The following is a 67,590-nucleotide window of genomic DNA, read 5'->3' as shown; positions in this document are numbered from 1 at the left end:
TCAGTTTCTCTCTGGTTAAAATCCTTCAAAAGCTCCAAGATCAAGGATTCTCTAAAATATTTTCAATTGTCCTAGCTATTTTCTAAACACAGGAAGGATACAAAGCAATGCAGTACATTGGACAATACAGGGATTAGAACACACAACATCAAGACTCTAGTTTCTCTTGGCTACCAAGCAGCCATATGCTTTCAGGCAAACTCCTTCCAAATCAGCTCTCCTATGTGTCAAATGACAGTGTTGTACTTTTGTGCCCTGTAAAATTCTTTTCAGAGCTTTTAGCACTCTGATCCATGTTAGGAATTCCCCTAGCTGGTAAAGGCCAGGGAGATAGCTCCATGTGACCCAAGGAGCTTGGCTCAGCACATACATAGCATGAATCTGTGTCTTCTACACACTCTGCCTCACACCTCAAGAAGGTCAGACATGGACTAGCTCCTATGATAACATAATGTTTAGGTTTTTCATTGTCTTCCCTATCTAGTTCACCTCAAACTTTCTACCCTATTTTTATATTGAACAGTATCTTTCAGCCCCTTTTATTACTAAGAAAATGACTGTGCTCCAGATCTTCTTTTCAGTTCCAAGTCCTTACAACAGCCTGTGTCCTGTTACAGATATGTCCCTTTTTGACCATGGTTTGTTGATTCCTAGTAGGGTCCATGTCTGGGCCTCAGGGATCTTCAAATGCTCTGACACTGTAGGCAAAAGTTTCCATGCAGATACACACATGTAGATTTCTAGGGAGAATGTTTTGGACTTTTAGAAGATTCACACAGGAGGCTGGGATCCAAAAATAACTGAGCATCCCAAGTCCTTAGTTCTAACACAAAAGGTCCTCTACTTCCTCCTTTGTTCTAAACACCTTTCTTTCTGGTGTGATTCTTCACACTCATACTCAACTCTTACTGCCTTTACTTTTTCCAGTAGACTAACCGCCCTGGACAACTCATCTGAATCAGTTCATCAGTGAGTATGATGTGATCCTGTCTTCTGGTTCACAGCCCCAGGCACTGAACAACCCTGGTCCTTTACACTCACCTGTTGCGCTCTCAACTTCCCATTCCATTTAGTGTTCTGCATTTCTGAACTACAATCTCTAACTTGATAAATTTCCCATACAATAGGATTTAGAACATATACAATGCATTGTTATTAATAGCAATATATGCCCCTTTCTCTGCAAAATGTCTTACCTGCATTATCACAATTACTTCTCACAATTCTATCAGCTTATTACTACTATTATCTGTTATATCTACTATCATCTGTTATCTTATTATTACTATTATCTGTTCATTATAGCCAATGAAATGGAGGCACAGAGACATCAGGTAATTTGTCCAAGGCCACACAGCTATCAAGTAGCAGGGCCAAGACTCGTATATGAGTCTACTGACCCCAAAACCCATGTTCCTCAACACTATATATTCCTTTTTCCCATTCAACTTCTCAGATCCTCATTATATCTATATTACAGGTAGATTTCATGGCTGAAATGTCATGAACTTTCTCTGTGGACTAAAATTTATGTATTTATTTTTTTAAAGATTTATTGATTTGAAAGAGGGAGAGGGAGCAGCAGACTCTCCACTGAACAGGGAGGCCAACATGGACCTCGATCCCAGGACTCTAAGATCATGACCTGAGCCACCCAGGTGCCCCTAGAATATATTTTTTAATCACTTAAAATATTTTTATGACCTGGTATGACACAAGATTTCTACTCCTAGGTATATATGCAAGAACAATGAGCATATATATCCACAAAGAGATTTTCACATGACTGCTCACAGCAGATATATTCACAATACTAAAGAAAAAAACCTAAAAACCCACAAATAACTCAAATGTCCATCAACACATGAGTGCATAAACAAATGGTAATATACAACGGAATGGTACTTAACAATAATAAAAAAATACCTATACATTCAGCAAAAATGAATAGATCTGGAAAACATTAATGCTGAGGGAAAGAAACTAGATACAAACAGCCACACGTTATACGATTCTACTTGTAGGAAATTCTAGAAAAGACAAAACCCATCTACAGTAACACAAAGCAGATAAGTGATCATCCTTTGGGCTAAGGGAATTACCCAGAAAGGGGACATTAGGAGATAATAAGCAACATAAACTGTCTTGGATGGTAGTTAAATAGATTATTCACTGAGCTATACATTTAAATTATATGTCAAGGGGCACCTGCATGGCTCAGTTGACTAAGCGTCTGCCTTCAGCTCAGGTCATGATCCTGGAGTCTTGGGATTGAGCCCCATTGTTGGTCTCCCTAGTCAGTAGGGAATCTGCTTCTCCCTCTGTATCTCCCCCTGCTCATTCTCTCCCCTCATCGCTCTCTCATAAATAAGTAAATCTTTTTAAGAAAATAAAATAACAATAAATTATACGTCAATTAGATGTTGAACAAAATCCACTGGGAAAATGGATTATAAACACTCCAATCCTAAGCATGTAAAAGTAGGGAGCCAGTTAAGTTCAGTATCAAAAGGCCCAAAATATACATCTTTAAAATATGTAACTATATTCAAGTCCCCACTTACTCATTTTCTCATTGCCCAAACTACAGGCAATTAAATTGCCAAAATAGATGGGTTGCCTTAGGATAAAGCAATGGTTCTTCACTGGGAGCCATTTGGATCCCCAGGTAACCTTTAGCACTTTGACGAAGTATTTTCCATTCTCACAACTTCTGGATTGCTACTAGCATTTGGTCAGTAGAAGTGGGGATGCTATTAAATATCCTACAGGACAAGGGCAAGTCCCCATGACAAAGAATGAATTATCTGATCTAAACTGGTAACAGGGCAGAGTGAAAAAAGCAGAGGGATAACATGTTGCTGCCGTAACACAAATATGTATGTAATAATGAAGAATTGAAAATGCAAACAAATCAACATTTGTTCATACCCACCATTTCAGCTAGGTGTCCCTTTGGAAAACAGTGGGCAGAGAATGGGCACAGGATGACTAACTCATGATTAGGGTGGAGGTTACAAGTGGTACTGAAATGTCTCCTTACCTCAAAGCTGGGCTGATCATTAAAAGTCATCCAGAAAAGTATAAAAGCACAGAACTGCTCAAACTCGGACACTCAAGCCTAACCATTCTGCCTCATATTACCTGCGCAAATGAACACGATGTCTTTTCGCATTTTAAGTTTTATTGAAGAAATACAAGTTCGCATAAGGGCCCTTATTCTTTTGCCGTAAGCACAGAATTTTTTTCTTTTTAAATGTAAGTATCTACTTGCAAGAAGTCAAGCTGCAGAGAGAGAGAGGTCACATTAACCAGAGACAAAAGGAAATATTGCCCTAGCAACCAAAAGTACTTATAAGATTTCATCAAACTCACTGTACACAATTTCAGTTTCATTTGATCACTTTTTTTTTAACATGGAAAAGCTTGAAAAAGACTGATAAATAATTGCCTGAATAGTCCTAACATCCCAACATAAAATTTCTTTCAGCACCACCAAGGACACAATTCTGAATCTTAAATACAAAACAGCATAATAGCCTCCTTCCCCCTTCCTTCCATTAAAAAGGTCTACAGTGTAAAGCAACAAAGGAGCTCTCATACAGTACAAAAGAGGTTTCTCTCACATACCAGAGTTGCACACTCTACTAAGCATGGAAAAAGCATTTCTGGAATCATTCCTTTTGAAAAGTAGCAAGCCTATCTTAAGAACCAAGCATGTTACTAGCTAATCCCCTCAGCTGTTACAGATGGGATACACCCCAAGTAGGATAGAAAATTATCAATGATTTTTGAAAGGAAGTAACTTTTTCTTTCATTGGGATACTTCTGCTATTGCTACAGTGTTTGGAGTTGGAAAAACAAATACAGAAAATTAGTGTAGTACAGTAAAAAAGTACCCGGGGACAGACAATAGCAGCCCAGTCCTCGTTCTGCCGCTAACGAGCTGTATGATGTTATGCAGTTCGCAGCACCTCTCTGGGGCTCAGTTACCTCGTCAGTTAGTGAAAGAACAAGCATATTACCGCTAATCCCCTCAGCTGTGACCCACAGGGTACATCGAAGTAGGATGGGAAAATATCTGTGGTTTTTTAAAGAAAGTGGCTTTTCGTCTCATTGCAAGAGTTCTACCCTTAGTAAAATGTCTGCAGTAGGGTAAGCTAAATAATTCCCAGGTTTCTCTGTAAAGTTTCTTGTCAGGTTTTAATATAAGGTAGCAAAAAGGGAAAAGGGGGCTCAATTTTCTAAATTCACTTGGCCCTTTGCATCTTTTTTGGATTGTCGTAAAAACTTTCCTAAACGGCGTATGATCTACTGCTATGTGCTTATCTCCATTCATTTTGCAACCAGTACTCCTAATAGTACTGGGGAGCAGTGCTTGCCTTTCAAAGCAGGATTGTTCATAACCTTGGTTATCCAATAATGTCCCCTCCATAATGTCAACAGCATATTTCCTAACAATAGGTACATCCTTCCAGAAATGCTAGATTATAAAGAATTCAATAAAGACAGGCTGTGGGCTATTAAAAACTGCAGGAGCACCTGTACTTACCAGAGAGCATGGAGAACTTAACAGTAGAAGCTCCTTGTGCATCTATACAATGAAGAAATTAAGCCACAGGAAGAGAAGCATGCTAAATTAAGAACTTGGGGAATTAACAGAGCAAGAGAAAGCCCATCATTCTTTTCCAAAATGTGAATAATTGAGTTAGCTACGTAACTTGATACTTGAGATTGAATTTCATTTTTATCCACTGAAACTACATTCATTTCTCTGACTCAAAGGTGCTTAAATGGCTTTTTTTATCGTTAAAGTATAGCACAAGTCAGATCTACAGGCTCGTTACATAGAGGACCATATTCAGAATATAGAAGCATTTGGTCTAAGTGCTATCACCCAGTTAAAGGTCTTAGATTAGAAGGTAGGACACTTTTTACCAAACTGCATTAAGAAAAATATAGGAGCCCAAATAAACACAGTTAATACACTGAATTGAGGGTGGTAAAAATTCCCAGGGACATCCCGTATACAGCCTTCAGTTTGGTTTGCTTCAGGTTTCTTTTTTGTTTTGTTTTTTGTTTGTTTGGTTTTTTTTTTTTTATTTTTTGTTTTGCTTCATGGTTTATATCAATGTTAGATACCAGCCTTCAAGGAAAGGATTTATTGTACACCTAGAGTGAACAGTGAGAATTCAAACTCAACTACTTTGTACATTCTATTCAATTAGTTTTTAGAAATGAAACAAAGAAAAATCTATAATCATGGCACATTAAAGGAAATTGGAAAAACATAATGAAGTAACAAATATATTAGGAGGCAGGAAGAGCATAAAGAAAGAAGCCAAAGAGAATCCAAAACAAATTTTTATGGATTCTTCCAACAAAAGGTATCCCACTTCTGTCCTCAGTACAACTTGAATCACCAGATGGCAGAATGATTACCTAGTTCAAAGTTTCAACTATGACCAAGGACTGAAGAACAGGAGAGAAGCACACCAGGCTCCTTCACTCTGTTTCCATCTCTTATAAACACACTATTCACTCTAGGAAGAGAAAAAAAGTTTGAATACGATAATGGAGAAAACCTTGAACTCCATAGGGCAAAAATTCGCAATCCCTTTAGTTCTTAATTAGAAGGAGACCTTGAACTGAAGTCAGTTCTATAATTTTAGTGTAGCTGAGTACAGCTGACCTTGAACAACATAGGATTGAATTGTATGGGTCCACTTCTATGTGGATTTTTTCAATAAATACAGTACGGTTCTGTAAATGTATTTTCCTTGTAATTTCAAAAGCATGTTCTGTTATCCACTTTATTGTAAGAATACAGTAGATAATATATATAACATACTAAAACATGTTAATGGATCATTTAGGTTATAAGTAAGGCTTCCAGGCAACAGTAGGCTATTAGTGGTTAAGATTTTGGGAAGCCAAAAGTTCTACTTGAATTTTCCACGATGTGGGGGATTGGCACCCAGAACACCCATGTTGTTCAAGGGTCAATGCTCATAGTTCACCAAATTTTGACTATATCATCTCATTTAGAATAAATCCAATTCTTCAAACACATACTGAAAGTGCCTATATGTGCTAACCTCTTTGTCCTAGTCAGGAGAAAGGGAAGCAAGAAGAGAATGGATAAGTCTTAGTCCCTTTCCTGAGAGCACTTATTTTATGATTATAAAATGAAAGTGATTTGATAAAGGATACGAGTCTTCAGTGGAAGGAATGAATAATTTTGTCCAAGGCCAAAAACTTGGATGGTACAGAGAAGTATTCATAAGGAGATATTTGAAATATGTCCTTGAGGGATTAGCAGCAGAGAAGAAAAAGAATGAGTGTGTCAGGTAAACAAGCTGTACATAAGACAGAAACATGTGAAAGCATGGCATGAATGAGGAACTGTCCAGTCACTAATTTCATAGATTTTGAGGTGAGTTTCCTGGGTGGAAGTTGTGAGTGATAACCCTAGAGGTCACCTCCAGAAGGTCCTTTTCAAGCCAGATTAAACAATCGAGACTTGGTCCTAAAAATGATGGAAAGCCATTACATGATTTTAAATACAGCCTGACACAATCAGAATTGCATTTAAATATATATAATATTTTATATGTATAGTGAAGCAGTGAGAGAAAGGGGCTGGAGGGCAGTCCTAAAATATTCCAGAAAGAAATTCACACAATTGAAAGCCATAACTGCATATTACCAAGATTTCCCACTTTCCTTAGCATCCTAGAGGTAGGAATAACCAAGTTTGTTGTAGTGATCCAGATTTAAGTTAGCAGGATGGGTAAGTAGAAGAACAATGGGGTGAGAAAATAAAGAATGATGGCATAATGTGACAGATGTGATAAACTTTGGGGTTAGGACTGCTTATGAAATTAGGAGATACGATGTCACCGGCCAGATTTTGGTTCCCATGATCTTTACCCCCCTGGTGTTACTCCCAGGATTGCATGCTACTCCCATGACCTTACTTGACCAAAGAGAGTTACCTGGGTGTTAATAATCTCATCATACATGTCCTCTAAATGCAGACTGTGGTCAACTTGGTGCCAGAAAGGAGGATCAGAGAGATTGCAGCACAGGAGGATTTGTTGTGGATTTTGAAGATGGAGAAGGTCACAAGCTGAGGAATACAAGCAGGCTTTAGAGTTTGAGAACAAACAAGGAAATGAGAACTTAGTCTGACAGCTGCAAGGACATGAATTCTAGCAACGATCTGGAATGAACAAGAATGAAGACTCCTTCCTAGAATATCCAGATAAGGCCCTCGCCCAACCAACACCTAATTTCAGCCTTAGGAACCCCAGAATACAGATACCAGTTAATAGAATATTAATACGAGACATTGGGAGACGAGGATGAACATCGAAGTATCATGGGTATGAGCAGTTGTACTGAGACTGATAGAAAGAAAAATAAAAGTATGAGGTTGCAGTCTAAAAGTAAGATATCGGATTGTAATATGATGGAGGTGGAGTAGTAATTCTAGGTTAGTGAAATGAAGTAGGGATGAATACTGTCAAAATAGTGGACTACCGGGATCCCTGGGTGGCGCAGCGGTTTGGCGCCTGCCTTTGGCCCAGGGCGCGATCCTGGAGACCCGGAATCGAATCCCACATCAGGCTCCCGGTGCATGGAGCCTGCTTCTCCCTCTGCTTGTGTCTCTGCCTCTCTCTCTCTCTGTGACTATCATGAATAAATAAATAAAATCTTAAAAAAAAAATAGTGGACTACCATGTACAGTTGTGCATGTTGTGCACTGTACAATTCTACATGGCACCATTAGTATAGCAGATACATTCATATAATAATTTTCTAGCAAATATAAGTAAAAGGCTTTGAGAAAGGAGTGTATTTTCTTTTTTTTAAAGATTTTATTTATTTATTCATGAAAGACACACCGAGAGAGGCAGAGACATAGGCAGAGGAAGAAGCAGGCTCCCCGCAGGGAGCTTGATGCAGTATTATACCCAGGACCCGGGATCACGCCCTGAGCCAAAGTTAGACACTAAACCACTGAGCCACTCAGGCATCCCAAGTGTATTTTCTAATACATAAAAAAGAATCATGAGCTAACGAAACTGACTTATAAGGTCCAAAAAGCAAGTAGAAAGTGGTATGATTCAGATGGCATGAACCTCAACTGAGGACATTGCATGAATAAAGAGTAGAGAAGGCTCTGAAACTAGCTCCATAAGCCAGGAAGATAGCAGGATATAAATCTTATAAGAATAATAGAATAGTATGGGACAGTAAGTCAATAATTACTTCTGCTCCCAGGAGATCACTCTCCTTTAAATCAAGTCACTTCCAGATACAATGAACTTAAAGCCAGCCCAAGGCCAATGAGTCAATGCTAATACAATTACCATTTATGGAATAATTTAAAAAAGCCCCATAAATATATGCAAACTTTCTACTCCGTTCAACCTACGATTACATGAGAATTACATGGTCATTATGAATTACCCTGATTTTTGCATGAGAGAAAAACGAAGCTCAGAGAAAAATGACTTGCTTACGGTCACACAGATGAGGCAATGGTGAGGCTACAATTTAAAACTCGGTCTACGGGCAGCCCTGGTAGCCCAGCGGTTTAGCACCACCTTCAGCCCAGGGTGTGATCCTGGGGACCCGGGATCAAGTCCCACTTTGGGCTCCCTGCATGGAGCCTGCTTCTCCCTCTGCCTGTGTCTCTGCCTCTCTCTTTCTGTGTCTGTCATGAATGAATAAATAAATAAATAAAAATCTTTAAAAATAAAAAAAATAAATAAAACTCAGTCTGCCTCCTCTCTGCTAAGCTTCCTTCCAGGAGTGAAAAAGTGAAAGTGTAATGGGAGCTTCCTAACCAACTCTATGTTCTAAGTACCTAGAAGCATAGAGCCACTCTGTGTGGCGGTCCCATGTACCAGTTAGTCCTCTGGGCTCCTGTCCTTGTCACTCGCCTGTGACCGACCCTTATTGCTCTTGTGTCTAGGAAAGCTTTCTCTCTACACATTCCCACCACCCAAGGAAACAGGATGAATCAGTTCAAGTGCATGCCTCCTCTGGGACTACACTAAACTGGAGAGATAGCTCTTATCAACAGGAGACCTCCTCCCATTCATACAACTTATATGGCTCTGTCTCCTCAAAATACTGGCTTTAGATAATGTGGCTCTTATACAGAAGCATGCTGGGGCCAAAGTATCTGCAACACACTGGGGACAGAGAATTCGGAAAACACTCAAAATTCGCCCCTGCACACCACACACAGGCAGGCTGACTCATGCTCTCTCACACACACATTAGGAATCAGCAGTGACCAGCCCAGCAGCCGAGTCTAAGCAGCCGGCAGCTCTCAACAGGAAACAGTTTGAATTCAGGAACTGAGATGTCTAGGTTCTAGTCTTCACAGACATCCTTGCACCACACTAATTGAAGCACTGAAAATAAATACAGATGACGAGCTTGATACTCTGATATTATCTTTCTTCCCTCTTTTTTTTTTAAGATTTTATTTATTTGAGAGAGAGCACACGAGCAGGGGAGGAGGAGGAGAGGGAGAGGCAGATTCCCCGCCTAGCAGGGCGCCTGATTAGGACTTGATCCCAGGACCCCAGGATCACGGCCTGAGCCAAAGGTAGACGCTTAACCGACTGAGCCACCCGGGTGCCACTCTTTCCTTTTTGCTTGTATTTCTTTTTTAAGATTTTAATTAATTCATGAGAGACACAAAGAGAAAGACAGAAACACAGGCAGAGGGAGAAGCAGGCTCCATGCAGGGAGCCCAAAGTGGGACTTGATCCCGGGTCCCCTGCTGCAGGACTTGATCCCAAGACCCCAGGATCATGACCTGAGCTGAAGGCAGATGCTCAACCACTGAGTCCTCTGGTGCTTTTTGTTTTTTTTTTAATAAGACCTGGACTTTGCCCATTTGATGTTTCCTCCATTGTATCCAGGCAGAAACAGTTTAATTGGAGCCAGGAAAATAAAGTAAGTTTATATTCTCAATACTAACATCTAGACTGAAAGAAAGTCTGTATCAAATATGACCAAACATTTTGCTTTTCCACCCTCTGTACTAAATCCTTGTAGAGATGAATGAAACTTGGACTATCACTGAAACCAGATTTGGGTTCTTTGTTCTCTTTATGGAGACGATTAATTTCTTGAAGTCATTTAGGAATGACTTCCTGCCGTCCTATGTGAAGTGTGCATTGGTAATTAAATATTCATTGGGAATGCCAAAAAACCAAACCTGTTCTGGATGGTATTTTCTTGAATTGCTACTCAGATCATTCCAAACCATGAAATTGCTAGCTACTGATGGCTGGATAGGTCGAGAAAAACAGGATACGTGACGCCAAAGCCTTAGCTAATTGACACAACTCGCCAAGTCACTTTTAGTTGAAAAGAAGGATAGTTATATTTTCTTTTATTCGAGCAGCAACTCTAAGATGAGTTTCCCGACCACGTGATTCCATGGATGGGTCAGGAAGGTGACTTGGTTTCATCAGCAGAATCACTGCTTCATACAGGAACAGATATCCTAGCCTGTTTGTTTTCTTTTTCCAACTGAAAAAGTAGTCTCTTAGTCATATGGGCATATAAAGCCTTATATTTACATGATCACCTCTTACAATAGAAGCTAAATTGTGCTGGATTGCTCCATATTAGCCTATGGGGGATCCAAATTATGGCACATTGGTTTTCCATTTGAAAGAACTCCAGGGAGCCTTAATGATTTTTAAAAGAAAATATTTACCAAAAACAAGTATCAAGACTTATATTCAGAGTCCTCTATATGTCTGTTTAGTGCCCACAATGAGGCCGACCTAACCTCAATTCTGGGTTACTTGTCCCCGTCCACACGTGGACCTGTGTCACCTGCAGACAAGTAAGGCGCAAGCAAAGGAGGGTAGGAAGGTTGAGGTGCTGCCAACCACCCACACAGACTACACATATTCATTTCATGTCTTTCTCAGTACCGGCTGGTAATGTCTATCTCCTCAACCCAATGTGCACCAGCAGCAAAGTCTGGTGAGGACAGACCATCAACCATTTCGGCATACATGAGTGGTGATTCGGACTGCATTTGAGTCACAATCCTTCCTTTGTTCAGAGCTGAAGTGAAAGAGTATTTATACATAAGCTGTTCTTGGTCCTAAAAAACCTTATTTCCATACTAATGAATGACCCAATTTAGAGTTTGACAAAAATGACTTATCCTTGGCAAAAGGAATATATGTCACACAACAAAGAGGCCAATTCAAGAACGTACCACTCCCCACCACAATCTGGTTTAGAAGGCAAAGGAGGAACAGGCTCCTGGATTGGGAGAAAAAAGATGCTGGAGATCCTTGGTCCCTGTCTGTCCTCTCCTGTCATACACACACACGCCCCACATGCTATTGGACACACACAAATACATACCATACATGCCATCTGATGCACACATCGGGCCCCACAAACACCACATACACTACATCTTCCATACCCACACACACCACTCACACACTCTCCTAGAACCTATCTCATATTTTCTGCCAAATTCAACATGAATTTTTGTAAATGCTTTAACCTCTGTCATTTGCTTCTTTCATTATACCTCTAGAATCTTCACTGGCTGCTTGTACTTACCGATGTACCTCACTATGAGCGACAGCCTTCACCCATCTGTGGGGCCAAATGTATAGGCTACAAGCTGATTGTCAGGGCTTCAGGTGGGTAGAAAAAGAAGAAAAGAAAAGCTGTTCTTTCTCTTCATCCCTCTTTTCAGATAAAAATCCACCATGGACTGGGGACAGGAAATTGTATTCCCTTAGCACTTTTCAATTAAGTCCATTTTCCAAATGTATCTTAGCTCTCAGACTTTGTGGCTACCAAGCATGGCGGATACCAGCAGGCAGGGATGAAGAACCATACTGACTACCTTCATGGAATATCTTGTACACTATAATTTTGGAAAGTGTTTTTATCATCTTTACACTCAATCCTAGTCACCTAAGAAGAATAGATCATCTACTGACAGACACTAGGGATGCCTGTACATGCACTGTCTTATTTTATGCTCACACTAGTTATTTGATAGAGTTGCCTTAAGTCTCCTTAAGGTTCAAACAGTTTAAGTGAAGAAGGGGGTAGAAGGTTTTGGCTTTTCTCCTAATTCTCTGCTTCCCACAGCACTTCTTGGCACCCCAGGCCTTAAAAGAATTGCTACTTTGATTGATATCCATGACACTATGTGACAGACATTTCTTTTAGGTGGGGTAGCATTGCATAAAAAGGTCACAAGCATGTTATGACACTCCTTGACATTGACGAATGGGCCAAGATCCCTTGAAACCCAGTCATGTTGATCTATCCTGCCTTCCTCACATGGAAAATGATCTCAAATTTCCATGTCATGGTTGGCCAGAGGCCAAGAGATCTGAGAAATAGGTATCAGTTTGCTGAAGGTAGAGGCCCTCTGTAGGCTATATCAATCCTCAAAACAGTTTTCCTTGGTACTACTTGTAGATTATTGGGCACTAGCCCGACTGAAAATAATTCTATACAGTGTTTCTCACAGAGGAGGATAAGTAGACAAAAGCAACTTTTAGGCATTCTTATTTCCCTGCCATTAATGCCAACATGACCTAGCCTGAAACCCTCCCTACTCATTGAGCTCCAGTCACATTGGTATTCTCTTTGGCTTTCAACATCCTGAGCATTTTCCTGCTTCAGACCCACCGCACACCTCATTGTCTCTACCCGATATGCCCATTAGCACCTCTTTACCTTCACAAGATCCATTTCATCCTTTGATTGTTGACTTAAATATCTTTCCCTATAACGTTCATTCCTTCACCACCCTTGAACATGATTCAATTTCTCAGCCTCCTGTTTTGTTGCCTTCACCACATTGATTCAAATTTTTATTTAATTGGTCTTTTTACTTATTTCCTTTTGTCTGTCACTCTACTAGAATGTATGCTCTAAGAAAATAGGAACTTATCTGCCTTGTTTGGCATGTGTCCCAGGCATGTAGCAGTCAATAAATATCAAAAACCATGGATGAGATGAACAGAGGTGAATAATCATGTAAATACTAGAGTCACAGAGCTATAACATGGCAGTGGTAGGAATTTAACTCAGGTTTGTTTCTGCCTCCAAAGCCTTCAAAAAGGGTACAAATACAGAAACTAATGTGTTGACTACCTATCATTTTCCAGGCCTTCTAACAGGTCACAGATAGAAACACAAGGATCTGCCACGCAAGAGTCTAAGCTATCATGAAAGACAAATAAGTAATTCATCTGTCTGTCATTTAATAAGTATTTATTCAGAGAAAATACTGGAAAAAGAAGGAATCCTGGCCCATGGACAAGTTATTTTTTTTCTCATGTTGGTTCTCCATCAAAAATAGGCATCGGAGGAATAGCCACTGTGGAACACTACAGAGGTGTCTCAAAAATTAAAACAAAAACTACCATAGGATTCAGCAATTGTGCTTCTGGATATTTACCTGAAGAACTGAAAACACTAATTTGAAAACATATCTGCACCCTGGTGTTCAGTGCAGCATTGTTTACAATAGCTCAGATATGGTAATATCATAACAGACCATCAATGGAAGAATGGATAAGGAAAAATCTGATTGCATGCATATGATCTCTCTCTCTCTCTCTCTCTCTCTCTCTCTCTCTCTCTCTCTCCCCATAGAATATTAATCAGGCATAAAAGAGTAGGAAATCTAGCCACTGGGACAACATGGATAGACTTTGGTGGCATTATGCTAAGTCAGACAGGAAAGTATAAAAACTATCTGGTCTTACCTATATGAGGAATCTAAAATGTCAACAACAACAAACTCGTAAATAGAGAACACACTGGCAACTGCTAAAGGCAGGGGCTGGGGTTTAGGCAAAATAGGTGAAGAGAGCTAAAGGTACAAATAAAATAGTTATAAAATAACTAAGTCATGATGATGTAACATACAGCATGGTGACTACAGTTAATACTGTATTGCATATTTGGAAGTTGCTAAGAGAGTAGGATCCTCAAAGTTCTCAACATGAGCTCGCTCACTAAGTAAGGCAGCACATATACTCAATGTATATACTGGAATGGAATGTATATAGTGGAATGATACACTGATTACATGGCCCTGTGCAAGGATGGCATGAAAATTCATGAAATGTTCCATATTTTTCCATTTCAGCTCCCTGGGAAATCTGCCTGATAAGTGCATATTAAGCTTGGACCTCCACCCCACCCTGGCACATTTACCCTCCTGGGACCCACTCACACTAAACCCTCTTCCCATGGTCCCCTACCCCACCTCCCTGGAGAGAAAATAGACATGGGGAATGGAGAGGGGTGCTGGCCTGAAGAGGGCTCTGTGCCATTAGAAAGCGGAGGGACATATGAGGGCCCCAGCTACCCACTCCCCCTTCACTCTCAACTCCTGATTAGCCACTCAGTATGTGTTTGAGCCTCCTTGTCCCCACCCACACCCCTTGGTGAATCCTTAGTGTGATTTTGGCATGCTTCAGAAATAAATCACAATTCTCACGGGGGGGAAAATCAAGTTTTTAACAAAAGAAAAATTGTATATTTATGGGTCACAAATGTTAACTATACTTACTGTGATGATCACTTTGCAATGTATACAAATGTGAAGTCATTAAGTTGTACAGCTGAAGCTAATTTTATATATCAATTATACATCAATTTCAAAATGCATATCAAATTTAACACATAGATTATTTTTAATATTTATCCCTAAGTTGTACCTACCAAAGGTTGTGATTCAATGATCTGGACTGGGAATCTGTGTTTGATTAAAAGCTGTACACAGGGATGCCCGGGCAGCTTAGCGGTTAAGCGTCTGCCTTTGGCTCAGGTCATGATCCTGGAGTCCCAGGATCTAGTCCCACATCAGGCTCCCTGCATGGAGCCTGCTTCTTCCACTGCCTGCATCTCTGCCTCTCTCTCTCTCTCTCTCATGAATAAATAGAATCTTTTTTAGAAAAAGCTGTACAGCCAATTTGAATTCACAGTCAGGCTGGTAAATCTCTGGTCTATTGGAATACAATAGGATAACATACTATTTTACAAGAACAAGCGAAATGGGAATCAATACAACAAAAGTTATTCACAACAGAAGTTGACATTCGAGTTGTTTATTGAACAAGACAGGCGTTAGGTGTGGAGGGGGAGGGAAAGTAACAGACACAAAAAAGATTAGTTCAAGTAATAACTTCAGTGAGAACAATAGGAGTACAAATATTTACAAGTTTCCTTAGAATCCTAAACATTAGACCTCAAAGGACTTTGGAGGTCACCTAGAGGTGTATTTCTCAAACATCAACGGGCATGGGAGTCATCTCAGGATCTTGTTAAATGAAGATTCTGACTCATTAGTCTGGATAAGAACCTTAGACTCACAGACCAAACTTTATGTAGCAAGATTTTAGGGTTTCAGAGAGGAACACTAACATATCAAGATAATTTTTAAAATAGCAGCAAACTGACAGACAACTACAACCCAAAGGCACATCAAAGATCACATCAATCCATTCAGAGACCAAGACCCAAGCTTTGACTGGAGATGACAGAGTCCAAGCCAACACCTATGGTAGTTATAGTTTGTCAGACCAGTCAACAGCATTCACTGTCTAAGACACTTGCCCTGGAACAAAAGCAAATCTTATACCTCAAGAGTTTAGGCCTTTATAGGCTCACAGGAACCTTTTTCTCCTTCAGTTTATTCTGAAAAGGGTCAGGAATGTGAGATAAAATAGCTACTCCTTTGACTCTTCATGACAGCAACCTTCCTTCTACTTCAAAATTATTCCAATTCAAAGGAGTCTGACTCTAGGAAAATTTCAGAAATACTCATTTCCTTTTTTTCAAAGATTTATTTATTTTTAATTTATTTATTTGAGAGAGAGCAAGTGAGTACAAGCAGCAGGAGGGAAAGGGGCAGAGGGAGAAGCAAACTCCCCGCTGAGCTGGAAGCCTGACATTGGGGCTCCATCCCAGGACCCTGGGATTATGATCTGAGCCGAAGGCAGATGTCCAACTGACTAAGCCACCAAGGAGACCCTTTATTCATTTATTTTGGACAAGGAAACAGAGCATGAGCAGAATGGGCAGAGGAAGAGGAAAAGAGAATCCCAAGTGGACTCCATGCTGAGCACAGAGCCCAACACAGGGCTTGATTTCATGACCCTAGGATCACAACCTGAGCCAAAACCAAGAGTTGGACACTTCGCCAACAGCACCACCCAGGAACCCCAGAAATACTTATTTTCTAATCATAGATCCCAACTGGCAAATAATCTAATTATGATACGACATTATAGAGATAGCAACATGATATGGAGGAGCAACCTTCAGGAAAATAAATATTCAAATTGATAAAGGGAAAGCGCAAGTAAAGACACAATTCCACTTACACCTTAAAAAAATCTACTTAAGTACCATTTTCTTCAGTGAAGTTCACATTGGTGAAATAGCTAATCAACACAAACATCCAAATTCAACCTACATTGTTGCATTTAATCCTCCCAGCAATCCTAACTAATTATTCAATCTGTTTTAGAGGTTAAGACACTGAAGCTCAGAGAAGTTAACTGATTTACAAAGCCATACATCTAGTAAAATCACAGCTGGGATTGGAATCCAGATAGTCTGACTCCAAAGTAAAGTTTTCTTTCCAGTTTACAGAACTATTTTCCATAAGAAAGGAAGATACGATCTCCCCATTACTGACCCCAATTTTTGAACACAGGACATTTCTACCAAAGTGCTCCATTCTCCCTTAAATCAGCTAAGGATTTAGTTTTTGATTTCACCTGATTGATTCTGAGATGGGTGCTTTTGAGGAATCAGCCTTTGAAAGCGATTCTCAGAGTATAGGCCAATGAAAAATAGCATTAACATTACCTGAGTGTTAAACAGGCAAATTTTAGGGACCCACCAGAGACCTACTGCATGGGAATTCCTGGAAGTGGTGCCCTAAGAACTGTGTATTAACAAACCTTCCGGCGACTCTTTCTGATATAGGCTCAAGTTTGAAAACCTCTGCTCCTTATCTAGACTGTCTCCAATTTTATATCCTAGCTGTAGGGGCACCTGGGTGGCTCAGTCAGTTGTGTAGCCAACTCTTGATTTTGGATCTAGTGGTGATCTCAGGGTCAAGGGATCAAGCCCTGCAAGAGGTTACACATTAAGGGGGTGTCAACTTGAGATTCTTTCCCTCTGCCCCTCTCCCACTCACACCCTCTTTCCTCTCTAAAATAAATATATCGTTAAAGAAAAAAAACTTAGCTCTAAATTAGGTCATTCTGCCAGAAAGTGGTAGCTTAAAAGGGGTTAGTGGACTCAACTGTTTCTCTTGATTAAAATCCAATAATGGAACAAAATGAGAGATAGTAATCTCTACTCCCAATAGGGGTCTCAAACTCATGACCCTGAGATCACAACTTACATGCTGTTTCAACTGAGCCATCAGAGCACCCCAAGATATATTTTCCAAAAATAAGATCAGCTTTTGTTAGAGAGTCTCTATCCAATGTAGTGGCTATGTGACTCACAATATCCCACAAAACAGTCCAACTCCTCACCCCCTTAAAATCCCTAAAAGGTTATATAAATGAACATTCATTTGCATTTAAATGTGTAGAATTGGACATCCACATGCAGAAGAATGAAACTAGACCACTCTCTTACACCATACACAAAGATAAACTCAAAATGGATGAAAGATCTAAATGTGAGACAAGATTCCATCAAAATCCTAGAGAAGAACACAGGCAACACCCTTTTTGAACTCGGTCACAGTAACTTCTTGCAAGATACATCCACGAAGGCAAAAGAAACAAAAGCAAAAATGAACTATTGGGACTTCATCAAGATAAGAAGCTTTTGCACAGCAAAGGATACAGTCAACAAAACTAAAAGACAACCTACAGAATGGGAGAAGATATTTGCAAATGACGTATCAGATAAAGGGCTAGTTTCCAAGATCTATAAAGAACTTCTTAAACTCAACACCAAAGAAGCAAACAATCCAATCATGAAATGGGCAAAAGGCATGAAGAGAAATCTCACAGAGGAAGACATAGACATGGCCAACATGCACATGAGAAAATGCTCTGCATCACTTGCCATCAGGGAAATACAAATCAAAACCACAATGAGATACCATCTCACACCAGTGAGAATGGGGAAAATTAACAAGGCAGGAAACAACAAATGTTGGAGAGGATGTGGAGAAAAGGGAACCCTCTTACACTGTTGGTGGGAATGTGAACTGGTGCAGCCACTCTGGAAAACTGTGTGGAGGTTCCTCAAGGAGTTAAAAATAGACCTGCCCTATGACCCAGCAATTGCACTGGGGATTTACCCCAAAGATACAGATGCAATGAAACACCGGGACACCTGCACCCCGATGTTTCTAGCAGCAATGTCCACAATAGCCAAACTGTGGAAGGAGCCTCGGTGTCCATCGAAAGATGAATGGATAAAGATGTGGTCTATGTATACAACGGAATATTACTCAGCCATTAGAAACGACAAATACCCACCATCTGCTTCAACGTGGATGGAACTGGAGGGTATTATGCTGAGTGAAATAAGTCAATCGGAGAAGGACAAACAGTGTATGTTCTCATTCATTTGGGGAATATAAATAATAGTGAAAGGGAATAGAAGGGAAGGGAGAAGAAATGTGTGGGAAATATCAGAAAGGGAGACAGAACATAAAGACTCCTAACTCTGGGAAACGAACTAGGGGTGGTGGAAGGGGAGGAGGGCGGGGGGTGGGGGTGAGTGGGTGACGGGCACTGAGGGGGACACTTGACGGGATGAGCACTGGGTGTTATTCTGTATGTTGGTAAATTGAACACCAATAAAAAATTATTTTATTAAAAAAAATAAATGTGTAGAATTGGGGCCCCTGGTGACTCAGGTGGTTAAACATCTGACTCTTGGTTTCAACTCAGGTTCTCCTGTCAGGGTCAGGAGATGGAGCCCTACCTGGGCTCCCTGCTGGGGCATGGAGCCTGCTTGGGATTCTTGCTCTCCCTTTGCCCTGCCCCTCCTCCCACACCACTCCGCCTCAATTGCTGTTTCTCAGGAAAACAAAAACAAAAACAGCAAACATGTAGGATAACAATATTTCATGGAACTGATTTAACCAAATAAAGACTTAATTTTTGTCGCAATGCACTAGCCTACCTCTCAAATCAGAGAATAAAAATTTACTGTGGTTTCTGTCATCAAACTTCAACCACAGGGCTTAGATTTCAAGGGAAAAAACAGCCCTCTTTTGCAACTTCTTATTCCTATCCTTAACCCAGAGTCTCCATTAAAACCAGGAACCAGGTGGGTCTTGTGATTTACCAGCAAGGTCATCATTGTCAACTCTGCCCTCACTTATTCACTCTCTGTCCTTGGAATTCTCTCCTCCCACCTTCCTATTGAAACCCTATTTGCCTATTGAGGCCTGTCTCAAACCCTATCATTCCCACTTTCATACAAAGACAGTCATGTAGTCAAAACAGCCATACTCTGGCTTTAGAGGCAGAGAAACTTGAGTATCTGTTCTAATATTTACCATCTTTGAGACTACTGGAAATTTTGTTAACTTTGATGAGTGTCCATCCCTCTTTAATAAAATGGGGATCCTGAGAACCTGCTCCATAAATTGCTCTGTGGTTTCCATAAGAAAGCAATCTGGTTCATGAACAGAATTATCAAAAACTCTTATCCTACATGATGCTGTCTCTTCTACAGATGCCTAGAGCAACTATAAGTTGTATCCCACAATTGGCCACATAATAGAACTGTCTTACATTGTGTAGCATGTGGGCTATCGAACCCAAAGCATGGACAGGTTAGACTTAGAAACCTCTTCCTCTAAGAAAAGACAAGGGAAGGTCATGATTAGATTTGAATATAAAATTAAAAGGCTGAAAGAGTGGAGGACTCTGATAAGAACACAGGAACAAAGATTCCCAGTAAGTGGAATTGCAGAAATTTATAGCAGCCAAAGCACTCAAGGGGACAGTTGTGTTAGCATGGGATGAGATCCATTTCTTATTAAAAATAAATTACCAGAGTGTGTGAACATTTTTAATATGAATTAAAGATGATTCAAAACTACCCCTGTAATCAAAAGAATTTCACTCACTTTCATCCTAAAGTACATTTTGAATAAGAAAGAGTTTTAGCTTGCTCCTAACACACAATTGCTGTATGTCCAAACTTGAGAACCATTGACACAGGGAATATATGATGTGATGCTCTCTTAAGAAGAATCCTTAAGACAACAGGTCAGCAGGTTGAGATATCACAGCTCCCTCTGCTATGTGTGCACTACTCCTTTGATCACTGACGTAAGTAGCACAGAAGTAAGAATCAGAAAACATGGCCATCAATCAATCAGCAAGCTGCTGATCTGGTTCTTATTGAAGGCCTCCTCAAAAAGGAGTTGAGTTGTGCTTGAGCATAAAGGCTGCAATTCTACAGTGAACTGAGAGTTTGACATATCTGGAACAGTGCCAATTTTCCTTAGGGTTGCTACTCTGATCAAGCTATCAGAAGTCATCCTTTTTCTCTGACCAAGGCAGAAATAGAGGTCCATTAAGGAGGAGTCAAGAGGCTCAACAGAAAATAAACTCCACTAGACATGTTTCAAGTATTTTGTTAGGGTTTCTTGAGTCTTAGACTTTTAAAAGACTCTCATGAAGGTTACAGACATTCTTTGGAGAAAGAAATTCTTACAGGTGTATATATTCATATTCTGCAGATGATCGATTATTCCACAATGTGCCAAAGCCCATCTGTGGACCCCATGCTAAGCATCTCTACCCTAGGTAGATCTAGAGCACATTAGAGCTACTATTTCTGATGATTCGTACACGACATTCTACTTAAATGCACAGTGCCATTTTCATCCTCATAAAGAAAGCAAAGGGATAGAAATAATTAATTTTGAGGTAGGAGTTCTAATATAATTGCAATACATGTTTTCAAGTATTTTAACAAGAGACTTGTGGGAATTCAACTAAGAAATTATCGAACTCACCTATCTGTGTAACTAAATTTAGTTAAGAGACATGTTAGCAAACATTGTGACTACCCTCCAAGTGCCAATCCATACTAATGCGCCTACCAGTGCCAGGTATTATCTCAGATGATACATGTTAAACATCAAGATAATGACTCACTCTTAGCATGAGGAGCTGTCAAACAGAAAAGATACCTTCATGCAACCCAACATACTTCTGCCCATCAAAGAGGTGTTTTCTGGTATTCTAATTTCCACTGAATAGAGCACATTAACCCTCTATTGAACACTAAAGTTAAATGAGACACACTCACAAGATAAATAGCAATCTGTTTAATATCATTTATTTTCTTAAGTACCATAGCATTTTTGTGCTATGGCTATTCCAAAGGCACAGAGAAAATGTGGCTGCAGAGGCTTCATTTTGGTGCTCTAATACTGCTCTACTAGAATGTTTGTTAATAGTAATTTGGGGCACCCAGTTGGTCAGTCCATAGAGCAAGTGACTCTTGATCTCAGGGTGCTGAGTTCAAGCCCCATATTGGGTGGAGAGCGTACTTAAAAATAAAAGCTTTAAAAAATGAATTTAGAATATCAAGGATTGGGTAGAAAATTTTCAATTCTATATGAATAATTAGTTTTTGGAATGTACTCTGGATCTCAGTAAGATATTATAGAAATAAAAGGAAAAGATTCAATTATTGCCCAACAATAGTAATCACAGACCTGATTTCAAGTCTTGTTAATGTATTTGTGATTTATAAGTATGTTAGATTGAATTATTTCCCCAAATTCATCACTCTTGCCTTGACCCACTCCTTTGCCATGTCACTTTACACTTCATCCCCTAAAAGCAGTATACATTATGGGTTTGACCATGTGACTACTTTCTACAGTGGAATGTGGGTGGAAGAGACAGTTTTACAGTTTTGAGACTCAATCTTAAGAAGGACTTCAGGTTTCTCTTGTTTTGGTTCACCTTCTTGCACCATGAGAAAAACATGCCAAAATAACTGGGTAGTCCAAAACCCACAGAACAAATTCACAACCAATCAGCAACTAAGAGCCACAAATCTGACACCCCCCCAACCCACAGTCGTGTGAGCAAAATAATTTTGGTTGTTATTTGATATACAGCAATAGCTGATTCTATACTGACCTTTAAAACAGTAGGATGCACTAAAATCTTTGACTTTTCAACATCCCCTCCTGTAATATATATGTAGTTGATCTGTGAACCACACAGGGATTAGGGGTGCCAACCCTACACAACGTTAAAAATCCACTTACAACATTTGACTCGCTGCAGGAACAACTATAGATAGCCTAATATTGTCTGGAAGCCTTTCTGATAACATGAACAGTTAATTAAACAGTTAATTAACAGTTAATTAAACTGTATGTCATATGTATTATATGTATTATATACCGTATTCTTAGAATAAACTGAAGAAAAACAGTTGAGAAAATCATAAGAGAACATACCTTTACAGAACTGTGCTGTGAAAAATCTGCATATAAAGTGGACTTGCATAGTTCAAATCTGTTTTGTTCAAGGGTCAGCTGTATATCCTAAAACAATGTGTATATTATACATATCATACACACACACTCAACAAAAATATTGATGGCCCCGTTGGTATCAGATCCTGTGTGACACAGGGCATGCCATGGAGAGCAAGCAATCTTCCCACTGCTTATGGTCTCTTGGCTTGAGCTTCATAATACATCTCACACATTGTGACATAACTGGAAATATGATAGAGTGTCACGAAACCAGGGCCAGGAATCATTTGGTGCTATTTTGTCATAAAACAAGTGATAATATCCATTTCTAAGAGCAATTCATAATTACATTCCCATAACAATGCTTCAATTTTCTGTCAGGAAAATGACATGTTTCACATTGGGATGCTTTCCAGGTAACTGAAGTTTACATCTTAAACTCTGAAATCTGAACTACATTGGTGGGAGACTGTATTATCCACTTCTCTGTCATCTCTAATGACACAGGCATAATTTAACCTTTCCTCAATGACTCCAAGACATTGATAGGACCCACAGTCACTATGCTGTATGGGAATCCAGCTCTAGCTCTCTCTCCATGTTTCTCTTCTTCCTTGTCAGGCTGTGGACTGCCTACTCTTCTGTCGTGGAAACTACCTACAATAGTCTTTCCTTCCCTACCTGCATTCCACTATCTGCTGCATCTCAACCACATAACCAGGCTTATTAAGAAGCATGTATTTAAAAAAAAAAAAGCTCAGGGCACCCCAGGAGGCTCAGCAGTTTAGCACCACCTTCGGCCCAGGGTGTGATCCTGGAGACCTGGGATAGAGTCCCACGTCGGGCTCCCTGCAGGGAGCCTGCTTCTCCCTCTGCCTGTGTCTCTGCCTCTCTGCGAGTGTGTCTCTCATGAATAAATAAAATCTTTAAAAAAAAATGCTCAGAGCACCTGGGTGGCTCAGTTGGTTAAGTGGCTTGGGTCATGATTTGGGGTCCTGAGATGGAGCCCTGCATCAGGCTCCCTGCACAGCAGGGAGTCTGCTTCTCACTCTGCCCCTCCTCCTACTCAGGTACTCTCTCTCAAATAAATAAAATCTTTACCAAAAAACAAAACAAAACAAAACAAAACAAAACCAAAAAAAACGAAGCTCAGACTCAGAGTGTGCTACCCTGACGCTCTTTTTTTTTTATTCTAAGATTTTATTTACTTATTTAAGAGAGAGAGTAAGAATGAGGGGAGGGGCAGAGGGAAAAGCAGACTCCCCACTGAGCAGGGAGCCTAACGGGGGACTTGAGCTCAGGACCCTGAGATCATGACCTGAGCCGAAGGCAGATCCTCAACCACTGAGCCACCCAGGTGCCCCCTAAACCCTGATACTCTTATGTAAAGTACATAGTTTCAATGCATGGGCTTCGTAATATCCATTCCTGTCCATAATTCTTTCTCCCCAACTTTGAAATTCATGACTAAGTATTCTAAAATACAGAGGCTACTGGATAAAAGTCTGGCCTAGCAGGGGGTCTAATGTACCTTACATTTTGTTGCCCTTTTAGAGATTTTTAAAGTACATGTATGTGTGTATATATATTTATATATATATATATGTATATATATATATATATATATAATCATAATAATCACAATACTGTTCAAATATCTAGATGGAAAGCTTCCCAGACCTAAATGGACTTGTGCTCCAGCATGCAAGCAGAGGGCTTTCTGTGCTCTCCAAACACTTAGTAAAGATTACAAAAAGTCAACAGTTGGAGTCCCTAAAACCTAAAGCACCATGCAGCTCTAAGTAGTTTCTTTAAAAAATAAGCCCCTGATATAAAATAGAACTTTAAGTATTCAGGCTTTCTAGCTCATGAGCAAAAAATAATGGGCAAATGATCACTCTGTAGCAGAAAGAGAAGACGGATGAAAACCCTGCCTGCACTGATGGCACTTTAGAATTTCTCAATCAGTTATATAGAATGTCACTTAACCAAGCAAATTAGACCAAACTATCCTGTACTTTGCTTTACATGGTTAAAAGTAGTATCTGTCTCACTTTTTGTCTCCCACAATCAAACGATCATTTTGTCAGAAAGCTAAATTAACATGAAGGATTTACATTCTCGTTTTCCAGGCATCGCCAGCCACTATGGGGCCAAGGAGTACTTCATTCTCGAGCGCACACCAGATACAGTTCTGTCCCATGTTGCCATTAGTTCTTCCTGTCACGTTCGACATAGTGCCTGAGACATAACAGGTACTCAATAAATGTTTGATGAATCAATGAATTTGTAAGCTCATCAGATTTGTAAATTATTTTCCCCGTTTCTTCTAGTTACGGCTATTTGGGAATCAAAAAAATAGAACTAAATTTAATAAACCATCAGCCTATTGTTTACCAAGCTATTTGGATTAACCACAACTTCCATTATTAATTGCCTCCTGCATTAGGAAATGTCCAACAGTGGCGCAGAGAGAAGAAAGCAGGCGCAGGAAGGGAAAGCGTGAGGGGAAGGCAGCAATTATGCTGAAGTAGAACTACTTGTTCCAAATCCATCGCCTTCAGCGTCAGATCACATATTAACAGTTCCTGCACTCTGTTCCATCATATGCTGCACAGCAGCACCATGAACAGAATGCACAAAAAAACAAATTCCTTTTGCATCTCTCCATATCCAGTCTATGCACATAGCCAGTAAATGGGTTCAAATGCCCACACAAAAGCACATTCCAGCTGCTGGCTCCATTTGCCATTCGTGGGGTTGTGTGGGCATGGTTCTGGGAGAAGGTCTCAGCTATGGGGAAGGAGGCAGAGGTCTTGGCTATCTTGTTCTCATTCAATCTGACAGTGTTTACTAATTCCAGATGGGAAAACATGAAGTAGTTTGGATTGTCTGTTCCTAGGTCTCTCTGGAATCCACATGGCATGCTGAACAATTTAATCATAATAGCTAGACATTTACGTATACTGTCCACATTTAAATTCAGCAACCCTATGGACAGAGTCTTCCAACAGCGGTCTAAACACCATTCATTCTGGGGAGCCTGGATGACTCAGTTGGTTAAGTGGCTGCCTTTGGCTCAGGTCATGATCCCAAGGTCCTAAGTTTGAGCCCTGTATCAGGATCCCAAGCAAGGAGCCTGTTTCTCCCTCTCCCTGTGTACCCACCCTGCTCGTGCTCTCTCTCTCACTCTCTCTATATATCCAATAAGTAAATAAAATCTCTAAATAAATAAACATCCTTCATCCTAAATTTAGTTGCTTCCTAGAATCTTAAAAGCATTGATCTTCTATTTGCTGTAGTTTATTATAGAGTTCGCACAGTGAATTCCTTGAAAATGTGTTTCTTCATTGCTGCTCATTAGGACAAAGAAGTTTAACAGCAGGAAAAAGTAAAAAGGTGGTTTCTGATATTTACCACTCTTCTAAGCTCACCCTTACCAACAAAAGTATCACTTCACATTTGCATATGTATCTTGCCAGTCATGTTCCACAAACTTTCTAACACCCGGAGAAATGCAGGCGCATGTGCACATATCTGCACATATACTCTCCTTATACAATCATTCATAGGAAATTTTCTGACTTTATACAATTCTTGCTACTCCTGGTTTTTGTAATGACATTTTCTATTCAGTTTCCTGCAGCATTTTAAAGATCACTTCTCATATAGGTGTAGATCGTAGCAATCAATAAAGAAATCAGTGATCATCTCTGTTGGGTATCAAGTGTGTGCGTGATGTCTGTTTCACTTAGCAGACCCAGACAAGACAGACATAGTGAAATCTACCTAGATGCTTCTTGTTTATAAAGCTTAAGTAGGCTTATTAAATGGGATATCATTTAATTAAAAAATAAAATACAACATGAAGGCTCCTAACTCTGGGAAATGAACTAGGGGTGGTGGAAGGGGAGGAGGGCGGGGGGTGGGGGTGAATGGGTGACGGGCACTGAGGGGGGCACTTGACGGGATGAGCAATGGGTGTTATTCTGTATGTTGGCAAATTGAACACCAATAAAAAATAAATTTATTATTAAAAAAATAAAAAATATATTAAAAAATAAAATAAAATACATCAACACAGATGTATCAAAATACAAATAGTACTATAAACAATTAAATCAAGGGGCACTTGGGTGATGCAGTCAGTTGAGCGTCCGAATCTTGGTATTGGCTCAGGTTATGATCTCAGGCTCCTCAAATTGAGCCCCAGGTTAGGCTCTGTGCAGAGCCTGCCTAAGATTCTCCTTCCCTTCCTCTGTCCCTCCCTCCCATGCTCTAAAATGAATGAATCTTTTAAAAAATTAAATCAGGAACAATGATTTATCCCCCTTCAAAAATATGAGTTGCCAACTGTGCTAGGCATAGTCCTAAGAACTGTTGATACAAAGAGAAGACATAATCTAATTACCACAGCTAATTACAAAATATATAATAAGTACACTTTTCAGTTAATTTGTCATCTCTTTTCACTAATAGAAGGGTAAGATCTTGGGGCATCTGGGTGGCTCAGTGGCTGAGTGCCTGCCTTTGGCTCAGGGCGTGATCCCAGGGTCCTGGGATGGAGTCCGGCATCAGGCTCCCTGTGAGCCTGATTCTCCCTCTGCTCATAACTCTGCCTCTCTCTGTGTGTCTCTAGTGAATAAATAAATAAAATTTTTTTAAAGAAAGGGTAAGATCTTCTTACCATAAGTGTCTAATGGCAAAGTTTTAGTAACAATTTTCATATTAAACTGAGGGACATTCTATAAATATCTGAATAGCGCTCTTCCAACCTGTCAAGGTCATGAAAAACACCAACTAGAAATTACCACATATCCAAGGAATTGAAGGAGATAGAACAACTCAATATGATATGGTATCCCAGACTGGAATACAAGACATTAGTGGACATTCTATCCTAGAAGACATTCTGTCCTAGAATACAAAGACAACATTAATGGAAAAACTAGGGAAATCCAAGTGAAGTCTGGAGTTTAATTAAAACTGTTAGAACAACTCTGTCTTAGTTTTGACAAATGTACAAAGTAACACACACTTGCAAAGGCTAGGTGGAAGGTACAAATTCTCTGTATCATCTTCACACCTTTTCTGTCACATAGAAGTTATTCCAACACAAAAAGTTTATTTAAAGAATACCAAAGTCAATAGGAGTAAAGATAACAGAGAAACAGAATCTAGATGTCATATTTTCATGTTTTCTATGTGCCAGACACCACGCTAAATACCATATATGTATAATCCGAATGAAATCTCCACAACCCTTCCAAAGACATATCCTATTTCTACCTCTACCTTACAAACAAGGAAATTGAACATCAGAGAAATGAAATAACTTGTCCAAGGACACATACATAGAAGATGTCTGGCACAGGGTTGGAAGCCTGATATCAAGACAAAAGCGAAGTCTAGAATCACTGCACTATCCTATTCCCACTACAGGATTTTACTCATTTTCAGGAAACTCCAGACGGCCTAACATTCTGCAGCATAAACATGTTTAAATAAATGCATTCTTTAGAGATTTTGCATTTCCTAAGTCTCATTTCTAATGTCCAAGACTTACTACATCAATGACAGCTGTTTCTGTTGAATTTCTCCTGCCATTCTCTTCACTGTCACCAACCTCTGTCATTTTCCATTATCGTATTCATATATAACCTTCACTGTACTGAGTGGAAACCCATCTTCCAGACTCATCAGAATGATGGAAGCCTATCTATAGTACTCTGCACTTGGAACCCAATACTAGTATATCCTAGGAGCTGATTTCTATACCAAGAGTTGGGTTACGTACAACTGCCCTTGCTTCTTGTTTTCATCTGTGCCTGAATGTCTCAAGAGTGCATTTTCTTCATCTTGCCCACCTGTCCCTAAGGTTCGGTCTCAGACTTCCTAGTTATCTTAAGAATCTCCCCTGTGGGGGCCCCTGGGTGGCTCAGTGAGTTAAGCATCTGCCTTTGGCTCAGGTCATGATCTCAGGGTCCTAGGATCGAGCCCCACGTTGGGCTGCCTGCTCAGCGGGGAATCTACTTCTCCCTCTCCTTCTGCTCCTCCACCTCCCCACTCATGCTCTCTCTAAATGAATAAATAAAATCTTTTTTAAAATGTAAAGTAAAAACTAAGTTAAAAAAAAAAAAGAGGTGATCCCTGGGTGGCTCAGCAGTTAAGCGCCTGCCTTCGGCCCAGGGCCTGATCCTGGAGTCCCGGGATTGAGTACCATGTTGGGCTCCCTGCATGAAGCCTGCTTCTCCCTCTGTCTGTGTCTCTGCCTCTCTCTCTCTCTCTCTTCTCTGTCCCTCATGAATAAATAAATAATCTTAAAAAAAATAATCTCTCCTGTGGTCACTAGGTCAGTGAATTCACTGGCAACATTATTCTGGCAGAGTTTACTACCTGAGCAACACAGAATAGGTGTAAGTCCTCTTCTTCAACATCCTCTCTTGAAACTCCAGTGTTAAGGTTTGCCTGGTCTTGGCTATCAGCGTGAGTTATCTTGTTCTCATGGTTTCAAGAAGAAAGGAAGAGAATCTGAGCCACAGGCCTTGAGGAAATCTTGTCCTAGGAAACAGAGATGCCCATCTACAAGGTATTCCACTTTGGAAACGGTTTCTTTCTCCTCCAGCTGCAGCTACCAGAACACAATAGCCACCTTGCTATGTATAAACTCCAGCTCAAAATCCACTGCTCCTCCACAAGGGCCCTTTTCAGCATTTTAAGGCAAAGTACTTCCTTTCCTCACTCAATAAAGAAACAGAACTGTAATTACGAGGACGAAGGAAAAGGAAATGCTATCCTAGTCAACAAATAGAGTCATGTGCTCCCTCAAGACTAGACATACAGAGACTCAGTGGAACAGCTTTGACTCAACAAGAGGAAAGCAACATCCTCCCAGAGGTAGGGACTTTACCAGAAAGTAAGTAGAGTAAGGTAGTCAGCTGACACCTCTCCCTTTATTATTTGGCAGGTTAATTTCACCACTAAGGTTCAATGATCTATTTAGATTCAGATGCCTGACTCATTTTGTGAGTCAGAAAAAGTCCTTTCTTACTAGGCTCCAGTTTCCAGATCTGTAAAGGGAGGTAAAGATCCCTTAAGGGCCCTGCCAGCTCTGACATAATAGCTCAATATCTGGGAAGTCCAATCCATGCTGCAATGCAAGTGATGGCCAACACCTAGACAATCATCCCAATCTTGCCCTGCCAGCCTCACATGCCTACAACAATAATTCTTATGAAGAAAGGAAACAAAATAATGTGCCCTCTCAACATCTATCTGACTGCCTTCTCCCAGTACTTTCTAATTTCTGTTGCTTGTATTGTATCCCCCACTTTCACTTCCACATCTTTGCCCTCCATATTACTTTCTCTGACTAATGCTCCTTCCCTACCCAGATCCTAGCCCTCCTTCAAAGCACGGCACAAGGTTTGCTCAGCTGAGTTTCTACAGATTTCCCCTAACCAGTGATCTTTCCCTTGTTTGAACCCCAGTAGTATTGGGTGAAAAAGCTGGGAATTCTTTTAACTGCTCAAAATGTGATGGGTTCTATGTTTTGGTTGTATCTTTTAAAAAGGTCCTTCTGATTTTAACCCATGGCACCTGAAGTAAAACAAGCATTCTAATTAACTAGCAAGTACCCTCATATTATTAAGAAGAAGGAACAAAAAGGTATGGCTTATTCTACTCCTAGAAAAAAAATGTTAAAAGTAGATTTAACTCAAAAGAAATCCCCCCCCCCAAAAAAAAGAAATCCCAACTCTGACTACAGAAAACTTCAAAACGGGGCTTGGAAATACTCTGGAGTAAAGGGTCTCTAATGTTTTATGGCATATCTTTTTAAATTATAAACAGAGGTAGTGTTGGCACCAAGATCATTAGAGACCATTGCTGGTTTTGACACGAAAGAGCTAGATTTTCTGCTGCAGGAGTGATAAGTGTAGCAAATGCTTTAGGGAAAGACATATTTTACCTGACAGGAAAACCTAGAGATATACAGTAATACTTTTTCTGATCAACTCATGAAGAAACCTAGAAAAAGCTATTGCTTGAGTCACATAAAGATAAAATTTTTAAAAAAATGTTTAATAATCTATGGCAAGGGTTTAAATCTTCTCAAAACAGTGACTCAGAATAGCACATTGATTATCTTTGTTAACTACTCTTAAAGGAACAATCAATGAGCTCAGATCAAAAATTCAACCAATACTTAGCAATATCATGGGCTGCAAGTTATAAGGGACACAGAGAAAATAACACAGCTAGGATTGAGTTGCCATTTTTTAAAGTTTTATATTTTTAAATATTTTATTTAAATTCAATTTACCAACATACAACACTCAGTGCTCATCCCATCAAGTGCCCTCCTTAGTGCCTGTCACCCAGTTACCTCATTCCACCCCCTCCCCTTCTGCAACTCTTTGTTTCCCAGGGTTAGGAGTCTCTCCTGATTTGTCTTCCTCTTTAATTTTTCCCCACTCAGTTTCCCTTTTAACACAGGGAGCTTTTAGGGCCCCTGGGTGGCTCAGTGATTGACCATCTGCCTTCAGCTCAGGACATGATCTCAGGGTCCCTGGGATCGAGTCCCGTATCAGGCTCCTTGCAAAGATCCTGCTTCTCCCTATGTCTATGTCTCTGCATGAATAAGTAAGTAAAATCTTAAAAAAAAAAAAAAACTACAGGGAGCTTTTGCCCGAATGGAGGGGGCATTTACAAGATAAAAATTTAGGAATCCTTGACTTTGCTCTAATCTATCATGTGCTCTTCTTTCTTTCTTCATTCATTTATTTATGTTTGCATCTGTCCTATCCTCTTCCTCGTGGATCTCCTGGGCTACATTTTTAAGCCTTTCCAAGCTTCCCCAGATACAACTGGCAAAAGTTCTTTATACTACACATGCCCCAAGATCAGCCACACCAAATTATTTGTGTCAGGCTCACATGTCTCTGGACGTTCTCAGGCTGTTTTCTCTACCCATATTACCCTCTCTCAGCCAAAAAGTCACCTCCTAGGTGAATTTTTTCTTCAAGCTGGTGGACAAAAATAGTCCTTTCTCTGTGATCCCACAGCACCTAGCACATACATAGGTGGATTGGCATGTGGCAAACTCTATGGGAATTACTTGCTTACATTCTGTCTCCTTCAGATAGTTGTAGAAGACAGGACTCAGTGGCAGGAAAGAGAAACCACACCAGAATTTTTGTTTTAAGGTTTGTTTGTTTGTTTATGAGAAACACAAAGAGAGGAAGAAACACAGAGACATAGAAAGAGGGAGAAGCAGGCTCCCTGCAGGGAGCCCAATATGGGACTCAATCCCAGGACCCTGGGATTACCACCTAAACTGAAGGCAGACACTCAGCCACTGAGACACCCAGGTGCCCCCGCGCCAGAATTTTTAATCAGAAAGCAATATAACACAAAGGATTAGATACTCATGAGATTGCTGGAAGTGACAGAGGAGCAGGCTCTGGACTGGGTCTTGACGAATGGCTCCCAGAAACGTCTGTCTGGCCCCTCCGAAACGTGGAGAATCAAGGGGGCTGTTTCTCTGACCACTGAGGTACAGAACACACTGCTATGTGTATAATCCAGACTGAGCTGCACAGCCACCAACATCCTGCCTCTGGCCCCCACAAAGCTAGTGAATAGATCCCAGAAGGCTGCATCAGAAATGCCCTCACTCTTCACAGCTGTACTCAGGGCAACTGCTAAGACAGCCAGATGGCCACCACCTCATTACTGGCCCTAGATCCCATGGGAATGCACCTATTTGATGAATATGAGCAGAACTCTAGCTACAAGGAGACTTCAGGAGACACAGGCTTTTAATTTTCAAACCTCGACAATACAGAAAAGCATACCAGAAAGAAGTTGGAGTGGATGCTGAGGGACAATCTACCATAAATACCATATATCTTTAGCACCCAGATATGGTTATGGTTCCTGGCTCATAGGATGTACTTTAAAATGCTCGTTGAATTCATGAACTCTGAATGTAGAAATACTTTGAAGGTCGTTGGTATCTTTCAAAGTGTCCCTATTTGTGCTTTCTCTGCTTTTCTGATGGCAAATGCATTCATTTTAAAGGAACATTCACTGGAGTGCATGGGTCAGTTATGCATCTGCCTTCAGCTCAGGTCATGATCCCAGGGTCCTGGGACTCAGCCCCACATCAGGCTCCCTGCTCAGTGGGGAGCCTGCTTCTCCCTCTCCCTCTGCTGTTCCCCCTCTGTGCTCCCACACACTCTGTCAAAAAAATAAACAAAATCTTAAAAAAAAGGGGGAGGGCACCTGGGTGGCTCAGTGTTTGAGCATCTGACTTTGGCTCAAGTCGTGATCTTGGGTCCTGGGATCGAGTCCTGAGTCAGGCTCCCATGGGGAGCCTGCTTCTCCTTCTCCCTTTCCCTCTGCCTATGTCTCTGCCTCCCTCTCTGTGTCTCTCAGGAATAAATAAAATCTTTAAAAAGAAGAACGTGCACCTTGGCATTATTTATAAAGGGAAAATCTAGCCAAAATATAAAATAAAAGGAGATTAATTGAATAAATTATGATAGACAATTATGCAGTCATTAAAATGATTATATAGATCTCTCTATGGACAAGGTAAGGTACTCATGACCTATGTGGAAAAGCAGGTAAAGATTCATGGCACACCACAAAAATAAACTAAAGGTAGATTAAGAATATAAGTATGAGAAGCAAAATTTGAAAGTCCTGAAAGCAGAAAAATAAGTTCAGGATGGGAAAAATTTTCAAAATAGACAGTAAATGATGTGGGAAACAAAGGCAGAAGAGAAATTATTAAATTTCCTTCCTACCTGCAGCCCACTGACAAGTCCTCGAAACAGGCAGGGTGACATTCCTCAAGGAACTCAACTGCCTTGATGTTAATACTTCGCTAAGGGCAACAGGCAATCTTAGCTCGACCTCCAGGACTCTGTAAGTCTACTTTAACATATAAAAATTCCTTTGAAAACTTGCCTTATGGCTACCCCCCCCCAAGATATGTGTTGGCAATCATCCCACACACATATGACCCACTGATATACATCTGAAGGGCCTCATGACTCAGATTTTATTAGATGGTAATAAATGACCTTTTCCCAACGAGAGCTAGCCCCTTCAAGGTCCTGGAAACCTTGCTTCCTAAATACCTCAGAGACTTAAGCTATCCCTAACCCCCTCTCAACTTGAAAGTATGTAACAGGCCACTCCTCATGATACCTGTACAGCTCTTTCTGCCCAACCACAGGTCTTTTCCCTGTGCCTTAATAAAACTACTTCTTTGCACCAAAAAGGTCTCAAGAATTCTTTCTTGGTTGTCAGCTTCGAACCATAACATCTTTCCTACATCAGTAAACGAGCACATACCATAATAGAAACTGCCAAATCTGACTCCATTAAAAGGAATAGATTTCTATACTAATAAATAACCAAAAAAAAACCATAAACACCGGATTAGCATCGAGATTATATAAAGATGGGTGCCTGGCTGGCTCAGTCTGTGGAGCATGTGACTCCTGATCTTGGGGTTGTAAGTTTGAGCCCCACATTGGGTGGAGAGATTACTTAAAAAATAATAAAATCTTTAAAAAATTATATAGGGGATCCCTGGGTGGCTCAGCAGTTTAGCACCTGCCTTTGGCCCAGGGCGTGATCCTGGAGTCCCGGGATCAAGTCCCACTTCGGGCTCCCTGCATGGAGCCTGCTTCTCCCTCTGCCTGTGTCTCTGCCTCTCTATCATAAATAAATAAAATCTTTAAAAAATAAAAAATAGAAAATTATATAAAGAAATAATCCTAAGAAAACCCAGGAAGCCCAATAGAAAAATGGGCAAAGGCTATTAACAGGTAATTCACAAATTTAAAAAAGAGCTTGATAAACATTTGAAAAGTTGCCTAACCCTACTAGCAATCACGGAAATGCCATTTAACATAACAAGAGATCAAGGTATCATCCAAAACCAGGGGAAAATTTTTTAAGTTTTACATTGACAAATATTGGCAAAATTGGAGGTCTCATGGGCGCCTGTGGCTCAGTAAGTTAAGTGTCTGCCTTCAGCTCAGGTCACGGTCTCAGGGTACTGCAATCCAGCCCCACTTTGGACTCCCTGCTCAGTGGGGAGCCTGCTTCTCCCTCTCCCTCTGCCCTTCCCCACCGCTCCTGCTTTCTCTCTCTGCCTTCCTCTAAAATAAACAAAATCTTTTTTTTAAAAAAATGAAGTCCACAGGAAATCATACACAACGGTGAAAAAGGATCATTTTGCACAACTGAATTACAGAGTAACTCAGCTATAACCTCTCAAGTTGTCAGATGTGTACTTTGCATGAAACAACCATTCATACCTAGGTAAGACCCCCAATTAGGGGTCACCAATTTTTCTGAATCCGAGCCAGGCAGTAAATATTTTAGATTTTGAAGTCCATACCATCTCTGTGGCAAGTACTCAACTCTGTCATTATGGCATGAAAGCAGCTATGGGCAACACACAAACAAGTGGGCGTAGCAGTGTTCCAATGGAGTTTTATTTACAAAAGCAGGCAACAAGCCAGATTTGGCCCATGATGTGTAATTTCTTGATTACTGCCTAGAGAAACTATCACATATATACACAAATGAGGAGAAAGGCACAAGAATATTCACTGCATTATTCATAACGTTGGAAGATTAGAAATAATGTCCATGAGCAAGACAACAGGTAAATAAAGTGTGCTCAAGTCACGAAATAGAATACACCACAGCAGATGAAACAAAGGAGCCAAATTATATTTAATGCTATAATCAAACTTTAAAAAATAGTAAGGTTGCCGGAAACTGCAAGTTTATATACAAAATTTAAAAATATGAAAAGCCATGGGGGAGGGTTAGGGATGACTTCTATTTTGTTTCTTGTGCTTCGTCCATATTGCTTTATTCTAATAAAAAGTATCATGTGTGGGGCACATGAGTGGCTCAGTGGTTGAGCATCTCACTTTAGCTCAGGTCGTGATCCCAGGGTCCTGGGATCGAGTCCTGCATCAGGTTCCTGGGAGGGAGCCTGCTTCTCCTTCTGCTTATGTCTCTGTCTCTCCCTCTGTGTCTCTCATGAAGAAATAAATAAAATCTTAAAAAAGTATTATGTAGTCATATCATGTTTAACCCACATATTCATGAAGAAGTATTTGGAAAGGACATAAAATATGGCAAAGGAAAACAACAACCACCCATAATCCCAAAACCTTCCTACAGAAACACACTGTAAACACATTTCACATACTTCCTTTACATTTTTGGTCCCTTAATTCCACATAGTGGAGAGAGTACTAAATATACATTTCTGCTGTCTGCTTTTTTTTTTTTTAATTTTTATTTATGTATGATAGTCACACAGAGAGAGAGAGGCAGAGACACAGGCAGAGGGAGAAGCAGGCTCCATGCACCGGGAGCCCGACGTGGGATTCGATCCCGGGTCTCCAGGATCGCGCCCTGGGCCAAAGGCAGGCGCTAAACCGCTGCGCCACCCAGGGATCCCTGCTGTCCGCTTTTCTTCATTTATTCTAAGCATTTCTCCATGGTATCTTCAATTCCTTATAGACATCATTTTTATACTTGCATACTGTTCTTAGGTTTGTAAATCTGAAACTCCAAACCACTTTCCCAGAAATTCTGGAACAATTTACCTACTAAATTCCTAACAGAAGCCTCTAATTTTACACCTTCTATACATTCTGTACACTGACTGAGGGTCACTGAGGTATCTCTATTCTTGCCAGCATTCCACAATTATGGACAGAACCACCTAAATAAGCAAAAAATTAAGTGGCTTTAATAAGCTACCTTTCAGAATGAATCAACAGGATGCTCTCTAATTAGTAAAGCTGCTTTAGACTTTCACGATCCTCTGGTAAGAGCAAGTGTTTAAAAGATTTCTTTCTGTGGCCTTGGTCTAATAGGTTAGAAGCTGACAGTTTGTCACTGTGTGGCCCCCACACAAACCATGAGCTGGTGGCCTCCATCCAGGACACTGAACATGCTTTGCAAACTACTCAACTATATGCCAAGAAAGGTGACATTTTGAAATATGGTTTCATGGTGTAATCACCCAGAAACTCATCAATGCCCACGGGCACCTTGACATTTTATTGCTGTAGAACTCATCATCTACAACCTTACAATAAGGCATTTGTTGGATCCAACTTTGGTAACTCTGTCATTCCCTAGGTGTTATTTTAAAAGATTATTGATGTCTCTCTGTGAAATAATAAGGTGATAAATATAAATCAGCTGCTTTAAAACTGCTACTTCATTAATTCTGTTACTGTTTTTCATAATATGTATCCTTGGGTCATTATAAGTTACTTGACTTTCTTAAGCAGGGTAGAAATAAGTTTTGCCTTTTTATACTATAATACATAAAGCAACAACATCAGTTGAAGATCTTATTTTGAATGGTTCAATGTTCAACTTCCAAGGATTGCTCAATAAGTCACTAGTCATCAATGGGCCATGGTTACACCAACTTCTCTACCAGCCCTTTGCGTCTTCCAACTGCTTTTGACCTACCACTTTCTTTCCAGAATACTGGTATTTCCTCTCTTGTTGACGTAAGAATAATGTGAGAGTGCATCCTGGACTTTAGGATCACACAGGACACTTAGCCTACTGCTTTAGCTGCTGTATCTAAAAGAAAACAAGATTATTTCTTACGCATCTTTGTAATACTGGCCAGTGTCTAGAATAGTGCCTGCAGCACATAGCAGGGAACAATGAAGCCCGGTTGAATTGTACTGCCAAAACCCAGGAATGAAATTCCCAATTAATTTGAGGAGTTACTGTGAAACAAAGGGTTGCAGAAGGGGAGGTGGGTGGGGGAATAGGATGATGGGCACTATGGAGGGCACTTGTTGGAAAGAGCAGTGGGTGTTATACTATTTGTTAGCAAATTGAATTTAAATAAAAAATAGTGAAAGGGAATAAAGGGGAAAGGAGAGAAAATGACTGAAAATATCAGTGAGGGTGACAAAATATGAGAGACACCTAACTCTGGGAAATGAACAAGGGGTAATGGAAAGGGAGGTGGGCAGGGTTGGGGTGACTGGGTGATGGGCACTAAGGGGGGCACTTGGCAGGATGAGCACTGGGTGTTATGCTATATGTTGGCAAATTGTACTCCAATAAAAAAATTTAAAAAAATTAACATTACTTCTACTTCCAACCTGTAAAAATAATAAATAAATAAATAAATAAATAAATAGATTCACACTGATGAATGTTACAGATCATATCAATAAATGATATAAAGCAGTATCCTACTTATATAGACTGAATGTTTGTGTCTTTCCAATATTCATTTTAAAACCTAAGTTTATGGTATTTGGAGATAGGCCCTTAGGGAAGTGGTTAGGCCATGAGGGTGAAGCCCTCAGGAATGAGATTAACGACTTTCAAATAAAGACCCTTTGAGCATTCTCTCTCCATTGGCACCATGTAAGGACACAGCACCACCACAGGAAGCAGCAGCAGGCCCACACAGGACATTGAATCTGCCATTCCCTTGATCTTGGACTTTCTAGCCTTCAAAACTGTGAGAAATAAATTTCTGCTGTTTAAAAACACCCATTCTGTGGTATTTTTGTTATAGTAGCCCAAATAGACTAAGATATCTACCACATAAAATATGTGTTTTGCTCATAAAATGTGAATTATTTCTGAACTCAATCCAAGGGAAACATGAAGCCTATCTTAAGAAAACATACCTCTCTCCCACATCACTAGCAGCAAAACATAGTGCAACGTATTGTTACATACATACAAGTTTGGCATAGCACCAGTGTTGTCAACTTTAAAAAAGCATGTGGCTGGCCCATAAATATAAACTCTATATCCTACAATCCCTAACCTTATTTAATCATCACCGCCTAGAACTTGCCATGTTGGCAAGGAAAGCACTATGGACCTCTCTGTCTCCTAAGTTTCACTGCCAACCACAACCAACATTATCAAGTTCCCTGGACAGGAACACCCATCTGGTAGACTGTAAGGTTCTACAGGGCTTTGTCCACTCCTGTGTACCCACAGCAATTATTACTTCCTGATTTCTAGTGTGTGTGTGTGTGGGGACATTTGTTGAATGCCCTTACCTCTTCTCATTTGTGGCCCAAAGAGTGGGAGTGGCAGCAGCTGCCAGAACTAGATATATTTTTGAGGCCAATGTTTGACTTCTGGTTCACACTTTCGGGCACCTGCAGTAATAGCCACACCTACCACATAGTCTGATAAATGTGCAGCGGCCACACAGAAACAGAACTTGTGACAATGTTGTCCAAGGACTCAAATAACAGGAGCACTAGACTATGGCAGCATCACAAATCTCTCAGTTAATTCTTCAATTTGTCTTCATAGCAAGTGAAGAATAATACCAATACAAATGTTTTGACGTCTTCATAGACACAATAAGCAATGAGGGCAACAGTAAACACGTTTCACACCTGTACCGCATACATACTATCTGCAATTCCTTTGCTACAGCTCAATGCAAGTAATGAGATTTTTCATTAGGCAGACCATATGCTTTTATTAAAGCAGCAAATTTAAAGGGAAATTGATGTAAATATTTAGAAAACATTTCTAGCTCTGTGCCCACATTATTATATAGGCTCCCTTGTCCTTGGAATGTTAATAGTGCCAATTAGGCTTCCAAATAAGTGTGAGTCTAATGGCAGAGCTCTAGCAAGCTGCTTGCATTGTTTATCATTGCAAAGATGAATTGCTTTAGGAGGCTGCTCTCCCAGCCAATCTTGTGAAAAGCAAAGGTGATTTGAATGTTAACGTCAGTTTGGAAAGGTTCATTTATTAAAGCTGAAGAACCTCCTTGCAGGACTTAGCTGTTCCAGTGTTTCAAAGTTACCTCGAAGGTCCTCCTCGTCTTTAGACCCCAGGAGATGCCACCAGTTAGGGGACAGGGATGATGCCTTGTGTTAACATCGGGTTCACAGGTTTTTCAAAGCCCATGCATAGGCACAATTTCCTCTGAATCTCAAGACTGGGAGATAGCCTGGATAGCCATTCTCCTCATTTCAAAGAAGTTCTCAAAGTCCAAGGTCAGAGGTCTAGTAAATCAGTTGGAGCTAGCGGGAGGCCTTTCGCAGACTATGGTGGGTGATGCAGATTTAAGTTTGGATAACAAAAATAATACAGAAAAGATTTTGAAGCATTATAAAATATGAATATTTTAAGGCATCTAAACAGTTTATAAGTATATGCATTACAAAGTAAGGGCAGACCCCATGCTCCCTCCAAATCCCTCTTCCAATGGGTGGCCATTTTAACCATTTGGTGCATAACAGCTTTTTTACACATGTAACATGAATGTGGGTGTATGTGTCTCTGTATGGGTACATATACAAAACTAAGATGCTTTGAGTGAAAACATGATTTTAGCTTAACAATATGCATGAGCATCTTTCTGTGTCACCACACAGATTGACCTCAACCTTACTCATAACTGCATTTCAGGGAATGGATGTACTATTAGCCAGTTCCCCGTTAGCTTGTGGGGAGATTCTTTTCTTCCTATTATAAACAGTGCCTCAAAGCAAACGGTGGTTCACATAATATTGGCACACTTGAGTATTCCCATTGGATACTTTCATAGAATTGGAACAGCTAGGTCAAAGTATGTATGCATTTTAGATTTTAATAGATAGTGTCTAAGCACCTTTCAAAGAAGTTGTAGCAATTTACAGTATATGAAAGAGCCTGCAGGTTATTTTGAAGAAATAACTGCCAGCATGTGAGGACTGGTAGATTAGGAGGGTAAAGCACAGTCAAAGAGAACTTCAAATTCTTAGGTCTGAGTGATTTAAAGCATGGTGTCAACCTTTGACAGACACAGAGAAGTTTGAAGGGAGCATGGTTTAAGGGGAAAACAAAAAAAAAAAGAGCAAGAGTAAAGATAAAAGAACAAAAGGCCAAAGACAGAAAGTCTCTAGGCTCCCTGTGGTAAGAAAGCAGAAAGAAAAGCCATCAAAGGGAACAGAGGATGCACAATCAGAAATGCAGGAGGACAAATCTACAAGGAAAGACTTCTAAAGAGAGGCTAATCCAGCGACATCGCATAGAGGTAAGGAATAAAAGAGAGCTTTGCATCTGGTGATCAGAAAATCACTAGTAGCCTGTGAGAATACAGTTTCACCTGGGGGATGAGAAAGGGATTGGAAGTGATTTTTAGGAAAAGAGCTACAGAAAAATCTGTCATTCTGGAAAGTTGACAATGAAAAGAAAAAAGGCAAATGACAGAGAATGCTGAATAATCTGTCCTTCCACCCATCTGAAGGACTGAGGAGGAATCCCTACATGTGGGACTTGCCACTTCTTCAGACTACAAGAGATTCTCTGATGACACAGGAAGTCCCAGTAGAGTAGGCTTTTCAGTGTGTTAGCTCAAGAGGGACCTAGGCACAGGAAGAACAAAGAAGAAAACAAGAAGGGCAGATGGGAGCAAATAGAAGACTAAGACAATAAAGACACATTTTGTCTACTTCAAACGCCTGCCTTGTTCAAACAGCCGATCCAATTAAATAAATACTATTACAATGCACAATGCACCATTTCACCACCATGAAAAATGACTGTACTCCCTATCTTGACATGGAAAGAGATCTTTAATGCTTTTGGGTGGAAAGTTATAAAATGGCATGTTTGGGTAACCTCGGGCATTTCAACTTGCAACTATCTCGGTTTCTACTATTAGACGGAAGAATGTTCACCAGGTGTTTCTTAACAGTGGCTTGTCTCTGGATCATGGGATAAGGAGGGATTTTCATTTTCTTCCGGGTACTCTTTATTATTTGAATTCTAAATGCGGGTTTCTCATCTGACTTAATTTATAAAGGCAGTTTTTAGTGCCTTCCTGGCCTCACGCTTTGGGAAGGGGCAATCCCCACTGGAATGGACTAGCACAATGGCAGAAGAGAAACGATGGAGATAGGGCAGAGGAGACCTGAGAGTAGGTCTTCCAGAAAGATTGTCAGGACCAATAAACCACAGCTGAAAACAAGAGAACACAAGATATTTTGACAAGGACAAATTTTGAGGTAGGGATCACGGACAGGTTATGGAATGAAATAAAACAGAGGGATGGAATGGAATGAGACAGATGAGTTCCATAGATAGGGTAGACACCACATAGAGATTGAGGCTGTCTCTGGCACATGTGCTCAATTCCTTTTCTGAAAGGCGAAAATGGAATGGATTGGTCTTTCATCCAAATGTCTTGCTCCTAATCAAAGAGACCCAGGCCATGCCCTCAAAATCACATCTCATGGATACCTTATGTTCATTTTACCAACATATTTTCAGAAAGTCACTGGCCCCAATCCAAAGAGGACATCTCAAAAACTCAATGATATCAGACACACTGTCTATACACTCCCTGTTGTGGGCATCTCTCCCAAAGTAGCATTCATTTCCCAGGATTCAGGTATAAAACAGTCACTACATTAAGAAAATGGATTCACAAGTTCTAGGAGGTGCTCTTTGCAGGTGTGGAGTGCTGCCAAGAAAAGGGACTCTCCAAACTGAGGCAAGAACAAAGTCACCTTAGTGGTTCCATCTGCCTCTATGGAAGGAAGCCCTGCAAATGGCCTCGCTTCCTTCCCCTACATTTCTGATAGAACTTGTTGAAAAGTATCACATGAGCTTGGCAGACACTCCTGGCCATGTTTGAAAAAAGAACACAGGAAGAAACCAGTCACTTGATAATCTGTGGAAGGTATTGGAGGTGAAAAAGATTACTCCATTCCATTAAAAGTTCCACTTAAAGATACAGATTTTCTTAAAATGCTCCTTCACGAAGAATCCTTTTTAACCTGGTTTTCATCAATATTCAAATGGTAGCGGTCCTGGAGACAGAATCTATGCCAGCAGTCATCACCTGATGCCTACAGTAGATTTGCGGGTATGTCAAAAACTGTTAATCACAGGGGCCTTTGATTAATCTCCTTTAATTATCTCCATGGTCTACATGGCAAACCCAAGTGGATTTTCATTGTGAAGGAAGAATCATCATATAATTGCCAGTAATGCAAAATTTATGAGGCTAACTCAAGTCTTATGGTACACTAGCATAGAAAGCAAAAGCTATAACAGGTGTTTAGTCAATGTGATTTCCAAACTTCATGACTGATCTTCCTTTTGCTTTTGATAAAGCAGAACCACAGCCATGAAAATGCAAAGAAAAATATCACCCAGTGAAATGTATTCAGATCACATAATTGCCCCAGAAGTATATGTCTCTGTGCTGAAAGGATAGATAGAAACACCTCCCAGCAAAGTGATGACATTCGGTTTTTAAGTACTTGCCTTAGAAATGATTACTTATGCAACCAAAGCGGTGGGGGAAGAACTAATGAGCAATTGAGAATCCTTCGTGGCCTAATTAATGCTGCAAAACAGCAAAAGTGCACACACATTTTGATCACATATGCACATGGCGGAGCTCCTCTGCCTTCTACACCCTTTCTTGCATTCACCTTCCTTTTCTCCATGGTATGGGGGAAACTACAGCCAAAGCCTTATGCTTTTAATCCAAGTAGTGATTGCTGATCAGGGTTTTCCCTGTCACTGCAGAAGTCAGAAACTGAAGAGTCATCCTTGATATTTCCTGCTCCTTTATCCCTAATATTTAATCCATTTATCTAAGTTGTGTTGAATTTGCATTCTACATATCCTCTGAATTCATACCCTTTAGTCCGGTTCCACTACCAACATCCTAGTCAAAATGGTTAACAATTTTTTTAATGCAAACCTTAATAAGCAACAGTCTGCATGGTATCTCAGATGTTTGAAAGTAATCATCCCTGAAACTGAATGGGTGTTAACAGCCCCTAACCCGAATCATACCTGGTCCATGTTCAGAGTTTCCTCTTAGTGAATGGAACCACTAACCAGCCATTTTCACAAGACAAAAACTAGGTGCCATCCTTAAATCTCTCCTCTCCTCCCATATACAACCAAAACTAAATTATCTCCTAAAAACACATAAATCCTTTGAATTTTCTGTTCTACCAGCATCATTAATATACTGCTTCAATATGAATGCCTGAAACACTCCACATGGCTCTAATTTATCTACTCATATGTACCACCCAGCCCCAAATTATTTTAATATACGGCACAGAAATTTTTTAAATCATGACTTCCCCTACTTCTGACTCAAGTCTTCACTGGCTTCCCATGGTTCTTAGGATAAAAATACATTTCTCCACAAAAATCTTTTAGGCCAGGAGTGTTCTTGTTCCTGGCTGCCCAGGTTTATCTTGCACATTCTTCTGCCTTGTACTCTGGCCTCACTAACCTTTGTGTAAATCATCCGGCATTCCATGTTTGCTCTCCTATGCAGTGGGAACTCCATACATGTTGTACCTAGAAAGAAGCCCTCATGATATTAACTTATGCCATGCCAAATCATCTATAGATCTCCATTCAATCATCAATTTCTCCAGGATCATCACATTGCACAACTCCTGGGTATGCTATTCGTGTTGAACTCTCTGGGGATGATTACCTCCTGCAGCCATAAAGGACACAGCCTGGTAGAAGTCCAGATTTCTTCTCCTCCCCTCTTTTCTCAAGAACTGCTTCTTTAACCTCCATAATGAAGTCTTTGTATCATGTAGATTTCCTAGTTACCACTTACCAAAGTTCTTTTTTAGACATTGTGCTATTCCTTGATTAGGTTTCTCTTCCCTTCTAGACTGGAGGACCCATAAAGGGTGACAGCCTTATTGGTCTTATGCATTGCCGTATATCCTGTATCTAGCACAATGCTTGGTATATATAAAGGTGCTCCAAATATTTGTGTTGACTCAATATAAGACTCAAGGATTAGGAGAAGAGTTGCCCTTCTTTTTTCTTTTCTTTTTTTTTAAATTTCATTTATTTATTGAGACACACACACACACACGGGGGGGGGGGGGTAGAGACACAGGCAGAGGGAGAAGCAGGCTCCATGCAGGGAGCCCGATGTGGGACTCGATCCCAGGTCTCCAGGACCACGACCTGGGCCGAAGGTGGCGCTAAACCGCTGAGCCACCTGGGCTGCCCTCTTTTTTTCTTTTTAATATCTTGTTGATTTTATTTTAATTGTCACCATCTGTGTGCCCTGTTGGTATAACATCTGGTCTCTATGTGGTTGGCCATTTTTTGACAGGCTCCTCTGGAGAAGCAACAGATAATCCATAAATTTCCAGGGCCTCTCTAAACAAAGTACATTATTACATTGATCCATGGACACCCACCCCATCTCTCAGTTCTGCTCTGATTCTGACTCCTATTTTGATTCATTCTCTTCCACAGGAGGTGGTAACAAATGTTGTTTGTCTCAACCTTTTGTGCTTTCTTGAATGGGTGATAGCTATTTCAGAAGATCTTTTCACTGTACAAGCTTTGTGGACATCTCTACCTACATGGTTGCATCCCACATTGTGGCACTCTCTGGATTTACATTGATAGGGGGTCATCCTTTCCATTCCTTCTTCACCACTTGTGGATGGTTATTCTGTAATAGGGGTCAGTTCTTACCGACTGGGGGCTGGCTGTTCCCTACCTATGGTTGGTTGTTCTGTGTTTGTGGTTGGTTGGTCCATATCTATGCTAAAATCCTGAAGTTTACTATGATCTCAGCCATGTTGAAACATCCCAGTGGTCTATCTCAGTGATTATGATCTCTGTATACATGCCTTCCTGAGAGCCCCACCCCTGCCCTTTGTTTGGTCATCAAGGCACTGCTCCAGCCAATGGCAGTCCTAGGTGACTTAGCCTGCACAAAGCACCACTCCTAATACCCTTCACTTATACTTTGGAATTCAACATCATTTTCATCACTACCATCATTTCTTTCTTCTTGGACTCTCTCTTGTGGAACTAGATAACTGGATTACTATAGAGGTACATAATTCAAGAATATGAGATGGAATAGATGCAGGGGTCAAGTAATGTGGGTACAGGTGTTAAGTCTTCATGCCTTTTCAGAACATGCCATTCTGCCCAAATCTCTACTTGTTCACCCCCAAAAGTTCCACTCTTCCTCCTTACTTAAAAATAGACTCCTTACTTAAAATTACCTACCTCTACTCTCTGCGTTCTAGCAGATTTGTATATTTTACCACGGCATGTTCCATTTAATGTACTTATGATAATTCCTTACTCCCTTCCCAAATGCTTTCCTTCAGATAGTATCCTTGAAGTTTAGAAGGCTTACTTTCAATGGAAGCAGAAGTGAGTCAGGTAGCCTAAAGAATCAACATTTCCCAATCAGGAAGTACTGAGCATATTGTTAGCATACAATAAATAAAGTAATTATAATTTGCATTATCACTCATTTTTATATATTTTCATGATGCAAGTCCAGTGGATTTAAAAGGCAATGTAATTCATTCATCATATCAACAAATGTAAGAAATACTGTCAAAATTCAATAATCACTCATAATAAAATTTCTTGACAAGTGACAAATGAAAAGGAATTTCCTACATCTGATAAAGGGCATATGCCAAAAGAAATAATAATAATCCTACAGATAAGCTTATGCATAATGGTGAAAGACTGAATATTTTCCTCCTACAGATCCTCCCAAGGATGTCTATGCTCACCAGTCCTATTCCACATCATGCCAGAGAACTTGATGAGTGCACAAAGTCAATAAAAATAAATAATACAGATTCAAAGGGAAGAAATAAAGCTGTCCCTATTCACCAAGTCATGATTTTTTGCTTAGAAAATCCCTAGGAATCCACAAAAGTAACTCCTAGAACTAATGAGTTCAGCAAGGTCACAAGATATAGTGTCAACATACAAAAATCAATTCTATTTCTTTTTTTTTTCAGATTTTATTTATTTATTCATAAGAGACACACAGAGAGGCAGAGACACAGGCAGAGGGAGAAGCAGGCTCCCTGCAGGGAGCCTCATGTAGGACTTGATCCCAGGACGCCGGGATCACACCCTGGGCCGAAGGCAGGTACTCAGCCACTGAGCCACCCTGGTGTCCCAATTCTATTTCTTTCTATGAAAGGAACAAGTGGGGCAACTGGGTTGCTCAGTTAGTTAAGCATCTGACTCTTGATTTCAGCTCATGATCTCAGAGTCATGAGGTGAAGCCCTGTGTCTAGCTCCATGCTCAGCAAAAGTTGGCTTGAGATTCTCTCTCTCCCTCCAGCTCTGTTCCTTCCCCCGTTGCTTGGAGGTCTCTCTCTCTCTCAAATAAATAAATATTTTTTGAAAAGGAATAATTAAAAGACTTACTTTTTAAAGTATCATTTACAAAACACCAGGAAAACATGAAATATTTAGATATAAAGACAACAGAATATGTGCACTATGTATATATTATAATGTACCTGCAAGATATGTATAACCTGAAAACTAGAAAACATTGATTAGATAAAGCACAGACAACCTAAATAAATGGAGATATGAAATGAGTTTAAAGACCAATTATTAGGGCACCTGGTGGCTAAGTCAGTTAAGCATCTGCCTTCAGCTCAGGTCATGAACCCAGAGTCCTAGGATCAAGCCCCCTGTCAGGCTCCCAGCTCAGTGGGTAGCCTGCTTCTCTCTCTCCCTCTGCCTGCCACTCCCTCTGCTTGTGCTCTCTCTGTCAAATAAATAAATAAAATCTTTAAAAAAAGACCGATTATTGTTAAAATGTCAATTCTCCCCAAATCAGTCTATAATTCCAATCCAGTTCAATCAAAATACCAGGAGGATTTTTAAAAATTTAAATTCACAAGCTGATTCTTACTTATACTGAGGAACACCTAGGTGGTTCAGTGGTTGAGCATCTGCCTTTGGCTCAGGTCATGATCCCATGGTCCTGGCATCAAGTCGAGTCAGGCTCCACATAGGAAGCCCACTTCTCCCTTTGCCTATGTCTCTGCTTCTCTCTGTGTCTCAAATAAATAAATAAATAAATAAATAAAATCTTTAAAAAAAATAAAACCTACATGGAAAAGCATAGGATTTAAAATAGCCAAAATAATTTTTAAAATCAAAGTTGATGAACGAATGCAACCAGAATTCATGCCTTATTATAAAGCTATAGGAATTACCACGGCATGCTATGTTAGCGAAATGATGGGCATGAAGATAAACAGAACAGAATCCAGAAATAAACCAATACATAAAAGGTCGACTGATATTCTGCAAAAGAGAAAAATCAATTAAATATAGGATCGTTTTTCTCAATAAATATTGCTAGAACAATTGAACATATATATAGGAAAAGAAAACTTTCATCTTTACCTCTGTACTTCATTCCACATACAAAATTTACTGGAGGGGTGCCTGGGTGGTTCACTTGGTTTGGCATCTAACTCTTGATCTCAGCTCAGTTCTTGATTTCAGGGTAATGGGTTCAGGTGCCTTGTTGGGCTACAAGATGGGAAGGAGCATTCTTTCAAAAAATTTTACTTGGGGGCAGCCCGGGTGGCTCAGCAGTTTGGCGTTGCCTTCAGCCCAGGGCCTGATCTTGGAGACCTGGGATCGAGCCCATGTCAGACTCCCTGCATGGAGCCTGCTTCTCCCTCTGCCTGTGCCTCTGCCTCTCTCTCTCTCTCTCTCTCTCTCTCTCTCTCTCTCTCTTTCTCTCTCTCACTGTGTTTCTCATGAATGAATAAATAAAATCTTTAAAAAAAATTTTACTTGAAATAGATCATAGTCCTATGTATAAAATTTAAACTAGAAAACTACTATGAGAAAATAAGGAAGAAAATCTTAGTAACATCAAGGATTTTTTTAATAGGATCCAAAATCATGAACCACAAAAGAAAAAAAATTGATAAATTACATTTCATCAAAATTTATTTTTTTTCCTATTTTTTTAAAAGATTTTATTTATTTATTCATGATAGTCACACAGAGAGAGAGAGAGGCAGAGACACAGGCAGAGAGAGAAGCAGGCTCCATGCAGGGAGCCCGACGTGGGATTCGATCCCGGGTCTTCAGGATCGTGCCCCGGGCCAAAGGCAGGCGCCAAACCGCTGCGCCACCCAGGGATCCCTCATTTCATCAAAATTTAAAAAGTGATCTCAAAGTGCACTGTGAAGAAAATGAAAAGGTAAGCTACACACTGGGAGAAAGTATTTGCAAAAGAAATATTTAATAATGTGCTAGAATGCAAAATATATAATGAACTAAAACTTAAAAATAAAAGTATCAATCCATTTCTTTAATGGACATAAGATTTGAGGAAAATTGTATATATGTCAAAGGATAGCTAGTAAGTACATGAAAAGCAGCTCTACTTCAACAGATATAAAGGAAATAAAATCACAATTACATGCTACAGAACATGAGAATTTTTAAAATTACAATACAGTTATTTCAGTTTCAGGAATACAATACATGGTTTCAACAATTCTATACATTACTCAGTGCTCGTCAAAATGAGTGTAAGTCTTGAGGAGCCTAAGTGGCTCAGTCGGTTAAGTGTCTGCCTTCAGCTCAGGTCATGAGCATTGAACTCCCTCTTCAGTAGGGAGTCAGCTGCTCCCACTCTCTGTCTGCCCCTCCCACTCAGCTCATGCTCTTGGCTTTCTCTCTCTCTCAATTAAATAAAATCCTTTAAAAAAAAAAAAGGTGTAGTCTGAATCCCCTTCACCTATTTCACCCATACCCCCACACATCTTCCCCCTGGGTCACCATCAGTTTGTTCTCTATTGTTGTTAAGAGTCTGTTTTGCAGTTTGTCTCTTTTTTGTTTCTTTTGCATCTTAAATCCCACATAAGTGAAATCATATAGTATTGGTCTATCTCTGACGGACTCATTTCAGTTAGGATTATACACTCTAGATCCATCCACATCACTGCAAATGGCAAGATTTCATTCTTTTTTTATTCCTGATTGATACAGAACTACTAGAATTTCAGAAGTTGACAATATCAAGTGCTGCTAAGGAAGCATAGCAACTGGGACATTCATATATTTGATGGGATTACAAAATGGTATAGTTAGGAAAACCATTCACGTTACCTTATGCAGTTAAACCAGCATACAACTACAATATGACTCAACAGGTCCACACCTATGCATTCAGCTTGCAGAAATGAAAACTTATGGCCACAGAAAAAAAAATCAACATATAAATGTTATAGCAGTTTTATTTATCATTGCCCAGAACTGGATGCAATCCCATAATCCAACACTTGTATAGATACACAACCTGCCTTACCTATGTACAGTGGATTCCCACCCAGCAACGAAAAAGAACAAATTACTAATATATGCAGAAACATAGATGGGATTCAAATGCATTATGTTGAAGAAGCTAAACTCAAAAACCAAACTGTATGATTCTGTTTATAGGAAGTTGTGGAAAAAGCACAACTAAGGTAAAGAAAACAGATCAGTACTTTTTGGTACTGGAGTTCACAAGGGACCAATTACAAAGATGTATGCATGAGGGAAATTTGGGGAAGTTAGGATATTATTCTTTATCTTTAATATGGTGGTTCACTGAATGAATTTTGATCAAAATGAACAGAACTGTACATAAAAAAGTGAATTTTTCTGTATATAAATTATAACTTAGTACCTTTATTAACAGAGTACTGATGTCATCTAGTTGATGTGGTCCTGTCACTCTTGACCAGTGATGTTTACAACTTTTTTTTTTTTTTTAATGAAAAAGGGCTCTAATTTCTTCTTCTGGGGACCAATCAGAATTAGGTCATCATGTGAGACCCTCTGGGCCTTTAGGATTATTGCTTCTCTTTTTGTCACCCTAAGATTCAGGCATAATGACTTGGGACATCTCTTCAACTAGTATAGTTCACGGCTAATGCTAGTCGTTAGTTTCAATCATTTTTTAATGCAGCAAAATATATTGTGTGTTTCCATTCTCTTTCAACACACAAAAATCTTTTCTTTTTTCCCCTCTACCAAAAGAAATCTCACTTAAAAACTTCTCTATATAAGATGGGTAAATTGTATTTCGTTCCAGGTCATAGACTAAGTGATTACAACTCTGAGAACAAGCGGAACATCGCGTTTAAGAGAACAGACTTCAGAATCATACAGACCAATGTCACACTCCAGGTTCTGTTTATTTGTATAGATGGCTTTGGATATATCATTTAATATTTTCAGAGCCTTTGGGTTTTCTTCTGTAAGATGATCATAGCATCTTTCCCACAAGGTTATTGTGATATTAGAAGTGATGCAGTGCTCTTAGTATTTTTTCCAGTTTTATTGAAATATAACTGGCATATAACATAGTATGAGGTTTACAATGTTCTAAAATGATACTTACATATGGCAAAATCATTAAAACCATCACCTCACATAATTAACATATCTTTTTATGTTAAGAATGTTTAAGATCTACTCTCATATCAACTTGGAAGTATATAATAAAGTATTATTAACTATGATCACCATGCTGTACATTGGATTCTCAGTACTTACTCATGTTGTAACTAAAAATCTATACCCTTTAACCATCATCTCCCCATTTCCCCACTGCTCAGCCCCGTAACCACCATCCTACATTATTTGTAGGAGTTCAGCTTTTCTAGATTCCATATTTAAGTGATATTATACAGTACTTATCTTTAACTTATTTCACTTAGCGTAATGCCCTTACGTTCCATCCATGTTGCATCTGATAGTAGGATTTCTGGGGCGCCTGGGTGGCTCAGTGGTTGAGGGTCTCCCTTTGGCTCAGGGCGTGATCCTGGGGTCCTGGGATCGAGGCCCACATTGCGCTCCCCACAAGGAGCCTGCTTCTCCCTCTGCCTATGTCTCTACCTCTGTGTGTCTCTCATAATTAAATAAATAAAATCTTTTTAAAAAATAATAGGATTTCCTTCTTTATCATCACTGAATGATATTCCATTGTATATATGTAGGACATCTTCTTCATCCATTGATGGACACCTATCTTGGCTATTATAAATAATATTGCAATAAACATGGGAGGGCAGATAGCTCTTTCCAGGTTCTGATTTAATTTCCTTTGGATATACTCAGAAGTAGAATTGCTGGATCATATGGTAGTTCTGCTTTCCATTTTTTGAAGACCCTCCACACCATTCTCCACAGTGGCTGCACTAATTTACATTCCTACCAACAGTGCACAGAGTTCCTTTCTCCATGTTCATGCCAGAACTTGCTATTTCTTGCTTTTGATAATAGCCATTCTGACAGGTCTGAGGTGATAACTCATTATGATTTTGATTTGCATTTTCATGATGATTCGTGATTTGGGTTATCTTTTCATATACCTGCTAGCCATCTGTCTGTGACTTCTTTGGAAAAATGCTTATTCAGCTCCTCTGATTTTCGAATCAGACTTTTTTTTTACTATTAAGTTGCAGGACTTCTTTATATATTTTTGACATCAGCCCTTTATCAGATATATGGTTTGCAAATATTTTCTCCCATTGCATTGGTTCTTTTTATGCTTTGTTGATTTTTTTCTTTTGCTGCCAGGACAATTTTAATATACACATGAGGCTGCTCTTACTATCTCTGCCATCCACCCTTTCACACGCTTCCATCTTACATTTACCAGTATCAGTTAAGGCCTGGATGTCTTCTTCAACAACTTTCAACAGTTTCCCACTGGAACTAGTGGTCTACTCTCTGTTGAACAGAGGTTTTGTTCTATCTGGTCTGTCACCTTCAGAATTAAGTCACTCCAACACTAAATTCCAACCTGAAGAAGAACCACCAAACTGCCCTATGATCCATAGCTTTAGGAGACCATAAGGGCATCTAGTGATATCATGTTACCAACTTCTGAACCTTAAAATAAGCATAAACCTCATACACAGAAAGATATCTATCCACCAACAAAAGGCTGATAGTTGAATATGCAAGAGTTAAAGGCATCTATTACTATCAAAGAAGAGTCCTAACCTCACATAGAGGACAAAAGAATATCAGAATTATAAAGGAGATAATTAAGCAAAAAAACAGGTTGGCTTGTCACTGTTCCAGAGGTGCCAAAATTAGACAGTAAGGCTCAGATGAGGTGAGACAGTGTATTACAGCACAGCAAAGAACAGGAGCATCGCCCAGATAATTTGGTTTCCATTGGATGGGATCAGGCCAATGAAATCTATACACACAGATGTACTATATCTGAGGAACTCAGAACAAAGAGTCTGCATGTTTTACAGCAAGCAGTAAACAACTAGTCCCTCCCCAACATTCTTTCCTCAGGTAGGCAGACAGTTATCCGCTCCTGTGTGGTCTTCATCTACTTAATTACCCTACATGAATAACCACAGAAACTGTACAGTGTCAGAAGAGTTAAGCTCTGAAGCTTGACACACTCAGCAGTGATGTTCAAGAACACTTGGCACCCACAGCATATCACCATCCTTAACAATTATCACAATTTATAGTTCAGGTAATAGTCTCTTTACATCATTTCTCCATAAGGAAAATTAATTTACCTAAAACCTAGTACATATTTATGCCTTTACTTTAAAATGTAGTCCAAATTTGTCATTGTTGAACATGAACTTTTTACCAGTTAGTCATAGTTTTCACTCTGGATATTTATAGTCAATAAGTCAGAACTGAAACTGGAAGAGTGACACCTGCATGATGACAGATGAGTAACATCCAGGATCTCATCTTCCCGGCACGCAGCAACATTAAATAATAACGAGAGATTGGATAAAGTAACGTTGTAAAAGCTCTGGAAATTAAACAAAAGGTCTATAGCAGCCAAACAAATGCCCAATGTTGGGCACATTCAGAATGGTAGAAATTTCCTTAAATTTTTAGTCCATCCTTGCTCCAACCAACCCTGACCTTGAATGATGCAGTTTGGGGTAAGTGTAGACCAGTCCCCACTTCCCTTTTGTGAACTAGAGAGAATGTGGTGGATATGATTTGGAACATTCTACCTATTCTAGAGGCTGCCTGTGGGATTGAATTCTGTGTCCCATAATTCTGATATGAGACAACCAAAAGTGGCACAGATTAGACAGGACTAGGAAAAGCAGCAGGAAACAATGTACTGTAAACCACTAGTGATAGCTGCAGCGATACTTCAGATCAACAGATGCCTAGGGCAATAGATTATGGACAGAGGAATACAAGAGAACAGCTAACTTCTTGAGAAGCAGGAGAGCAAATCAGAGGAAAAGTAAGACATGTGAAAGCTGTTCTCTTGAGAGATTTAAATACATACACAAAAATAAATACATACATACATACATACATACATATGCACACACAAGCCCAGAGAAATCATATAATCAGAAAATAATTAAGACCTTAGCCCTTTAAAAAAGGCTGATCCCAAGTCTCAGAATATGCAATGATAATTAACGAAGGTTTTCCTCTGCACAGAGGTAATCTGCAAATATTAGAAAAGACATGGCTGTTTTTTTTAACAAACATTCCATTTTTTAAAGTTTGTTTATTTATTTTTACTAATCTCCACACCCAAGGTGGGGCTCAAACTCATGGCCCCAAAGTCAAATGTCCCAGGATCTTCCTACTGAGCCACCATGTACCCCTACATTCAATTTTCAATGAAAGTTCACAAGGTATACAAAGAAAGTAGAGGTTGGGGGAGGGATGGCCTATTCAAAGGAACAACATAAGTGTCTACAGAAAACCATCCCTGAAGAAACACAAGCATTGAATTTGCTAGACAAAGACTTAAAACAACTCAGCAATATGCTCAAAGAGCTAAAGGAAAACACAAAATCTCAAATCAGGAATAGAAGGTCTGAAATGAAAATGAGAATATCACCACAGATAGAATTATGAAAAAAAAAAAAAAAGAACCAAATAGAAATTACATACCTGAAGGGCATCCCACTGGCTTGGTCAGTGGAGTGAGCAACTCTTGATCTCAGGGGAGTAAATTCAAGCCCCATGTTGGGTGTGGAGAGTACTTTAAAAAAATAAAAAAGAAATTAAAAAAGAAATGAAATGATGTACCTAAAATATATAAAAACCAAGTTGAAAGATTTACTAGAGGGGCTGGTTCAACAGCAGGCTCAAATGGCAAAATAAAAATCTTGTGACTTTGAAACAAAATCTTAAATTACCAAGTCTGAGGAAAAAAAAGAATGAAATCAACAGAGTCTAAGGGATTTATGAGACAACATCAAGCAGGTCAATATATACATTAAAGAAGAACAAGAAAAAGAAATTGGTAGAGAGGACTTAAAGAAATAATAGCCAAATACAGGCCAAATTTTGAGGGAAAAAAGTTAGATATACAAATACAAGAAGCTTAGCAAACTCCAAATAAGATAAATCCCCCAAATCTCCGATAAGACACATTAAAATCAAACTGTCAAAAGACAAAGACAAATTCTTAAAAGCAATAATAGAAAAGTGACTCACCAATCACAGGATCACAAAAAAGCTCATAAGTGATGTCTCAGCAAAATTCTTACAGACCAGGAGTAGAAATTTATTTCATATCATTAATAATAATTACATTATGTGTATATGTATGTGTGTGTGCATACACACACATATGAGAGTGGCAGAGAAAATAGGTCAACTGAGAATTCATTACCTGATAAAACTATCCTTTAAAATTAAAGGAGAAGGGAGCATGGGTAGCTCAGTTAGTTAAGCATCCGATTCTTGATTTTAGCCCTAATCATGATCTCAGGGTTGTGAGATGGTGACCCAAGCTGAGCTGAGTGTGGAGCCTGCTTAAAAATCTCCCCCCCCCACACACCCTCTTCCCCGCTCTAAAATAAATATAAATAAATAAACAAACAAACCAAAGGAGAAATGAAGATATTCCAATATATACCAAAGCAGAAGAAATTCATTACCTCTAGACATGCCCTATAAGAAATGCTATAGAGAATGCTTTAGCCTGAAATGGAAAAAATCTCTAGATAGTAACTTGAAGCCATATAGATATAGAAATTTTTCCAATATACATAAATATAATTTTTAAAGTATAAGAAATTCCAAGAAAATTAACACTGATCCTTCTCAAACTCTTCAAAAAATCTGAATAAGGAAACACATCTTATTATTCTATGAAAACAGTGTTACTCTGACACCAATGCCAGACAAAGATACTACAATAAAATGGATGACAGCAGACCAATATTCCTAATATATCAAGGCAAAATATCCTCAACAAAATGTTAGCAAATCAAATTTGGCAACATATTTAAAGGATTATAACCATGACTAATTTTGCTCTATCTCTGGAATTCAAGCATGGTTCAACACACAAAAATCAATTGTAATATACCACACCAACAGAATGAAGGACAAAAAACACAAGATAATCTCAATTGCTGAAGAAAAGGCAGTATGTAGAAAACCATAAAGATTCCATTAAAAAGAAAACAAACAAACAAAAAAAAAACCTTTAAGATATACTTGTGCTGGACAACACATAATGTATAGAGTTGCTGATTCACAATATTATAGACCTGACACTAAGGTAACAATGCGTGACACTATGCACAATTAAAAACAATTTTTAATAAATATGATTTTTAAAAATTCTAGAAACAAATTTCACTTCATGTGAAATTCAAAAATAAGAGACAAAGTAAAAAAGAATTAAATTACATATGTGACACAAAAATTTTAAAAGGCCCTGAAAAAATGAACAAATTCAACAAAACTACAGGATACATAATCAGTACACAAAAATCACTTCCATCTCTATCACTAACAAAGAACCATCAAAAAATAAAACAATTCCATTTACAGTATCAGAAAACAATTAAATTTAACCAAAGAATCAAACTACTTGCACATTGAAAACTACAAAATGTTGCCTTAAAGAATTTTAGAAAGACACGAGTAAATGAAATGTCATCCAGTGTTCATGGATTAAAAGACAAAATCGTAAGGTACCAACACTAAACAAAGTGATAGGCAGATTCAATGCAATCTCTGTAATTATCCCAATGACTTTTTTTGTGGCAACAGAAAATTGTGGCAATAGTCAGATTTTTATAGCATTACAAGGGGACCTCAATAATTACAACTATCTTAGAGGAGATAGATAAATTTGTAGGAATCACAGTAACTGATTTCAAAATATACTACAAAGCTGCAGTAATCACAGTAGTGTGGGAATGACATAAAGATAAACATATAGAACAATGGAATAGAATAGAAACCAGAAACAAGCCCTCACAAATGTGGTCACATGATTTCGAACTAGGAGCTCTACTGAGCAATGATGAAAGAACATTCTTTTTTTTTTTTTTTATTTATGATAGTCACAGAGAGAGAGAGAGAGAGAGAGGGAGAGAGGCAGAGACATAGGCAGAGGGAGAAGCAGGCTCCATGCACCGGGAGCCTGATGTGGGATTCGATCCTGGGTCTCCAGGATCGCGCCCTGGGCCAAAGGCAGGCGCCAAACCGCTGCGCCACCCAGGGATCCCTGAAAGAACATTCTTTTGGAGAAATGGTGCTAGGAAAACTATATTCACATGCAAAAGAATGAATGTGGGCCCTTACTTATTTAACAGTTAACTAAAAATGTATCAAAGACGTAAAACTATGAAAGTATTAGAAGAAAACTTCGGGCAAAAGCTTCACAACACTGGACTATGCAATGATTTCTTAGCTTTGACACCAAAGACACATTCTACAAAAATCAATGACACACAAAATAGATGTCACAAAGTAGAAACTTTTGTGCAAAACACACTATGAATTGGTGAAAAGAACCTGTGGAAGAGAACATTTGCAAATCATATTACCTGATAAGGGATTAATATCTATTTTATACAGAGAATTCTTAAAACCCAACAACAACAAAAAAAGTTGATTCAAAACTAAGCAAATGACTTGAATAGACACCTCTCCAAAGAAAATATACTATAGCACATGAAAACGTGTTAGAAATCACTTATCAACAGGGAACTATAAATCAAAATCACAAAGTGGGGTGCCTAAGTGTCTTAGTAAGTTAAGCATCCCATGTTTTATCTCAGCTCTTGACCTCAGGGTCATGAGGGAGGGAGGGAGGGAGGGAGTGAGAGAGGGAAAGTGAGAAGGAAGGAAGGGAGGGAGAGAGGGAAGAAAAAGAAAAGAAGGAGAGAGGGAGAGTGGGAGGGAGAGAGGGAGGAAGGCAGGCAGGCAGAAAGAGACACACTGTGATATCAAGTTATGCCTATTAAGATGGTTACTATCTAAAAAAGAGAAACTGAAGAGTGTAGAAAAACTGGAACCCTTGTGCACTGCTGGTGGGAATATAAAATACTGTGAAAAACAATATGGCAGGTCCTCAAAAAATTAAAAATGAAATAACCAAAGGATCCAGCCAGTCTATTGCTGAGTATATACCAAAAACACCTGAAAGCACAGCTCCAAGAGATACCTGAAAACCCATGTTCATAGTGGCATTATTCACAATAACTAAAATATGGAAGGAGTCTAAGTATCCATCAACAGATGAATGGATAAGCAAAATGTGGTATATTCATACAATGAAATATTACTCAGCCTTAAAAATGAAAGAAATTCTGACACATGCTCCATGAATAAACCTCAGGGACATTATGTTAAATGAAATGAGTTGGTGAGTAAAACACAAATACTGTAACAATCCAACTTATATGAGGTACATAGAATAGTGAAATTCATCAAGACAGAAAAGAGAATGGTAGTTGTCAAGGTTGGGGCTAAGAAGAAGTGGAGGGTTAATGTAAATGGGTATGAAGTTTTAGTTTGGAAGAATATAAAAAGTTCTGAAGTGGGTGGTAGTGATGATTGTACAATAATGCAAATGTATTTAAAGCCACCAAAGTAGGCATTTAAAAATGGTTAAAATGTGTGAAGAAGGAGGAGGAGGAGGAGGAGGAGGAGGAGGAGAAGGAGGAGAAAGAGGAGAAGAAGAAGAAGAAACAATAAAACTGAGACTGGAAAAATGTAGACTCAAAGAGCCGGTATGCTAGAAACTTTCTTAGAAAGAAAAAGAGGAGAATAGAAGATATACATTTTTAAACAAAGTGTTCAACTTCTACATGGCTTTATTTAATCCATGAGTTAACTACCTATTATCTTCAAATTCAAATAAGAAAAACTATCTCATTTATAAATGTACATTATCTCTTACATTAACAAACTATCCACTAGACTTAAATCATCTCTCTGGGAGAACAGCAACTGAAAACAGTCAAGATCTCAAGAGAGATGTCTACCATTTACCGACATCTTTGTCAACTCTCCTCCTCTTTACCTCAACTGAGTCAATTACAGAAAAATGTATCGAGTAGCTGTTCTGTGTGGTCACTGTGGACCAAAAAGAAATATGATATGACTTCTGATCTCAGAAGGCTCAAAATTTAGGGGAGTGCAAAGAACATGTAACAGATAATTCTGATCCAGAGCCATCATTAACTAGGTACTCTCATCCATGCATGTAATACAATGGGAACGTGAGGTGGGCAGAGGAGGGTCAAGAGCAGAGATGAAGAACATCTATCAGAGAAACTGGAAAGTCAGCCCTAAGTTTACTTAAAAATGAATACAAATAGGGGAGACACCTGGTTCAATGAATAGGATATCTCATATAGCCAATCCAGAAAGTAGGAATACTTCTCAATGTTGTGAGAATTCCAAAAATGGAAACAGATAAAGTGGAAGAGCTGGTCACAAATGATGGCCCCAATTTTCTGTCAGTGACTTAGTGAGATTACATAACCATAAGGGAGGATACAGCTCGGAGAAGGTCTCTCTAGGAGGACCCACAGCTTTTAACGGGTAGAAATGCCATATGCATGCAAAATTAGCACATGGTTTATGAAACATTGATCATTTATTGTAAGCTGAAAGACAGAGAAAATTAAGAAATAGTAATTTAGAAAAAATAGCCAGAAAATCCTTGGTGGGAGGCCCTCTTTTAGTAATTTTTTTAAGATTTATTTGAGAGAGAGAGCGCACAAGCAAGAGCAGGGGAGGGGCAGAGGGAAAGGAAGCAGACTCCCTGCTGAGCATGCTCCGTCACAACCTGAGCCAAAGGCAGATGCTTAACCCACTGAGCCACCCAGGTGCCCCTAACACATTAAATGAAGTTTTACGTTAAATAAATGTACCTGCATGTGCAAAGATGTTAGTCAACAGACCTACAAGGACTTTCTCAACATGCTAGCTCTTGGTATCCACATTTCCCCAGCTTCAGTTTGGACCTCATTATGAGAGTGGGGAATAGCTATTTGGATCTTACTGACCAGTAAATAACCATTAAATGAATTTTAAGGGACTTTGAAAGTGTAGAGGTAGTTTAATTATTCAAACAAGAGAGCAGAAATGCTTTATTGGGATGAGAATCAGAGATAGGCTTTTTTAATCGGACATTATGAAATACTACAAATAGTAAGAAAGAAAAATATAAACTATATTGAAATTGGGGGTTTCTTAAAGATTTTTATTTATTTATTCAGGAGAGACAGAGAGAAAGAGAGAGGCAGAGACACAGACAGAGGGAGAAGCAGGCGCCATGCAAGGAGCCCGACGCTGGACCCAATCCCAGAACTGAGGATCATGCCCTGGGCTGACAGTGGTGCTAAACCGCTGAGCCACTCGGGCTGCCCTGAAATTGGTTTTAAATACATCAGTGACTGTCAATGGGTAACTACATAATAAAGATCATAAGGAATTTGATTTGATGTTCTGAAAGTGAGTAAGGGACAGACAGGGCAAGGCAGGGAAAGATAACGGGGAGGCCATAAATGCCAAGGACACCAAGATGCAACAGACCCAGAGATGAGGAAGTAGATCTGGTCACCTGACTCCAAATGTTAGGGAGTATCTTCCTTTGATGGCTACAATGTAATCACAGAGACTCACCAGACCCAAAAATGCCATATGTCATTCACTCAAGATGGCACAAGAATCTCAAGGCCATAAACTCCCTGGTCAGGTTCTCTATAAAAGGCCTGGGTGGAGGGGGGGGGGGGAGCCTGGGTGGCTCACCGGTTTAGCGCTGCCTTCTGTCCAGGGCCTGGTCCTGGAGACCTGGGATCGAGTCCTGGGATCGAGTCCCACGTCAGGCTCCCTGCGTAGAGCCTGCTTCTCCCTCTGCCTGTGTCTCTGCCTCTCTCTCTCTCTCTCTGTCTCTCAAGAATAAATGAATAAAATCTTTAAAAAAAAATAAAAGGCCAGCCACAAAAACCTTCAGTGGCAATCCTGTAGGGAACCCCTCTTCCTCCCGAGAGCTTTCTCTGTATCCTTGCTTAATAAACTTCTATCGCTTTGCTCACTCTCCTTTGTCTGAGAGATTCGTTCTTCAACTCCGTGACACAAGAACCAAGCTCTCATACATTTTAGTGCCTAAACCCAGGATCACTGCCATCAAAGGGCAAGTAAATGCAGACTCTTCCTTCTCTTTCCTGGGAGACTTAACTCCCTTAAATAACCTCTTCTTTTAACAAACAGCAAAACTGAGCACCTGTCAGCTAGTTAAAGGTGAAGAGGGTGGCCTCCAGTCTTAAGACTCAGGTGACAGGCTGGAGAAAGGATTGGTCCATCCCCCTTCCCCAAAAGAAAGGAATGCTGGCCTAACCCTACCCAGTTCCTCTCTCGTCATTCTCTGGCTTTTTTTTTTTCTGCTTTCCCCCCCGCCACCCCCGCCTCAGGGACTTTCCCTATAGAGGTGCCATGCTTGCAAATGGGACCTCAGGTGTATGAACAGAATAAGCACCAAGGGTAAAGTGAGGAAACTTAATTCAAATTGGCTTATAATTGGCCTGACTGCTCAGGCACCAGGGGGCTAGGAATGCAAGCGAATTCACAGGGCCAAGGGCTGAGGGTTCTGGCTGGAGAGCTCTGAAGAATGAGGTCATTTCTAGGATTCCCTGCTAGTCTAAATTTCATCCAGAGGGAGCACATAGGACTGGCAATCCAGCGCTCTGAATCTGCCCTTTGGTTACCATTGATGGCCTTGGGGTCTCCGAGACACGTAAAAGGATGGAGACCGGCCCTGGGGGTCACATCCTGGGGAAGCCTCACCCACAAACAGCACACGCCTCCCACTGAGACACCCTAAGTATTTTGCTTGCATTTTTAGCCTTCTAAAAACTATTAACTCGCTAAACTGTGTGATTAGGCCAAATCCAGAGGAGACAAGGAAGATCAGGTCAGGGATGGGTAAGAGTGGCAACTACTCCCGCCAGCCTGATCCCTCCTCAACCCAAGATGTTAAGCCACTCCTTCACCTTGGGTAGGTGAATCAGGGGGCACCTTGGTTCACAGGGGAGAGCTGATACATAGGGACACCTGCACAGTCACCTCCCTATAACAGGTATGGGGTAACTGACTCCTACCAGGATTGTGGGAGGGGAAGCAAACCATCCTCCACAGGGACCCCTCTGGATTAGGTACTGCAAAATTGAGTAATTCCCCCCTTGTAAAACTTGTCTAGCATTTTTCATGGGTTAAAAACAGTGGGTTCTTCAAGGCAAGGTAAATAAAGGGTGACCTTCACGGCAAGGCATGGTCTCTTCTTCATTTCCCAAGGCCTCTGCCTTGAGGTGTCTTTTAACCCACTGGAAACCATTTGGATTGCAAAATTTAGGGAAGGACTGAGCTCCTGTAACACTGTATGGCCTCCATGGGATCAATCGATTAGATCTTCTACAGAGAACAGGGCTCTACATCAGGACCCCCACCTAAGGGCCTCTTGCAGAATGTGTTTGCCTGAACATGTTGGCTGGTAAACTCCCTCCTGACATACTGGATAATTATCTAAATAGGCCTCGGAATAAACCCAGGCTGCTGGAGGAAACACAGGCCCTCCCTAGCGAAGGGGATGATGACCCTCTCACTGCTCCTCCTCCTAATAGATGTGGGGGCTTCTCCCTCATTTATTTCCCAGGTTAATGGGTATCATTGGAGCCAACTGTGGTTAGTCTAGTTCAGGATGGGGACGTTAAGGAATATTCCCAAGCAGCTGCCGAAACTCTCTTTGTTTGGTGGAAGTTCCTCATCTTCTCCTGCCTGACGTGGACTGCCTAATTCCACTCATTGGTGGAAGAACATGGCATTTGCTCATCTGTCCAAGTGGATGAGCTTTAGAACTGGGAACCCTTTTTCTCAGCCTTCTGGTTGCACTTCACCCCTTCTGTCTCCCCTCCCCCTGCTCCTGTTTCTGCACCACCTTGGGTGCCCCCTGCATACACTGCTCACTTCAGATTTCCCCACCAGTGTCTCAGATAACAATTGACAAATGGGGAACACACTGACTTTTAAGAGTGGGCCCAAATGGAATATAATTCAGTATTTATTATTTTACTTTAGTTTTTAAAAGATTTCATTTATTTATTCATGAGACACACACACAGAGAGAGGCACAGAGAGAAGCAGGCTCCCTGCAAGGAGCTCAATGTGGAACTTGATCCTGGGACCCCGGGATTATGTCCAGAGCTGAAGGCAGACACTTAACTGCTGAGCCAACCAGGTGTCCTATAATTCAGTATTTAAACTAAAGTTTGTTTAATTACAATAGACATATATTTATTTATTTTTTTAAAAATTTTATTTATTTATGATAGTCACACACAGAGAGAGAGAGGCAGAGACACAGGCAGAGGGAGAAGCAGGCTCCATGCACCGGGAGCCCGATGTGGGATTCGATCCCGGGTCCCCAGGACCGCGCCCTGGGCCAAAGGCAGGCGCCAAACCGCTGCGCCACCCAGGGATCCCACAATAGACATATATTTAAAGTTATCAGCATTAAATATGAAACTTTTATTCTATTGAGGTTCGCTAAAGGTCAGATAAGCTCGGGTTAGCTCTTGCATTTCATTAGCAAAATGATGATTTAAAATAATGATTTATCTTGTCTGTCTCAAAGTTTTCATAGGTAATTATTAAGATAGCTTTCAAAGGTTTTTGTAACCTAAACCTTAAGTTTTGTTTGGATGGTAATTAAAATCAAATTCATTGGATATCTAGGTCTTCTCCTTTTTTATTTTTTAAAAGATTTTATTTATTTATTCATGAGAGACACAGAAAGAGAGGCAGACACAACAGACAGAGGGAGAAGCAGACTCCATGCAGGAAGGAAGCCCGATGCAGGACTTGATCCCGGGACTCCAGGATCATGTCCTGAGCCAAAAGCAGATGCTTAACTGCTGAGCCACCCAGGTGTCCCTCTAGGTCTTTTCCAAATAGGATAAAGTGCTACAGCATTAATTACTGGATGTATGTTTGTGCTTTTGACTTATTTATTGCAGAGAAACTAAGGATATTTGAGTCTATTGATAAACATGATTTTTGCTTAATAAATTCATAAATTTGTCTTACAAGAGTTTTGATATAACAGTTCACATTGGTTACTGAGTTTTTCCTGGAAACTAAGGTTTCTGCTAATGTAATTAAGACTGAGGGAGAATAAGGGACACAACTCTGTATGTACAAAGGTTGGAGATATATAAAACAAAGATATAAGAAATGGAAATGCATTTTGTGAAAAGTATAAAAAGGTAATTTTGTCCTAAATGAGACTGGTTGGTTGATAAATGGCTTGGAACAAAATCTACATGCAAAAGGAAGTTATAGAAAGTTTGTGAAGGGAAATCTTTGGAAAGAATTTTAGATGTGGTAAGGACTAAGTTTAAAATGAAGGGATTTTAAAAGTACACAGTTATAAGATTAAAAGTCTGCTTTCTTTCTGTTCAAAAAGATAAGTTTTCTTAAATTTTTGGTCTGCTCTTGATAAGAAAATGTAAACAGTTGTTTTCTCTTTGCCTGACCAGAAAAACCAGTTTCTATGTTTTGCCTTTATCAGGTCTTTATCATCCTATTTAGGCACGTGCTTTAAAACTCACTAATATTTTAAACTTCCCAAGATTTAAATTGCAAATGGAGATTTTTTGACTCATTAGGCCTTTTATTTGGCATATTAAGTTACTCTGAAATTACTGTTGAACAAATGATAAGCCTTAGGTTACATTTGGGTAAATGCTATAACTATTCTAGAGATGATACGCAATTCCTAAAGTTTTAATATGAGGTCATCATTTGATATTTTGATCACTGAAATGTTATGTGCCACAGAAATAACTGAGTTTCCTTCTCAATTGCATCATAAGTGAACTCATATCAGGTTATTAACCGTGTCCATTTCTAAGTTTTTATCATTTATAATTGTTCTCATTCTCTCGGAAAATGAGTTTCACCTTCAAGGAGGTTTATATAATGGATCTTTAGAACAAATACAAGTTTTTGAGATTTTTAAGATCAAAACTGAAATGGGTAAGAATTTCCAGAACTAACTAAAGCTGCATTCAAATTAAAGAAAAATAGTAACATGGAACTAAACAAACCAAAAGGATGACTATAGTTTTGTGACTCTTGTTTGAAACACTACTGGTTCTCTGATGTTTGCTCTCTCAGGTTAAGAAGACCTAAGATATCTATGACTTACAGAAATGGTGATAAAGTATTCATTTGTAAACAAATTAAAGCAGTAACTTTTCTCTCTACCTGAACCCTCTGAAATTCAAAAGGTTTCAGTAAGTATTCTTTCTTCCAGTCATTTGCGTAAGTTCAGTAAGAATCTGCTCTTGTAACAGGACACCATTGGAAATATTGGTTATTTTACCAAGACTTTGACTGGAATGTCTCATTTGAGAGACATGCATAGACTCAGATATGCCCAAACAGTTTTAAGGAACTAAGGTTGAGTTTATGAAACATGGAGTCACAAAGCTCCTTGGAAATGTGGCCTGATACCTTGCTTCCAAAGTTGCCAGCAGCCTCACCAGGTTAAGTAAAGAATGTCTGTAAACCATATCTGGGGACATCACAATGCCAGATTTCAGGTTGTACTACAAAGCTGTGGTCATCAAGAAAGTGTGGTACTGGCACAAAAACAGACACATAGATCAATGGAACAGAATAGAGAACCAAGAAGTAGACCCTGAACTTTATGGTCAACTAATATTCGGTAAAGGAGGAAAGACTCTCCACTGGAAGAAAGACAGTCTCTTCAATAAATGGTGCTGGGAAAATTGGACATCCACATGCAGAAGAATGAAACTAGACCACTCTCTTACACCATACACAAAGATAAACTCAAAATGGATGAAAGATCTAAATGTGAGACAAGATTCCATCAAAATCCTAGAGGAGAACACAGGCAACACCCTTTTTGAACTCGGCCACAGTAACTTCTTGCAAGATACATCCATGAAGGCAAAAGAAACAAAAGCAAAAATGAACTATTGGGACTTCATCAAGATAAGAAGCTTTTGCACAGCAAAGGATACAGTCAACAAAACTAAAAGACAACCTACAGAATGGGAGAAGATATTTGCAAATGACCTATCAGTAAAGGGCTAGTTTCCAAGATCTATAAAGAACTTCCTAACTCAACACCAAAGAAGCAAACAATCCAATCATGAAATGGGCAAAAGACATGAAGAGAAATCTCACAGAGGAAGACATAGACATGGCCAACAGGCACATGAGAAAATGCTCCGCATCACTTGCCATCAGGGAAATACAAATCAAAACCACAATGAGATACCACCTCACACCAGTGAGAATGGGGAAAATTAACAAGGCAGGAAACAACAAATGTTGGAGAGGATGCGGAGAAAAGGGAACCCTCTTACACTGTTGGTGGGAATGTGAACTGGTGCAGCCACTCTGGAAAACTGTGTGGAGGTTCCTCAAAGAGTTAAAAATAGACCTGCCCTACGACCCAGCAATTGCACTGTTGGGGATTTACCCCAAAGATTCAGACGCAATGAAACGCCGGGACACCTGCACCCCGATGTTTCTAGCAGCAATGTCCACAATAGCCAAACTGTGGAAGGAGCCTCGGTGTCCATCGAAAGATGAATGGATACAGAAGATGTGGTCTATGTATACAATGGAATATTACTCAGCCATTAGAAACGACAAATACCCAGCATTTGCTTCAACATGGATGGAACTGAAGGGTATTATGCTGAGTGAAATAAGTCAATCGGAGAAGGACAAACATTATATGTTCTCATTCATTTGGGGAATATAAATAGTAGTGAAAGGGAATAGAAGGGAAGGGAGAAGAAATGTGTGGGAAATATCAGAAAGGGAGACAGAACATAAAGACTCCTAACTCTGGGAAACGAACTAGGGGTTGTGGAAGGGGAGGAGGGCGGGGGGTTGGGGGTGAGTGGGTGATGGGCACTGAGGGGGGCACTTGATGGGATGAGCACTGGGTGTTATTCTGTATGTTGGTAAATTGAACACCAATAAAAAATTATTTAATTAAAAAAAAAAACAAAGTTGCCAGCAGCCTCACCAGGTTAAGTAAAGAATGTCACTTCCTGGCAGGTGCAGGAACCTCAGGATACTTTGGGGACCTTGCGAAGAGGAATCCACCCACATCTACAGGTATTGCAGGCATGTCTGATGGCAAGTACTTGGCTTGGCTTCTGGCCTGGAGAGGCTACTAAAAGTTCAACCTATAAAAATGTTCCAGCAAAGCAGATTCTAAAAGATCTATATGATCATTATTCTTGCTGAGCATATGTAAATAATCAGGCCAAGTTTGTTAAAAGTGGACTTGTTTTACAGACAGGTGAGTCCTGATTTGTCTACTTCTGATTTAAAAAATGAGAGTTACTGTGGAGAGAAACTATGTTTCAATAACACATCTTCACAGATATTAAATTATGGCTCAGATCCTCTTTAAATGAATGTTGTTTGCCTAGGCTAGACTACTTGAGGTAAACTCCAGAGAAATAGCTTTTCTATTTCTACACAATAGCTCATGTATAGATAATATTCATGCTTTTTTTCTATGGGGAATAATAACAGGACCTCATGGGTGTATGATTATTTAAACAACTAGAAAGTGGGATTCATTCCCGAGCAATTGTATAACTCAGCTAGCACTTTGACCAATTCTGTATGGCTGATATGACAAAACCACTCCTTTAGAGTCAGTGCATACCCCACTGCATGTGGTTAGCTATGGGACTGTAAAGATAGTTAATACCCTATAAAATATCATAAGGAAATAAATAACCTTTAAAAAAATCTGTCTTGCTGTCCCTAGGGGTTGTGGTCATACATTGCAAAGG

General features: G+C 39.7%; 1 long non-coding RNA gene across 1 annotated transcript; it reads right to left on the bottom strand.

The window, feature by feature from the left end:
* Window positions 1-6,877: 6,877 nt before the first annotated feature.
* Window positions 6,878-45,238, bottom strand: LOC144308005 (uncharacterized). Its single transcript, XR_013374652.1, has 3 exons — window positions 45,119-45,238; window positions 43,893-43,960; window positions 6,878-7,132 (listed from the first exon to the last, which is right to left on the bottom strand). It is a non-coding gene; the product is annotated as an uncharacterized LOC144308005 (long non-coding RNA).
* Window positions 45,239-67,590: the final 22,352 nt, after the last annotated feature.

The sequence above is a fragment of the Canis aureus genome, chromosome X, assembly GCF_053574225.1.
Source record: "Canis aureus isolate CA01 chromosome X, VMU_Caureus_v.1.0, whole genome shotgun sequence".
Taxonomy (NCBI): domain Eukaryota; kingdom Metazoa; phylum Chordata; class Mammalia; order Carnivora; family Canidae; genus Canis; species Canis aureus.
This window is presented reverse-complemented; position numbering and strand designations above follow the sequence as displayed.